This window comes from Balaenoptera physalus (assembly GCF_965194825.1).
Source record: "Balaenoptera physalus genome assembly, chromosome: 17".
Classification (NCBI taxonomy): Eukaryota; Metazoa; Chordata; class Mammalia; order Artiodactyla; family Balaenopteridae; genus Balaenoptera; species Balaenoptera physalus.
In genome coordinates, this window is record NC_138895.1 from 10,655,595 (window position 1) to 10,727,683 (window position 72,089).

General features: G+C 36.1%; 2 long non-coding RNA genes across 2 annotated transcripts; one reads left to right on the top strand and one right to left on the bottom strand.

Moving 5' to 3' along the window:
• Nucleotides 1-2,394: 2,394 nt before the first annotated feature.
• LOC309646934 lies at nucleotides 2,395-29,936 on the bottom strand. Its single transcript, XR_014255672.1, has 2 exons — nucleotides 3,839-29,936; nucleotides 2,395-2,757 (listed from the first exon to the last, which is right to left on the bottom strand). It is a non-coding gene; the product is annotated as an uncharacterized lncRNA (long non-coding RNA).
• A 3,677-nt stretch (nucleotides 29,937-33,613) lies between these two features.
• Nucleotides 33,614-42,402, top strand: LOC309646940. Its single transcript, XR_014255679.1, has 2 exons — nucleotides 33,614-35,257; nucleotides 35,462-42,402. It is a non-coding gene; the product is annotated as an uncharacterized lncRNA (long non-coding RNA).
• Nucleotides 42,403-72,089: the final 29,687 nt, after the last annotated feature.

Genomic DNA, 72,089 nt, shown 5'->3' on the forward strand with positions numbered 1-72,089 from the left:
TTTAATCAGCCCCTAGTGATGGACATTGAGGGTTTTCTCCCCCAACCTTTTGTTATTACAAACAATGCTACATATGGTACTTAATTAATTTATTTATTTTTATATTTATTTATTTATTTTGCTGCGCCGTGCCACTTGCATGATTTTAGTTCCCCAGCCAGGGATTGAACCTGGGCCCTAGGAAGTGAAAACGTGGGGTCCTAACCATTGGACCACCAGGGAACTCCCTATATACGGTATGTTTAAAATCACCCTTTAAACATAAGTGTGAGTATATCTGTATAATAAATTCCTAGAAATGGAATTGTCGAAACAAAAGATATATGCATTTTTAATATTGATAGATACTATTAAAGGGCCATCCACAGAATCTGGAACAATTTACGTACCTTGACACTATATTGTGATATCACGCTTTAATGTTGGTCAATTTAATAGGCAAAAAAATGAGTTCACATTGAAGAAGTTAACACAGCTGACTCATGGAGTCAAGACTCACAATGATAACTATCAGACGCCTAAGCCAATGCTCTTTTTCTCGTCTTAACCTAGTTCCGGAGACACAGTTAAGAAAAGGGGTTTCTGTATAACCTCACAAATGACAACACATTTGTAGACACCTGTTTCCTCTGGCATGAGAAGTCAGGAGTGAAAGGAAGGGGGGTCTGAAGTATGGGTAAGCACAGGTGTAAGAGAACAGCCAAAATACAAAGAGAACAGGAAGAGAGGAGAAGTAAGAGTCACCGCTGAAATAACACAATGAAACTTCCGAGACACCATTAGGACACTCACCGAAAGAGGGTGTGGTGGGGAGGTGAGTGTCAGTTAACCCAAGATGGAGCTTTGACTTGACTTGACAACCATAGTTACTTCTCCTTGGTCAGTCCTCTAGATTATTTATTCTTATTCTCACAATGATATATTTACAGGTTTTGCTTTTGAAACATTCATAACAGACTTTTCACCGCACACATTCAGCAGGATTCGGTAAGAATCATGTCTCTCTGGGGTTTGCCTTTCTTTCTTTCTTTTTCTTCCTTCCTCCCTTCCTTTCTTTCTTTCTTTCTACATTTCTGAATTATTGTATTTGAATCAATGGAACTAATGGTAAGTAAAAAGTGCCCCAAAGACTCTTCTTTCATTAAAAAAAAAAAGTTAAATAGAATAAACTGATCTTTTCCAATAAGAAGAGAAAAAAAATACCCAACCCAACATAATAGTCTTTATAGCCTCATAAACCACAGTACCACCCAAGATGTTAACAAGCTGGCATGTTTTGAGCATCAAAGATAGAGAGGAAACTGTGTTTACATGTTTGGCACAAAAACTAATGAGGAAAGTCAATTGGCCCTTTGTCTTGAGGGTCTGAAGCGCTGAGCTCTAATGTTTGGTTTCTTCGTTGGCACTTGTTCAAGTAATCACTCGTGGCCTGACAAAGCCGCACTTGTGTTTTATTAGTGGCCATGCTGAACTCTCCCGCTTGGGCTGTGTTGTCTCTCAATAGAGTGCTGCAGCCCAGGGCACACTTATTTGAAAACACTAAATCAGAGCATGATGATCTTTGCCCAACCAGAGCAACCCAGAGAACAACAAAAAATGTGCAGAGTACTGTGCCTTTTGTTTGCAGAGGGAGGGAGGCGAGGACAGGAGGAAGGTAGAACTGGAGGCTGTGACTGAATAATTTGGAAATGGGAGCTATTAGACCTACTTCGTAAAGGAAATCTTTTCCCCTCCTAATCACAGGGGCTACGTTAACATCAGAACCTGCTTAATGCACCACGAGGCGTGATCCATGAGGCCTCGACTCAAGCCTGCAGCGGCAGGAGATGTCAAGGTGACCCCAGAGGTCTTTTCTTCCTGGAATTCTAAGGTGTCGTGAAAGAGTGATCATGTTACCTGGTGAGGAAGCTGACTTTGTCTTTGAGAATATAGTCTGGTAGAAAGGGAAAGTTCCAAAGTAGGTCAAAGCACAGTGTTTGTAACTTCTCTCATTAGGTTGAATTTTTACCCTCCTTCCTGCCTTTCTCCTTCCTTTTACTATTGCTATTATTTTTTTCCATTTAGAGATAGGAATGCCTTGGACCATCCCGGAATTTTTATCTGCATCACTGAACAAGTATCCAAACATTTGGCTGCTATTTTCAAAGTTCCGAACCAGAAACGAGGACTCCAAAATCTGGTTGCAAACAACATTTTTTAAGTGACAGTTTTGGCAGTCTTACCTACAGATCCAGTAAAAATAAAACCTAGAACAGTTTGTTCTTAAACTATTTCTAGTACCAGTACTGTGAAGAAAGTACTGAGCTCCACATAATTAAATTTATTTTTTTAAATGCCTGAAATTTTACATGTTCAAAAATGAGAATTTGGGATAGGTTAAGAGATGTCCTTGCCTTTGCCAAATCCTTGAAGTTCTCTCTGGCTGTCTGCCTCCTATCAGATCTTTTCATGAAGGGTGTAAGTGTACACTCAGCACAGTTTCTGCCACTGAATAAGTCTGAGTGATGCCCGCGCTGAGAAAATGCTAAGTGAGAGCTATTCCTCGGGAAATCACATGATGTAAAGTTAAAAGTTTAGAATATACAGACTTAATGTAACTAAAGTGTCATCTCTGTACCTTTAAATAAGCAGTATTTTCTTTGCTAATTACCTCTTGAATGTTTACTTTGTAAAATGAAGAGTATGCTCACCGCAGCAATGCTTCTTCTGACAATTGTGTAGCACGTTTTATATAAGCCTCTCAAGCTTTCACGGTTCCTGCAGAAAGGAAAGCATTAATTTTACATGCAGGTAAGGTAATTCCAAATTCCTATTCCTGTTGTTAACAATATTTACTCTTATGTAATGACCAGAGTGTGCCAGAAACACAAATGACCTGTTGGTGGTGGTAGAATAAGTAAACATGTGGAAGCTTCCTAGAAAAAAGCAATCTGTAAGGGGAAAAAAGAGAAAAATGTTGGTGGGCTCCTGGCCTTTGAAATCCACCTAAGGCGATGGTAAGTGAAGCCACCGTACCTGAAGTCCACAGCCCTAGACGGTGGAGGAAAGCAATGTGTTTAAATAGGATGTGCTTGTATTAATAGGAGGTTCTATTCTCGGCCTTGAGATAAAGGGAGATCTCGTGGGAAGAGATAAGACCCCTCTGCGCCCCAGGTCCCCGCCTGCCCGAGCTCCCTGCCACCCATCTCTCCCTCGGATCTTCCTGTGCCCTCCCGTCCCGCAGACACCAATATTGTTTCTTCCCGCAGGCTCTGCTGCAAGAATGTCAGACATCACATCGCAGCTCACATGCAGAGCTCAGATTGCTAAACGGAGCCAGGGGATGGAGTTGGGGGGTGGGGTGGTGGAAAAGAAGAACCGCGTTCCTAAGCTCCTTCTCCACGGAGGAGCCGTCCACAGCCTGGGCTCAGGATGGATGTGCTGGTGCTGCCGAGATGCAGTTTCTGGGAACCGCCCCACATCCCTACCTAGGGAAGCCGGCTTCTCTGCACAGAAGGACACGAGGGCGTCCTGACCCTCCTCCTCCATCTCCCACTTTCTAGGGATGATTCACTCAGAATCTATCAACGTGAACGTTAAAAGCTAACCACTATTATGGTCTTTTATGGCAAAATTTTCCCCCCTCTGTAACATGTATGCTCTGCCTAGAAACCATTTGCAGTTTTTAATGCACACAGGTCTTTTTTTTTTTTTGAAATAACACACACTAAAGAAATTTATTTGCCACCTAGAGTGGTATATGTGCATATCTATGAATACAGTCTAAACATATCATAATGTGCATTGTATTTGCTATATTTTACAACATATATTCATATGTATCATAATGTATACTTACAGGTATACTATTATAGTCCATTCTTTGTGTAAACACATTAGGCTTCAGAATTAGCTTAGTCACTAAACAAGTGTTCCATCTTCGATACTTTTAAGTCATGGGGTGGGGACAGTTTCTGTCACCAAATGTGTAAGAAGAATCAAGGCCAGCCACCTATAATAATAACAAAAATATATGAACCAATGTGAATTTCACAGTGGGAACCACGCCTCATAGAATAAAGATGATGGCTTGGTGTTTCAGAGTCCCTCTGTTGGCATGAGCACCATGCCATCAACCTTAGGATTCCCCAGGGATGATAAAACCTAAGGCTGATGTATTACACTACTTAGATGAGGGCAAGACATTTAAACTGTGAGTCAGGTGACAATGTAGTATTCACCTATTCAGAGAACTGGAGAGGTAAAGCAAACGGTAGGCAGTGGGGAAGAGGAAGAGAGGGAATCTTGGGTAATTTCCCTCTAGAGGTGAAATATTTTCGGACAGTTGTTCAGATTACAAAATGAAAGTTGTTTAGAACCAAGTCCCTAAATTTGAGTAGCACTATGAAACGTGACCCTGAATGGTAATGAAAAAGAAAACACCTTATCATCTCCTGAACGTATTTTCACAGTGATCAAAAGAATTATCTTGTTTAAATAACTGTTTTTTTTTTTAAATTGGGCCTTTATCATAGTTATAAGAGAATGAAACCAGAAAGCACTGATGTACGCAATCAACAAACAGTGGATTGTGTACATCACAGAAATCCAGAGACTTAGTAAAACAGTTTCACAGTCAATTTTCTGGGAGGACCATTGCTCTCTTGTCTATCAGTTTAAAGACACCAAGGTAAAGAAATAACCCAAAATCGTACGTGCTATTTAAACACACACTGAAGATGTTGATAGCATCATTTTTTTGCAAATAAGATTTGTGCATTAATTTGTAAAATATGATTTTATAAGCATTTAATGATAGTTAATGCATTTTATTCAACACTTGTCAAAATATTAACCAATAACATCTATTGTTTAGTTTGCAAATGCTTAATAATAGAATTGTCATTACTTTAGCTACAATGGACTTGAATATCACAATTAAATAAGTTGGCTACCTGGTGCTATTGATACTGGCATTTTGTGGAAATCTATAGGCTACTTCATCACTGAAAAACATTCAACTTAACAGACACTGAGTTTCCTCAGTTGCTCTAAAATAGTTGCAAAGATAATAAGTTACCATCTTGTAAAAAGTTAGAAAGTTCTTGTAAAAAGGTAGAAATGTTCCTAATAACTAAATTTGACATGTTTATGAACTGTCAGTAGTCTCAATAGAAATTCAGAAACTATTACCAGAGATTTTCTTTAAAATTTAAAGTTTACAAATAACAAATTTATGACATATTTTACTTTTTAAAAAATAAAAAAATGATAAAAATGTTTATCATCTTACTTTGCTGAATTCTGCCTAAGGTCATCAATATTATTGTACTATGATATCCAAATAGTAGCAGTGAATTTCTCTCCACTGTCTCTGTGCTGTTATATTGCTTCCAACTCTATTCTGAACTACTACATTTCTCAAGTTAAACTTTTTAAAAATGTTAGGATATGAGGCTACTTTATAACTAATTATACTTTTAACATTTACAGAATTCTTTTAATTTAGGGATATACTGTATTGGGTGTCATCACTTATATATGTTATTTTCCCCTGTCAGACAGAGATGTTTGATTGCTAGGCTGGACATAAAGCAGAAGATCTGCTCGGTAAATGGTTTAGGATTTTTGCTCCCTTGGTTTTATAATAAAAAACAAGTATAGTCATCCCCATCTATCAAAAAAAATGTGAAAGCACAAATATTTCTGAAACTATTCAGAGAAATCATCACACAGTCCCGTTCATAGCTCTTAGAAAATAAAAATATGGCTTTAAAGTTGTTGAGTTCTTCCCTTAATTTAAAAACTGATGTTTTAATATAGATCTTGATGACCTGATGCTGTTATCTCTACATGGTACAATTATTTGACCTTCAGAATTATTCATAAGCCTCAAATGTAGCCCTATGTCTTAAGCATGACTTTGAAGTCTCTGACTAGATTCAATGTTTACAAGGATTCTCTCTGCATGAATTGGGTCCTGTTGTTACAATACCATGTCCTAAAACCAAAGAAAAATGTAATTATGTATCAACACATATAAGATTCATCCTAGTTCTTAAGGATGAAAGGATAATTCAACTCAGCATTTCAGGAACTGTTAAAATATAGTTATAATTTAATTGAATTTTTCTAGGTTGACTTTTTGCAAGTATCTAATGTAATGTTTCTTTGGAAAACTTAAGACCCTTCCTAAAAATCCAAGAGGTCAATTTGGTCATTTCAACCATGCAAATAGAAGATAGATTTTCCTGTCTCTAATTTCCAACAATTCCAAGGGTTCCACTGGATAGTGAGATAATGCAAATGGACCGAAGCTCCAAGCCAGGCTTCTGCAGAGAAAATCTGAGTCCTGCAAGTTCGATTAAGCTAGCTAATTTTCAGTCCAACAAGCTAATTTCCAGACAGACTCTTCTGATGTTTTCCCTCTGTTTGTAATTTGCATCATTAAATAGCTCGGTGTTTCAAAGCAGCCCCAGTACTAAGGTCACAGGGCTTTGTGCTAAATAGCAACCAACTCGATTTTTTTTTTTTTTTTTTTTTTAAAGGAAGGAACAGAGAGCAGCTGATCCTGCTGTAGCATGATTTTCTTTTTTTCTTAGTGGGAAGAGGTTGAAGTGTCTTGTGGATCACAGAAATTTCGCTTTGGTTCGGGGAACAGCTTTCCTCAGTGCCTTTGTGCTCCAGAAAGCAGCCCAGGATCACAGGTGGCCTTGATTATCAAGTTTTTTTTTTTAAATAGTGTCCCCCTCCCTTTCATGGAACAGCAGGACATCTCCCTGACATGAATATCTCATTTTTAGTGGCACAAAATTCAAAAATCTTAAAGAGATATCCAAAACCTAAATTAAAAAACTAAATCTACCCTTGAATTTCAAAGGGTAAAGTTGGTTAAGAAACATTACTGGTGCTACAAAAGGGTTATACGGGCAGATATGTAGAGCTATGGTTTCTCATGGCCAATTTTCCCTAGAAGGTTTTCAAAGGACTGCTTCTAAAATAACACGCCAAATACAGAGAAAGCAGGAAAATACCTCTTCACCCTTACCTGTACCTCTCCAGAATAAAATCATTTCACTTTGTCTCTCTGGTCACAGGAGTATGTACTTTGGCTCACTGGCACCCTGGGGCACTGTTTCTACCCTACATGCTGACATGGGTGCTAGTATTAAAAAATCTTCAATCATATAACTCCAAGCCATTCATATTAATGTGCCTGAGTGAAATTACCCTTTCTATTCTGCAGGGGGAAGAAAGACCATAAAACGCTCTCTGCATCCATCAGGACAACCCCACTGGCACAGATGGGAATTTTGCTCTGAAGTGACAGCAGTGCTTTCCTGAAACATGACCTACTGATTGCAAAGAGTTTCTTTGGAAAGCCCATGTTTTGTCATTGACCCCTCTCTACCATATCACACACTCCTGTGCAATCCTAGAGCAATGTTCCCGGGAAGGTAAAGATGGCTCAGAAGAAAAACGGTCATCTCTAACAAAGAAATGCAATAGATGTTTGTCGCGGGGAAAGGCCTAATTCAATCGGCAGTATCTCTGGGTTTCTATTTTGACTCGAGTTGTTTTCAGCACATTCCCTCCGCATTACCAAAAGTTAGAAAGTGTATTTTAAGAAATGCCACCATTTTTGATATTGACTGAGAACGACGCGCTCAGGGATTTATTTCCCTGAAAATATAGCCCAGAGAATTTAGAAACACACAATGTAGAAGAATTCAACATGTTGTAGGGTACCACAAAAACGTAGCAAAGCTTTTGCCAGGCAGTAATGAGACCTGAATGTTGTGAGGTATATACACGAAAATGACTACGTCCTTTCATTGACACTAGTTTTTATTGTGACAGGTAAACTTGGGGATTATAAAACATTCCACTGTTAGAAGGAATACTTTTTTTTTTTTTTTTTTAACCTATAGTTCACGGATGCCAATCTCTTTCAAGAGTAATACTGTTCCCTACTCTCTGGTCCCTCGGCAATTGGCTTGTGGATTAAGTGTAACACTTACCCCTTTGTATCATACTATCTCTCCTGCTGTAGATTATGATCAGCTCATGGGAAGGGACAGGTTCGTGTACAGCACTAACACAATACCTGGCACATTTGCGGAACAAATCATACATGGCATTAAAATATATTTTATATTTCTTTTCAGAACTGTGTCATAGTATCTCATGACGACGTTTCAGTTATTTTGAAAATCCTTAATTTGATGGGGGAAAGGGAGGAAATGTCCTTCCAACAAAGACAAAGTGTTAACAGAATCCACCAGCAAAGTCTGAAAAAGCAACAGAAACCAAGTGTTCACCTATCAGCAGTGTATACAAATTTTGGGTGCAAACAGACCTATGGTTATTTAAATGGATGGATTCTCACATGAATTTACTATCCATCCTACTCTAGGGATGTTAGGAAAATGGGAACAGATTTAGTTATCTATCTTTACTTGCCTACTGAGATCCCATGGAAAAAATATGAAAATACTTCAATAAGTGATGCAAGAAAGTTTCTCTGAGTACATTCCAATGTGTGCAAACATGACATATTTAATTAGTATTATATTCCATCTTTTAAAAGACACCCCAGATTTGAGATATGATAATTACCTTTTAACAACTTACAGCTGCTGACTTCTTAGGTAACCAACCATAACTGTTAACGGTTCTTGGTGCACACAGCAAGGCAAGTCACACAATAACAAAACCAGAGCTGGAAACTTACTGTTTTCATACTTCTCCATGGAACCAGGCTAACGAGCGGTACACCTATGTCATAAGTTCATGTGGCTCAAAGCAAAACAAGCTTGAACAGCTGCTTAAACATATCACGAAAGGACTTGTGGTAGGTGACAGATGTGTTATAAGGACGTTTTGCTTCTCCGTTGTACTTAGGTTGAAGAGAATCATCAGGCTTTTAATTTTGCTCAAGAAAACTAGTTAGTCTTCAAAACGCAATTTTGTGACCCCTACTCTGTCGGGTGGCGCAGAATTTTCAAAGCAGCACAATGTTGTAAAAAATGCCCTTTTAATCAGATTACCCTTGGCGAATGTCCCAAACCCAGGCTGAAGTGCAGTGCTTGTGGTTTTCTCAACAGCTTACACTAAGCCTGCACCATGGAAATAATCTACTTTTAAAACCCAGGAAACAAATCGACTGCACTAAGGACATAAGTCGCTGTCATTAGGGAGTGATTAGGCTAAACATTTTTATACACTCCACCAGCCCACTTTCAAATTCTGTATCTCTGGCCGATAAGAAAAACGGTACTTCAGGTTAGTGCTCAGAACGACCATGAAGAAAAGTTAATAAATCCAAATGAATAGAACAGCAAGAAGAAGAGTTAAAAGATCAGTTTCAACTTTAAACTGTTAATACCTAAATCTGGATCTTCTGAACCAAAAATGGAGAGTTGGGTCATGTATTGCACACTCAAACTATTCTTTTTAGTGCAGCACATTTTCAAGGCTCAACACATCACATGTCCCTCATTTATTTTCGGCCAACATGTTTCCTATTGCGCACTTTATATAGGAAATTCTGTGGGGATTAAGAAAATACCATTTTTAGAATTTATTGTCAGAAAATTCATCTTTTTATTTATTTATTTTTAACAGGGAGGGTTACGTTGGGGGATTTAGAGACCCATCCTGATGTTATATTGTGGAATATATTCAGAAGTTACAGCAGGGTCCTAAATACATCCACTCCTTCTCGTCCCATAAGCCCTCCTTCCACACACGTACCCCAGTGAAGTGCTCGGTGAACAGAAGATTTAGGATCCTACGTTATATTTGGTGTCATTCTACCCGTTAACATGTTTATACTCACTAATGAAATTCTTAGCATTGAGTTTCTTGGTTTTAAAGTCACTTTTGAGGTTGTTTTCCTCTTTCTTGTGTTTTTAGTTTGTTTTTGAGAAAGATAAGTGAAAAATATCATTCTGCCAAAAACAAGTAGAAAACATAGATTTCTTTAAGGAAAGAAGCTGAATATATGTTCTCAGCCAGTGGATATGGGAGGTTTATTTTTTCCCCCACGAGATTGAAAGGGATTGGATTTAAGAATGGGCTATTCTACCGGCCCAAAGCTCTTGCTTGAACAATGTTTGAGTCCTACTTTGGACATTCTACTGATAGTTTCATTTCTAATTTATGAAACATTTCATTAATCCTCAATCTGTCAGCTCTTTCTTGATAACAATAGAGGCTGACAGACAAAAGATTAAAATTTATTAAATACTCTACACTTTAGAAGTGTTTGAAGTGCTCTGTTCATTTTCATCTCCATTTCACCTAATTTTAAACAAACTATGCTCTTCCTAATTTCCTCAGAAAGCAAGTAGACAGCACAGCAAAACAACGTTTAAATACCAAAATATATAATGCTGAATCCAAACATACACCAAAAAATCAAAATACAGCTATTCTTGAGCAGAATTGCTGGCATTCACATTAAAAGCATCTCCCATCCCAAGTATTTCAAGCGTATATTTTTTGTATGTTCTTCTTCCTCTTCCTCTCAGTGCTTTGCCCCCCCAACCTTTTCCAATCTCATAAATAATTCATGAACTGATAAATATGCAATTTCAAAAAGTGCCGACAAGGCAGCACTGCATTAAAAAAAAAAAAAAAGAAAGAAAGAAAAGAAAAAGAGCTTGTGCTTTTTACACACAAGTCCTGTGCTGCACTTTACGGATGACAAATTTCCTAGTATTCAAACCCTGTGTTGTATACATGATAGGAGTGTGGCTACGTTTCTGGTCAGATACCTTGCTAGATATATTATGAACTATCTGAAGAAGGCTGTAATACGTAACATATACACATTTAAAGAAATTAAGTGAGCAGTGTTTTAGAGCCTGGCGCTTTACAGTGGAATTTTTGAATAAACAGTTTAATTGTTCACGCTATCAAGTAAGAAGAGCAGGGGTGTGCAAGTCTTGCACAGAGGATAATTCTCTACTGATAACACCACAGAGATCTCGAGCTCCTAAGGTTTCTGCTAAGCGAGAGTCGTTTCTTTGACACCGTAAGAATATTCTTCAGAGGCCAGTTTAACCAGATCAACAGTAAACCATTCTGCCTGGGCTTATCAAACAGGTAAAACTACCCATCTGAGAGCCAGTATATAGAGCAGAGCCGAGAACCTCCATTCTGTGGGCTAATTGCTTGATTTCCAGCCTGAAACAAAATGGAGGAGAGACCTTTTTAAGGCAGCTCAGGGCTGATGTATCAGAGGGAAATGTATGAAGGGGGTAAAAACGTCCCTTAAAGAATATTAGTTATCCAATCAGATAAATAGCAAAGGTAAGGTAATCAATACAGATGACATTGTACTTATATACTGCGAATAGAGATAATAGATAGGAATACTCACTGAAAGAGAGCTATTCTAGCATAGCAACAGTTAAGTTTTTGAAAAAGAAACACGATTTCCGCCTGAAATGTAACCTTTCAAACGAACACTTAAATTGGAAAACACCATGGGTAAGAAATAGACCACAGCATTTAATTTGGACCGGCTAGTTGGAAGCCTATATTTACTGTACTATAATTTCAAATTTAATTAAGTCACACTGCTGACGCCAGTAGCAGCAACACAGTAAAGATGATTAATTGCATGCGTAAATGAAAATATAAATAGCCCTAAAAGTAACATTAATGCAGAAACTTGCATACAGAAATGGTATGATCAATTTAAGGATAAGCGCCTACCTGCGTCTTTGAAACACATGCCAGAATGGCGACGAGGGCCCTGCATTTGAATGGAATCACTGTACCAAAAATATAACCTTTTACGGATCGTTATTTTTCTAAGACATGTGTCCAACCTCCCCTTTCCCTCTCCTCGCGTACCTCGACCCCCAACATGATTTGTTATCTTCTAGAAGACTTTTCACACAATTTGCATTGTCATCTTATGGATTGGCTACCGGTACACAAACATGAGCTGACACACAGCAATGGTGGGACCGGGCTGTCACGACAAGGCAGCTGGACTGTTATATATTCCACTTTGCTCCCATTGTACTTCCATTCACAGCAGCAGTGGGACAAAGGGCCTGACAGAGCTAACCACGGATTGTCACCTTGATTTGTCCAGTCTAGCAGATATGCAGAAATGAATTATATTCTCCTGCTTTATGAACACAACCCAGAAGCAAATAAGCTTGCAAACAGCATCTTCCAAACCACATTATCTAAGAAACATCAAGCATCTTCATAGATACTACATGCTGCCTTGCTCAGTAGGTGAGGAAAAGCAGAAAGAACCATCCGATTAGTGAAGACACTAAAAGGCTTTCCTCCAATAATATATTCCTGACATTAGAGCCTCAACTCTCTCTGATTGAGAGATACGTAATTTGTATTCTGCTTAGCTTTATTTTTGATGAACGCTATCACAATGCTTCAAACGCAAACTTGAATCATATTTTTCAAAAAAATGTGCTATGTGAAACCTAGTAAATAAAGCTGTTGTTCTTTTAAGAAAAACTGTGTTAAATTGAAATACTTTTCTTAAAAATGATAGAATGAATGACTACTCCATGTCTGTTATAATACACTTTTTGCTAAACTCAGAGCCTGTCTTATTAAAATTTTGTCAAATGTTAAAGCTCTAAGCCTGAGACAACTATTTTGGGCGCAAAATATTTGTCTGCTAATGAGAAAATTTACCGGAAGGTTTTTTTTTTTTTTTAAATGCCGGTCGCTTAATTTACTACTTTATTGACAAGGTGTTTGTGTGTGTTTGAGATCTAGGCAGTTTTAATAGCCACACATGGATAAATGAAGCAGACAGGGTCTGGTCATTTCTTTATGAAAGGATGCCTTCAAAATTGGAGAAAAGGGGAAAAATGGTTTTTTACCAGCTTTTTGAGATAAGGATGGTAAAAGAACATTTCTCTGTGAAGCAAGGAAAAAAAAAATTGTTGACCTTTTAAAAAAAATGATGCAGATAAAGATTATTTCACACACACATATACGTGCCCTTACAAATTCTTTCCATTTTTGTACACAAAGCAGTGTGCTTGCTGATCCCCCCAAAGACAACTTTTTGTAAAACCAGAGCCTCTTGTTTAAGAACTCTTTGGGCTACATAATGTAGCGTAGAGTTTGTTTTATTATTATTTTTTAATGCTACCCACCTTGACGGAACATGCAGAGTGCTTGTCTCTGAAGAAAAGCCTTGGGAAGCATTTCATTTGTTTGTTTTTCCTTTTTTAAAAAAAATTTAAGAGACAGGGCTAATCTGAAGATGCAGCATTTAAAAACCAAAATATCGCATTTTGTATCTGAGCATATATTTAAAATACCCATAGTAAAAATATGTTCCATTCAAAAGACCTATTAATTTTGAATTTTAAATTGCAGTATCCTATTGTCTTCTGCTTATACATATGGATTCTGTTCACAAGGCGACACTTGGTACCTAGTGTTTTAAATGGTGACTAGCACGAACCAACATGATACACGTAGTAGACAGTATGTATGAAAAGAACATAAAACCCGGCCCCATACAGAAATGCAAATGATACTTGATCAAAAGGCTGCAGTTCTTAGTGAAGGATTCAGTCAAAATAAAACCTTCACTTCAGGAGAAGGCAGAAGAAAATCCTGCACACTTTGTTTCCATTTGATTTAGGAAAAAATCTAAATGTATCAAAAAGTACTGTTGATTATTGTCCAAGGAAAAATTGCACAAATGTGTCTTTCCTCGGAATTCTCTGCAGCCAACCATCAGAGCTCTGCGGCCGTGCACCTGACTGCAGCAGAATCAGGCTTGATGGTTACGGTGGGTGACAGAAAGGGGCCACTGCAAGTGCTATTATGCAGTTTGCACGGGGAGATTTCAGCACGTTTCAGCTTTGTCTAGTTATGCTAGGTAGTTGTGTGTGTGTGTGTTTTTCTTTTCTTTTACTAATAGTTATGCATGGCTTCCAATACTGAAATCCAACTTGGACTCTGTGACCACCATTTACAGCACCCTGTGTTTAAGATTTAGCATTATTTGACAGATTTTCAAGTTGCTTTGGCATTTCAATCTGCTTTAGAGTTGTAAATAAAATTCACACATTCGTGCCTTTGTGCCTGTGGTCCTCTTTGAAAAAGATGTAATTCCACTTTATCCCTTTATTTTAATTGTAAGCTCTGAGAACATTTTACAAAATACGAAGGTTTTCTCCTAATTTATAGTAGAAATACATGCTCAGTTTAAGGCTTTTGTGAAAATTATCGATATTTAGGACTAAGTGGATTCCTCAAAGCTTGTCTTTTGTGTTTTTAAAATATAACATGTACATTTTTCTTTAAAATTGAGTGTGTCTTATTACACATGATTCTGAAATTTGGAGTTATTTGCAATTATTTTATAATAAGTACAATTAGATCTCTGCATAAAAGGTGGAGGAGCATTCTACAGACATCAAAGAGGAGAAAAAAAAGGCCAAGATTGAAATTTTAAAGGGTTAAGATAAACACATAAAACCAGTTATTATTTTTTTAAAACAGTAATTACGCTTAAGAAAAAAAAATGTTTTAAAGCATTTCATAGAGGACTCAAATAAAATATTTGGAAAACTAAGATTTTTGTCCCAGAAAATCTTAATTGGTCATCTTCTCTCCCCACTGCATTCTCACCCCACACCAGAATGTTCTTTTGAAACATAGGTTAAAAGGGAGGATGGGGCCTCACATCACTGTTCCACATTGCCCTAAACTTTCATTACATTTAAGAGCAAGGCAAGCCACACAACTCTGCTTCCTGATATATTGTTGAGTGGGCCGTCTAAGGTTCTATTTTCCACGTAGGGTCAAGACTGCTAACATGGGATTAATCAGCTACTCCTCCTAAACCATGAATCGGAACAATTGCTTTCAGTTTCATATGGTACAACTGCCTGGAAATAGAAGAGTTGGAAAGTGAGGGAACATACCAGGAATGTAGAAAAGAAAATGTTAGTGGATAGTTGTAACTCCAACTTGGCTCCTTGTGATTTGGTACAGTAATCAAATTAAAAGGATGAAATATATGTTCAACCAAGTGATTTTGGAACATCTTTCCCACCTTTTGTCTTTTCCCTTCGAGATCTAGTTCTTACATCAATTGTGACATTTTATAAAAACTTCCCACTTGACTCTTTTTTGGTAGGCACCATTTATGTTCAAGTCCACATTTAAACATGTCTGCTGACCCAGGGTTAAATTCAAGGAAGCCTGTGCAAAATGCATGCTGCTCTTCTGCATACATATTGCAAAGCCAACACTGTATTTAACCTCTCTGTGAATGTTTGCATTACAGAATTGGAAAATACTAGGTGCAAATGTCTGTGTAAAGGGAAACTGAAATCCTTCACTATTAGAGAGGAGTGTGACAAGCTTATTTTCATACTAGGACACACTTACATTTAAATGGCCTTCCTCCTAAATGAGATTGCTTCTTTTACTAAAAATGATATGAAAATGGACACTTACCGATCACGTTTGGAAAAAATAACTGTCTTTTGCCTTATAAATGATATTCAGAGAAAACCAAGAATTATTTTTCTTGGGGATAAAATATCACATGCAAAAGCTTTTTCTATTTGTTAGCATTAGAATTGGATTTTCTCAGGAAAGCAAGTGTTTAGACTGTGTAATATAATATACAACCAGGCTACATGGGCAAAAGTGATTAATAATTGTGCCATAAAAATGAACTAATATTTTATTAGAGAACAGAAAAACATAGGAATTTTTCAAAATAAAAATTTATTCTCAGTTATTAAATTTAATATTATTCAATAGCAATATTTGTTAAATTTTGAGATAGAGTTCCCTAGAAAATAGTCCTGCCATGATTAAAAAAGTGAATAGATGTTTATGTTGACAGATTTTTTAAAGTTAAAAGAATTTGTTATTCAAAATGTTAGGAAAACATTATATATAAATATAATAATGTGCAAATAGTCATTTATAAATGTAATTATTTACTGTGTACCCTGAGATCTACTTTTACATAACTGATTGAAGATAAAAACTTATTCTGATGTTTTGTGATGCTACCACAAGTGTTCATAGCATAAAATATAACACAAAGAATATTCAAATTGGTAGTAAATACTGCAAAAATTACGTCTACGAACCAAATGCATTCACCATATTCTCGAATTGTATTTTACCTTAACCACATACATAGTACCTATGGCAATTAGAGGTACGTAATTATTAAAACATACTGCAGAATTAATGCATTAAATGAAATGGAATTATTCCAAACAAAAGGTATGTGACATTAAAATTATATATTTTTATTTTAACATGCAACAGTAAATACTCATTTTATACCACAAAAATTCTATAGTTATTTTAAATGCAATATTTAGTCTATCTATATTAAAGTTCTCAAGAAGATAGATGACATAAGAAAGACGTGAAAGTATCTGTAAACTTGTCATAGGATTTCTTCTTCTCCAAAAGAATTTTCCCTGTAACTCTAAGACTTTACTTGGAAACAAGTGTATAGCTGCCATCATCACGTCTTTAAGGTTAGAACAGTATTCAAAGTATTTTTGTAAATATAAATATTTATTCAGTTAAATAGTATGGGGATTGAAATTAAAGCTATATTATCTCTTCAGCAAAAAATACTTTTGTTTGACAGAAAAAAGTACAAAATGATGTGAACATAAATTAGCCCTGCAAAAGTAATTACAAGAAGCACTGTTTTTGGAAATAGCTGACTTATTTTTATCTAAATGGGATAAAAGATGAATGCATTTGATAATTGATGAAATATTTGATTATAAAAATAATTGGTTATAGCGTAATTCAAAATGACTGTTTAACAGAACTCTGATGGTGATTTATAAGATGTTTGATAAAATTACTGCCAAGTTTTCAAATTGTACAACGTGGTCTAAATAATTGGTAAAAGGCTATTTAGAAGGATTTTAATCTTTCTTCATGTTTTCATTAATATTTGTAATAAAAGTAAAAACATGATAAAAGTATTTCCAAAGAACTCCATAAATGGACCCAGGTTCTCTCTCTCTCTCTCTCTCTCTCTATATATATATATATATATACTTTTTCTTTTTTACCTTTTCCAGGATTCATTCTAATTTGGAGCATTTAGTGCTGTTCTTTTTATTTCAAAAGAAAATCCATAGTATCAATATTATTACCCTAATACTTGAAGGAAAGCATCATATGAAGTGATTTATATAACAAATGGTATTCTGATCCTTTTTTTGAAAATGAGAATATTCTGCTTATCCAAAATCAAATAACACGTGCTATATATATTTTTAAATGATTTGATACAGTTGGTCAGAGATGAAAACACATGCTATGAATCTCAGAGTAAAATCAGGGTAACCAGGTACAAATAAAGATGAGCAGGTTTAAGGCTTAGTATTATACCTGAGTACAATTTCTGCCAGACAAAGTCAAACTGCTGCAGAAATTCAGGAGTGCTCACAAAGGGTGTGGTGTCGGAGAGGCGGCAGGAGAGAAGGGAAAAGGGGGCCTTGATAACCTTTAGGAAAGCAACCAATTCATTGATGTGACTCCTACATTTCTCCACAGAATGATCTGCACTGAGAAAGGCTGGACATCTAGATCAAAGCCACACTCAGCCTCTGGACCCTTCCTACCTTGTCCTCAATTATAGATGACCTTTAGGCAAAGAAGGAAAAAGAAATAATTCTTTACCATGCAATGGAACAAAATTAGTATTTTCAAATTGCTGTGTATACATGCACAACTGGACCGCAGACCATTTTTACTTGCCGTTTCTTTACCTACATTTTGTCTGCTTTCTGCATACAATTTGGGAAAAGAATTTTTAATTATCATGTATACCTTTAGATAATATAATCAATACTTAATATGCTTTACAAATTCTGTTTTAATCTACATAAAAGAATCAAGAAGCATGTGTGAGAATGATTTATAAAGCAGATTTTTTTTCTGTAAATAATTTAATTGGTGTAAAACCTTGATTTCTTCTAATGAAAATAACATCAAAAGGGTTGCTAATCACAGTAAATCCAAAATATTATTATCTCTACTTGGGAAAAAAATCCCTTAAATTATTTGTTTACCAAATATATGAATGATACCTTGCAATTAGAAAACTGTAGAATATAATTAGAAGAAGAGAGAATTCTGCTGGCCAACTAAGAATCTTTTAAATATATATCTTAAAAGGACTTTAGTATTATTAAAATTACCTTTAGCTTTATGTACAATTTTTTATTTGTAGCACAAATAAAAAATATTTTTAGTTAAATGCTACTCTAAAAATCCACATGAAATAATCAGAACTATCACCTGAGAATAAATGTATTGTCAAACAGGAAGAATTTTAAAATATCAATACACTCCATATAGGTAGTATTTGGTCAATACAATTTCTCTTATAATTTGGAATTTACTCTCAGAGACTCTAAATCACATAAATTATCTAGTCTCTACTAAAATCATTGTTTGAATCTGTTAAGAAAAAAATTTTAAAGGTTTTATATCTTTAAAAATCATTTATGTCTTTCTTGCCTTATACCAGAGAGGTACCACTTTTAAAGTTTTCACAGAATCCCTTTTGTTCAAAGAAAAACATCTTTGTAATTATTTTTTCCATTTTTTAACCCACTGTGTTAAATCTGAAAAAAATAGAAAAAAAATGTGTAATAAGAAAACACATCATCTACGATCCTAACAACCATAGGCAACTACTGGAAATATTTTGGAATATTTCCTTCCAGTCTTTTTTTTTCTAGGATTTTGCTTTTTATATAAATTTAATATAATAAATTTTACCTAACTTAGTATCTTATACTTTTATTCCAAAGTATGTTATTAGAATTTTCCCACATCACTGCAAGCCCTTTGTAAACAAAATTGTAAAGATTCTATGATAGTCAATCATATGAAAATGTTAGGTAAATCACTTTTAAGGAAATAAGGAAGGACAGTTGTTATTTGAACAATATTATGGTAGATACTTTTGTGAAGATAATAATTACCCCGGGTTCTTTTTTTTTCTTCCTTTTACTTTTACAGTTTAGAATTTTGTCAGTTATTTAAGACAAAGGGGAACAATTAAAAACACTGAGTTATAGTGAAAATGTTTATCAGATAAATAGCTCAGCTTAAACAACACATCTTGCCAAAAAGCTTGCAAAGCGCTCCTCACTTCGGGGCATGTGAGAAGGCCTGTAATAAGAAGAGCTGAGATTCGCTGGAGCCAAAGCTTACAGAAAGAAGAATCTGCAGGTTTAAAAGGTAATGCTATAATCTTACATTTATTTGGAGCAAACCACAGATGTGCAGTGTGACCATTTGCAAATGTCATTTAAAAAGGATACATAACTATGAATTCCATATTCGTTTCAGATAACCTTGTTGTTTTGTATGCTGAGGTGATATTTGTGTGTGTGTAATGTATGTACATTCACCTTAAAATGTTGCAGAGAATCAAAGTCACAGGAACTGCTAAATGAAATAATGAGGAAAATGCGCAATCAGGTGTGTAGACAAAGTGTCCATTTTTAAATACTTACGAATGTTTCAGGTACATAAAGATCTTCTTTCCTTGCCCACTTTCTCACTATAAAAAATTCTCCGGAAGAAAGCAATGGCCCATTTATATCAGTATGGTTTCGGAGATATTTAGGAAACATCTTGCCAAAAGACCAACAAAATCCCGTCGTTATTAGATGGTATTTATACATATGGGCAAATATTTTTTTCTCCTCTTTCACTGATCATTCTAATTGACTGAAATGACTTGATGCTAAAGATACGGTGGAATATCTTAAAATAAATGTAATGATCAATTTAACAATTTGATTGAATTTTTGTTTAATTGAACAGTTATTTTGCTTAATTGATCATCTTAGTTTGGGGGATGTATTGTCTGTGTGTGTGTGTGTGTGTGTGTGTGTGTGTGTGTGTTGAGAGAGGGATGATGGGTAGGAAAGCTTCATGCCTAAGGAGAAGTAGAAATGATCACAGATGCAGAAAGTATTTAAAATAACGCATGCAGGCATCTCTGAAGCCTTGATTACAAGTGTCAAATGTTTCTCACATGTTTCAACTATAAAATGATCCTGGCTCCATTACTTCAGAGAGCCAAAATACATGGTATTTGCATGTTTAAATCTAAGTGAGGTATTAATTGTGCTCTTTCTCACTGGAGTTTATTTTCAAAGCAAAGTGCACAGGATATATTTAGAAATATGGTTCGATATATCCATGCTTGCAAAGGGGAATTAAGTTGATTTAAATGATTTTATAAAAATGAATATGTCCTAAGATGTGCCCTCTCAGTTTTGCTGGTTTATTTTAATATGAAAAAAGTAATCTAATCTCTGCTTGTTAAGAAGATTATGTAATGTATTAATTTATTTAAAATTAGGATATTCCTGATATCATGTGAGTTCCAGACATGCAAAGCAGAGAAAGAATTATGAGCCCAAACACAAAGAAAGGGTTTAAGCTTGAGTATCTGTTTTATTGCAACTCTCATTTTGTAAAGTAACAAAAGTGGTCATTCTTCAGTTAATGAAAAAAGTAATAGTTTCCATTTTTTTCCCAGGAAATCATCAAATTGAAGAATGAGCCCTACTAAATTTGAAGGAAAGTGAAAACTAAAGATGTTCCTTCCTGTTTTCCTTGGGGGTGTAAAGAGAGATTGTCCTTTTCCAATTTATTTTGTACCAGGAAGTTAACTTTTTTGTGTGGATAATTGAATTACCTTCTGTACCTCATGGATTTAGAACATTTCGAGGAATGTCTCCACTTTCCTTTTCCCCTCCATATCTCACACAGGATATGTGATAGAAATCTTTGAAATGCTAGTGTTTTCACATGAGGCTAATTCCTTGAAATTATAATCTTTGTCTTTCTAAGGGAAAGCATGTGTGAATTAAAAATTCATATCTTAGTCTAGTAAAATATATTCGACCCTCTTAAAACACTCAGTATATACTTGTTTTCACTTAGCTACTTCCTTCTAAGATACTACAATCAGTTCCACTGGCAGATCCCATTCAAGCACCATATAATTGTTTCCTAATTTGGGGCACCAAAATTATATAAAACATAGAGGCCCGAGTGTAAAGCAATAAAAGCAATCTAACAGAAAAACCTCAAACTTACATTTTCAAATAAGTCTTTTAATTTAGAGGCATCACATCAGGAGCCTGTATTTATTCCATTTGTGTGGTCATTCTTCTCTTTAAAATTACATTCTTGGTGGGCATCCTGCTTATGCTTGTAAATCTGCAGTGAGGTCAAATTATTGTGTATTGAGAGGATTTGTAATATCATTCAGTGCCAATACTGGCGGACAGATAGGTGATCTAGCTTGTTTTAGGTCATGAAGAAGAAGAAAAGAAAGATTTTAAGAGGCTGGGTGATATAATCAGTGACCAGTCTTGCGTGAGTCATGAACATATTCAGAAGATAGTTCTAAAAGATGAGTTTCAAAACAAGTTATGAACAAAGACAATAGAATGTATGGTTCCAAGATGGCTCACTTAAAGGCCAATACTCATTTGGTTATGCACATATTAATTTGCTACTTTTAAATGTATCTACTCATTACTTTACGGCAACACTTTGTATGACTTTCACTGCATTTATATCTTGAAAGAGAAAAAAATTACGAGCAGAGAAGTTAGAAACTGGAGTGACAGTATATTCTGTAGCTTGGGTTCCAGCCAGTTAACTATTTTCTCCCAGGACTGCCATTTGTAAAGAGTGAGCATTTGCACTTCGTCCCACCTCACTGGGTTTTGCGTACAGAGTTCTTTATTTGGTCATTTCTTCCATTAGTCACACAAGAGAGTCAGTCTTATTATGTAGGCATCACAATTTTAGACCCCGAAAATGGTATTACCCAGTTTGGAATGTTTGGTTTATGGATTAGACTTGCTTTGAATGAATTATCATTCTTTCTCAAACCAAAATAATCCTCAGAGAAAAAAGGTGCTCAATCTTTGATGGCAGTCTATAATTTGAAGAACATGTCACAGGTTGTGAAAAATAATTCCAAAATTCGCTTTTAGTAATATTTTGATCAATGCCCACTCACTGGTTTAAGATGACTTTTTGAAGGGGATAGAGCCCTGAGTGTCCAGTTCCTGATGTGTGTGTCTAAAACATTTTCACAACATTTTGTTTTCAAACACCTATTTATTGCAGAACATACAGTTATGAAATTTTAAATGTAATAACTGTAAGTCATATGATTGCTTTGTCTCTATGAATAATCCCTTATTTAGGGTTTAAATTCAACTCAGAATAAAAACTAGATTAAAGGACATACTAAAAATAACTTTAATTGTAAAGTAAAATCATTCTAAGATGTAATCTTTTATTACCTCTTGCCCCTCCCCCCCGTTCCAGGAAAATGGGTTGTTAAAAATATCATTTATTGTTGGGCTCAATTGTTATTTTTGACCATAGAAGTTTAGAATACGAAAGAACTAACGTATTTTGCGAAGCACTGTGGGCGATGAGTAAAAAAAAAGCACCTCAAACTTAGAAATATTAGATTTATCTACATAAAATTATGAACATTTTATCTACTGATTTAAATTAGTTAAATGTCCATGTATATAGGACGCTGTCTGTCCAGGGAGCCAACAAATCCATTGAGTATTCCCCTGGGCCAATTTCTTTTGTGTAAGTTTGGATATTTTGAAAGGTAAATATGTGGAACATTTTAATCCTTTTTAATTTCCTCTTGCTTTATTTTACTTAGATGGAGAAATCTACAAATTCCATTGGAAGAAAATTGCTGTGAAAATTCTTGTTAATACATTATTCTATATCCTAACCATTAAGGGTTAAAAGCCAACTTCAAGAACCACTTCTACTATGTGCAGGGCTCCAGAATTTTCTGCACATTCTGGCAAAGCTTCCCTCCTATCTATCAACCCACACACACCCCCTGCCCACCCCACCACTTCAGATTTCCTATAACACCAAACATTATCAGGCAAAGTTCTAAAAACTTTGGATAGGTTATTTTCAGAGCAAGAAGAATTTAGTCTAATTCCATATTCTGTATGTGAGGTAACCAAGACCCAGATGTGGAAGAGGTGATTTGCTCAAGGTCACTTAGTTGGTATCTTTAAAGTGTGAAGAACTTTTCCAAACAGTATCTCTTAGGACACATCACCCCTACTCCATGGATAGTGGAAAGAGAAATATAATCCCTCGCTTCTTTTGTATCTCTTTGTATTTAGCTGATCCAATGCTGTTTACTATCTAAAGAGATTTGGAACTCATTTTGGCTTTTTTTTTTCTGATCATGCAAAGATACATTTTTCTCAAGGGAATAAGAAAGAAGTCAAGACTAAAATAGGTCAAGCTTTGAAACCACCAAACTGGAGCCGATTGGAAACTTTTCCGAAGCAGTCAGTGTCCCCTCACTATCAGTGCTGATGGTAGCCAGGAGCAACTTGTCTCGGGAGCCCCCATCAGCACTGCAGCAACGTGGGTGAGGCGCTGGGGGGCTGTGACGGGGCGGCGGCTGCCACAGGCATGAGCTGAGCAGTAAATCCTTTAAGGAGACCACAGGGCTTTTCAGGATGTTCATTGTGTTCTTCCTTATTTGGAATTCTGCTTATGCTGCTAACATTAGCATAGATTTTCCTTAATGAATGCTTTCCAGCTGAAAGATGGTGAAAGATATACTATGTGAATCTTTTTAATATTAGTTCATTAAATTAAAACAGTTCTGACTTGCAGTGAGGCCTTTTCCTTTTGATGTTATGCTCAGGTTTGCAGATAATGTCCATGACAATATATGTGCGTCCTACAAAGATGATCTTTTTAATCAAAGTCATTTAGTGTTACACTCTTGTATAATAATGTGAGAGCTTTTCTGTCAGGTAACACAAAAGTTATCACATAAAAATGTGGCTATTCTATAATGTGGACCCAGGCAGTTGTTAGTTGAAATCATTTCTTTCCCTAAAACTCGGTCACCAACTGCCAAAAATATATATACTTTTCTTCTTACCAGCATTAAGTTAGGCTATTTCCCCCATTTGCTTATAAATTATGGTTGGGGGGAGACTTTCCCAAAATCCCCCTATGCAAAACCAAAGGGAAAACATCACCACATTCTTGATGATTGTATTTACTAAATCACTCCCAAATTAGACGCTTTAGAAACCACATGCTACACAAATAGCAAATATTCAATTCATGCATCGCCTGAAGGCTTTGGACTGCATTACCCTGAATATCCGTCACAGAAACAATAGAATAAAATGATTCTGCAAAGGTTACAGACATCAAACCCACTCAGCCACTTTTCACAAGCAATATTTGGATAACCAAAGCTTGATGCAAATATTTGTTACTAGCCATTATGACAAGCTGGGGACATTCCATGATCTTATTAGTATCTAGTCATTCACAGTTTGCTTCTTCTGTATCAAAACATGCACACAGATAATAGGAATAAATTGTTTATTTCCCATGTTACTTGGCAATTATAAATATTTCAGCAAAAGGGTTATATGGTGCCAAGGTTAGAATCTAATAGAATAATTCAAGATGCAAATGCCATCGTCTAGTAAGCTAATGCCAGTGTTCCCAAACAGTCCTCATTTGATTGGCTTCTAGAGAAAAGACTTAGAATAACGTATGTAGTAGCTTTTAAAAAGCTGCCAGCCTATCACTTATCACTTCCGTGGGATCTCTTTCGTTTGTTCTTCCCTGGATAGTATTCATAGGAAATCATGTTATATACTGCCCATAGCTATTAACAGCTGAGAACTACTTATTTCAATTCTAGAATATTTTAAACACAAAAATTAAAGAGTTACCAAGCTACCGGTTTATCTCACCACTTCTCTTATATAAGAATTTTAGGAAACTCTGCCTAATTTAGCATGGTAGGCAACTTTTGCTACTATTATTTTTCATAATTTCTGGAATGGTTTGCAATAGCAAATATGTAAGGATTTATTAACAGGTTAGATAGTCTCTGAAAAATAAAAATATCGTTACAGAATCATGGATATAGAAGGGGCTTGAGGACTTACTGAAGCCAACCATCTCACTCTGCAGGTCAAAGACAATGTGCTGGTGAAATAAAGCAATTTTTCCTGAACTGAAGTAGATCTTTGGCAATAGAGCCAAGACCAGCACCAAGGCCACAAGATACACTGGCTGATGCAGTGCTTTTTATACCATATTACATTTTTGCCTTTTTCTTTCCAGAACTAGTATTTGTGTGTTTGTTTATTTGTTTGCTTTTTCAGGAAGGGTGAATAAGGAGAGCCTATTTAAGTGACCACCTACCCCCTTTTACGTTCAGCTGTGTCACTCATAATCCCCTATCCCTATGGAAACACTCAGCTCTTCTATGCCCCACAAGCATTGCCTTCATCCTCTACCCTTTTCATGACATTTCCTTTGGTGTTCTTTCCATTTTACAGATTATAAAAAGGATTCTTAAAATGCTGTGGTTCTTTTTCGGAGGTTCTGGGATACACAGGAAGGATTTATGATATTTCAGAACAGGAATCTTTCTTCAACTTCTAAGAGATGGAGCAGACAGAGAGGACAGGACTTCCTTCTCAGCAGTCACTGGGATTTACCTCCAGGATGAAAATCAGGGGTAGAGTTTTCCAGAAGGCCTAGGCTATTTTGTGATTAAATTTTAATCAGTGAACTCTTTATCAGTTAAAAATAGTCTGTCTTGTGCCCATTATGATAGAACAGTTATAAGAGATGAAGAACAAAACAAACTCTCCTCTTAGGCAACAGTTGAAGGAAAGAAAATAAAATAGAGGACCAGGCCAGTTGTCCTAAATCGTAAATCTAAGAAGCATGGACAGAAACAAAGAGTACAGTTGTGTCACTTTAGTATTCATGTAGCATTAATTAATAACTCACATTAACACTCATATATACTAGTTCAGTTGGTGTGGGTGTGTGTATGTGTGTGTGTGTGGTGATAGTAGTGAATAGCTCATGTGTGTATCTTGGATTTACAAAAGTTCAGAGCTATTCCAAGAAAGAGCACTTTTTATTTCTTTCCAAAATATTTTTCCGAAAAGTGAAGGAGGCGAATATTTCACTCGTGTGCAATCATCAAAATGAAGAAAAATCCATTTAACTGGTGACGGTTGTTCAGCTCAATACTGGTAGATCCTAGATGGGAATACAAACTTCTGGAACACATCCTTTAAAGGGATAGCATCCAAAATTTAAAAATACTAATTAAAACAGTTCAGCCTTTGAGATTCACATTTTTTGCATTTTTACATAGTTTGTTTATTAGCATAATACTTTTTCTGGGCATATCAGTATATATATATATATATGTGTGTGTGTGTGTGTGTGTGTATGTAAAATATGTTATAAATGCAAACACAATTGTTAATCAACATAATAAGATGCAAGAGCTAAAACTTTATAGAACTTTATTCCACCTCTTAAAAAAAAAAAAAAAAAGAGATTCTAGACTAAAGGCACAAATGGTACAAAATAGGCTACTATGGAGTACTCAGAAAAGGAGCATGAGGGCCATTGTATTTAACATTTCCCTTTAGAGTGGCAAAAATATTCTAGTAGGGGTGTTTCTTGATTTTTAAAGGCATACAAGGGTTGGGACACCCAATCTGCAATGCGCAATAAAATGAAATGGCAATTTTCCAAGAGCTCTAAGACTGCTGCTAATTAGCACATTAATTTATATAAATGAAATTCTCTTTGCTGTTGCCCAGTGTTCTGCCTGAGAAATGCAACAAGATGAATGAACATGACAAAGCCAAGTGAAATTTACATGCTTAAAAATAAAAAAAGATACAGAAATAATTCCTTGACCTTATTCAAACTTTTCTGACCCTCCATCATGGGTGACATTTTTCCACAGAGCCCCAAGATATGAACTTCTCATTCTGTCAGACTTAAATTCTAAAGGAAAGTTTACAAAGAAGAGTACACCATCTCTTCACTCCTGGAGTTGGACTCCTGGCTAGAAGGGCCAAGGTCACGACTCAAGGGAATGACTTTCATTTATTCTTGCATTCACTTTTAAGTTTTGTCACATACATTTTCTTAACAAAAATAAAAACTTTTATTTCTGTTTTTTTTAATTTTTTTCCTTCATACAAAATCTATTAATTATTTTTAGTTTTAACTAATTTTTATGGTTAACCCAATTAAAAAAAATGAATCTTTTCTCAAAGCCAAGTCAATATTTCAAAAGAAATTGCTGGTTGAATAGAAAAGCAAGGCCCTAATTTCCAGGAATGTTATATTCAATTTACATTTTCTTATAACCCTGTTACTCTGAAAATAAATTTAATATAATAAGTACTTTCAGATACGTGTGTATGTACCCACTCTTATTTTTACGTAGGTACATACATATATACATATATCTGACTATAAGCCCTTTGGAAGGATACAGCCTGAGAAACCATAAGTAGTAACCCTGGTTATAACCCATTACTAAGTGGTAAAATCAATTTTATGAAAAATAGAATAAAACAGAAAATAAGAGAATTCATTTCATGTAGTAAAGATAAGAACTGTTCTGTAAGATGTGTTCATCAGTTACGTGAATGTGCCTCACTGTGTGTATCATGATGTATTATGTATTTGTTACTGTGAATTATGGTCATAACAGTTGGGAAGATCTTCCAATAAAGCAGCATAAAAGGAGCATAGAAAAAAACAGAGTCTAGATATGAAATGCATCACTTAATTCATGTGTTCAATAAGTATTTATCACTGGTACGAAAGTGAAGAAGACAAAGTTTGTGGAATCATGAAACTTATGTTATAGTGAAAAATCAGAAAATACACCGGTAAACAAAATGTATATGTGATATAATCTTTAGTGATAAGTGCCATAAAGAAAAGAAAGTAAGATAAGAGGCTTAGAGAATGAAACCAAGGGTAGGAAGGGGGTTATTGTAAAACTGTAAAAGGGAATCACGGAGGTGACGTCTAATCAGGAACCTGAACGGTGTGAAGAAGAGCCTTTCAACCGAGGGCACAACAAAGCAAAGTCCCCAAGGTAAGAAAAAGATTGGCGTGTATTGAGGAACTGCAAGAAAGTCAGTTTGAGTGGACTGGAGTGACTAAAGAGGAGAGTGGTTGAAATGACACAGAGAGAGATGCAGCTGCCAGCTCTGTGGACACTTGTCAGCTTTGCAAAGAACTCTGGATTTCATCCTGAATATGATGGTGAAGTTTCATGGAGAACTAAGGCAGGATTTCCATTTCTTTTTTTTTTTTTATTTATTTATTTTTGGCTGTGTTGGGTCTTTGTTTCTGTGTGAGGGTTTTCTCTAGTTGTGGCGAGCGGGGGCCACTTCTTCATCATGGTGCACGGGCCTCTCACTATTGCGGCCTCTCTTGTTGAGGAGCACAGGCTCCAGACGCGCAGGCTCAGTAGTTGTGGCTCACGGGCCCAGTTGCTCCGCGGCATGTGGGATCTTCCCAGACCAGGGCTCGAACCCGTGTCCCCTGCATTGGCAAGCGGATTCTCAACCGCTGCACCACCAGGGAAGCCCCAGGATTTCCATTTCTTATAGAGCTCTCTAGGTACTACGTGAAGAATAGACTAATGTGAAAATGGTAGAGAAAAAAGAGAGAGAGAGAGAGAGACTAGTATGAAGACTATAGAAGTAGAGAAAAAACAAGATGACGAGAGCTGGGAGGGCAATGATGGAAAAATGAGAAACAGTTTGAGTCGGAATACATTTTGTCCAACAGGACCTGATGACAGAGTAAGTGATGAATATGAAGGAAAGAGAAGTAACAACAATGAAGTTTTAATTTTTGATCCTAAGAATTCTGTAAATGGTGGTGGTCTCATACTGATATGTAAAAGGCTTGAGGAAGAGAGGATTGGGGGTGGGTGATTGGGTAATTAGACACTTTTGCTTTTTCCTCCTCTTAATATATTATCATTATTATAGTATTCAAATAAATACTGATTAAGAAATTGCTAGGATCCAGGCTCTGTGATAAGTGTTGGGAATATAAAGTCAAAATAAAACCATTGTTTATGCAAAGAAAACAAAAACAAAACTAGAAATTGTAGTATGACATAACTTGTACTATCATAAGTATATGAAGAGGATATTTGAGCAGCAGAGAGTAATGAATTTATATGAGTCTGAGAGATTATCAAGTATCTCCAATAAAGATGAAACTGGAGCTGTGTTTTAAAAGATGAGTTGAAGTTAACAAGAATAACAGCTCGTAGGAGAGACAGAAGGATGCTGGGGATGTGTAGAAGTGTATGGGCAAATGCATAGAGAAATAAGGCACAGTTGTTTGGAAAACTAGAAGCTCACAGGATGAAAGGTCTATGCTGAATACTGGCAAAAGAAGAGCTGAAATGCTAGGCAGGGACAAGGTCATAAAGAGTTTTGTCTAGGGCTTCCCTGGTGGCGCAGTGGTTGAGAATCTGACTGCCGATGCAGGGGACACGGGTTCGAGCCCTGGTCTGGGAGGATCCCACATGCCGTGGAGCAACTAGGCCCGTGAGCCACAACTACTGAGCCTGCGTGTCTGGAGCCTGTGCCCCGCAACAAGAGAGGCCGCGACAGTGAGAGGCCCGCGCACCGCGATGAGGAGAGGCCCCCGCTTGCCGCAACTGGAGAAAGCCCTCGCCCAGAGACGAAGACCCAACGCAGCCAAAAATAATTTTAAAGTATTTAAAAAAAAATAAAATTAAAAAAATTCTAAAAATTTTTTAAAAAAGAGTTTTGTCTAGAGAGACAGGAGTCTGATTTTTACTGCAATCTATAAAAACGCATAACAGGATTTAAATCAGGGGGAAACAGTATGATTAGGTAACTTGAGGAGGATGAAGCTAAAGTCAGATGACACAGAAAGATGCTTTTACATTCGTCAGGGATGGAAATGGTGAGATCCTAAAACAAGGCCCTGATAGCGGGGACTGGGCGAAAGGAAATTAAGCCCCACTCTGCTGAGGAAGAGGCCCTGTCACGTGGGTGCTCTGTGAGAGGCGCTGACTATATCCACCAGTGGGCACGGCGAGTGCAAGCAGACCACACTTCAGATCCATTTTATGCCCGGTCAGGAAGTACTTAAAGAGGCCCAGCCATAACTGCCTAAACAGATCACTTGCCTAGCTCTAGACTTCTCGGACTTAGATTCTTCCTGAGCCCCAGACACTTCACACTTTGGGCTCTTAGGTCCTGATTTCTGCTATAATACGCTGTCTGATCTTCATTTTTCCTTTGACCTGTAACACTTCCTGCTGCTCCATCACAAGGAGTGTGTGGTAGAGTCAAGAACAGTGCCAGAGGAAAGAACAGCAGGGGTGTAGACCTCACACCTGGTTGCCAGATTAGCCACTAACCAGCATATTTGACCTTCAACAGATTTCAACCTTTCCAGAATATAAGGGTTTTCATCACAGGGCTATTTGTCACTGTGAGAAATTAGAATCATTCAAAATGCCCAATAATATGTGCCCAATAATTTATTTAGATAAATTTTTTTAAATCTTAAAAATATAATGCTGCATTAAAAGTCATATTTTTAGAAGATTTAATAATACAGAAAATGTGCATGACATAGTCTTACATAAATAGAAAATATATTTTCCTTTAAACTATGAAAAAAATAGATATATATTATAGACAAAAAACTTTGAAAAGTTATTTAACAAAATATTAATGCTTCTATCTATGAAAAGTGACTATGGGTAATTTTTATTTTCCTCTTTGTAATTTTTCTGTATTTTTAATATTTTTTCTAATAAAAAATAGGTTAACTTTATAATCACCAGAAAAGTCATTAAAATAATCTATGGTTTTCCCATCCCAAAGAACAATTTCAAATACAGTGTAGATCTGATTAGGGTATATTCAGCAGCAAGTCCCAGAAAACTCAATTAGAAGTGCCTTAGACTTCCACGCCCACTCAGGATAAAGACAGTTGCAGGATAACGTTGCTTCCATTCTAACAATGAGAATATCCCAGATAAGCTATACAACCATGACTTTGGTTTTTTGTTTGTTTGTGTGTTTTTAATCAGACCTCAGGATGCAAAGAAATGTAAATAACTGATATCTAGAAAGTGGCAAGCTCTTCCTAGGAGAAAAGAGATCCAGAACCACTTTAATACTTCAAAGAGCAGTGAGAGGAGAAGGACAGGGGTAAAGAAAATCACTACAATTTTTAGAAATTTTTAAGGCCAGTATGAACAGGCATGACAGTTTAGAATTCAATGGGCAGTAGCCACATACAGAGTCTGCACCCACCCACCGACTCTTTCACTTAGGCGCTCCTTGAACACTCACATAGAAGGCTGAGTGGAGTCAAGGGCCTGATGAACATTGAGGGCAAGGTAGACTATCCCGTCCCCCAGAGAGTATGAATTGGTGGCTGCCTAAGGCTTGGGGAGGGCAGGAGAGCTGCGAGAGACCACCTTCTGATGACCAAGCAGGCAGGGCCAGCCAAACCTGGGGGCAGGGCCAAAGAACTGAGAAACACCCCTCATGGGTACTCCAGGTCTTCACCAAAACTACCGCTTCAGCCCTCCAAAACAGGGTACATGGAAGCAGGGTAGAAAAATGTGTCTTAAGGCACAGAAGGCTGGGATCAACACTGGAGAGAAGAGAATACACCACAACCCAACCAACTGGCAGCATGCTGTGAACATGATGAGATGTCCCATGGCTTGAAAGCTGGCGGTGGGCTACAAAGCACAAGAGGTACCTAGAATCTCCTGGGTGCTTAGATCTCCACCTGTAATGAAGGGAATGTCTTGATGCTGATCTCAAATCATTTGAGGTCAGTGGTCAATTGACTCAAACTAAAACGACAACCGTCTCAGTTCATCTATAAATTAGATTGACTCAGCCCCCCGATTCTACTGATCTAAGAGAAAAATAAGCCTGCTTTCTTCTGAACTTTACTATTATTTACTTCAGTCCCTACTATCCTTTTAGACACAATTCCTTGCATACAATTTTTAAAATTATGACACATATTAAGAAGCAAAGAAATGTGACCAGTCAGTAGAAGCAGAAATGGAATAAATACTGGAATTCTCAGACAAGGACTTTAAAATAATTATGAAAACTGTGTTAAATGAAAGTGGAAAAAGTGGGCAATAAGTAAACAGGGAGGAAATTTCATCAGCGTCCTGGAAATCATTTTTAGAAAGAGTCAACTGGAGATAGTAGAAATGAAAATTATGATATCAGAAATGAAGGATTCATTTGATGTGTTCTCCAGTAAATTAGACACACAATAGAATCAGTGAATTAAAGACAAGTAAATGGAAAAAATCCAAGCTGAAACAAAAACAGAAAAAATAGGACAGAGCATCTGAAATCTGTGGGACGATAGCAAACAATGTAATATATGAATAATTGGAGTCACAGAAAAAGAGAAGAAAGAAAATGGGCTAAAAAGAATATTTGAAAAGATAATGGCCAAGAATTTGCCAAAGTTGGTAAAATAGGTCCACCATAACCCACAACAAATACATCCACCTATAAACCCCAAGTACACTAACTACCAAGAAAATCACGCCCAGGCACATTGTAATGAAACTGCTGAAAGACAACCATTTTTTAAAAAGCAACATATAAAGAAAAGAAAATGTATTGATATTATCACGTATCCTAAGATGTCTGGAGATAGAGCAGTTCTAGAAATGACTAGCTCAGCATCTCACCCAAGACAAGAAAGATTCTTTCCATCTTTCCTTTTTGCCTTATTTAACAAATAGTCTGCTCACCCTTTGAGGATGCAAATAGTCCTGCATCCTCGAAGATGTTTACAAGAGCACCAGGAAGCACATCATTGCACGTATCCAAACACCAGAAGAGAGAAAGGGTCTTTTCCTTATTTCCCATCTTAAGAGTGATAAAACCTTCCTAGAAACTTCTTGGAAGATTGGCTCCTCCTGCTAAAATTGTACCACATGTTCATTCCTAAACTAATCACCAGCACAAAAGAAATAATTGATTGGCATAGATTAGTTAACATGCACTCTTAAAGCATCTCCTCAAGTATGTGGCCCTTAATACCTTTGCCAAATCCAGACTTCTTTTAGCAAAGAAGTAAAATATACACATTACTATATATCAAATATATAACCAATAAAGACCTAGTGTATAGCACAGAGAACTATACTCAGTATCTTGCATTAACCTATAATGGAAGACAATGAAAAAAAAGAATATATATATTATTGAATCACTTTGCTATACACCTGAAACTAACAACATAGTAACTCAAATATATTTCAATAAAAATTTTAAAAAAGTAAAGGTAGAGTATGTTGTTGGATAGAAAACCAGAAGTATTTGGCATTTCATTAAAATGAAAATTTACAGATGCAGTAGGAAAACTTTTCATACTTTAACAGAGAAAGGATGAACATAATCTTAAATCTTACAATTGTATTACTAATTATTTCACTACGTCTTTGAGTAGTTCATATCACTATCTGATTATTCTTATATTCTTACATTTTATTCTGTAATCTCTACTGGGTGTGGGAGATACTGAAAAGGCATTGTTTGTGTTCTCAGAGTTTGCTTTGTAGTTTGGGAAGACAGAGCGAAAACAAGTAAGTACCATCGGAAGACATGATCTGACTTCAGCTCCTTCACTTACTAACGAAATTACCTTGAACAAGGATCTGTGTCAGTGAAAGGAATTAATATGTATCATATTTATATAACTGTGGTGAATTTTAAATAGACAATCCATGAAGTGATTAGCAAAAGTGTTCAATAAATATTAGCTTTCATTACTATTGTTTTTTAATGTGTTTACAGAGTTTAGTAAGTGCGCACACACACACAAAAAAACAGTGGTTGAGAAAGTTAATGGTAAAATGGTAAAGCTTGATTCTATCTGGATACAAGAGCTGTTTACCTATCCTAGAAAGGATGGAGATAGTAATGAAAGGCATTTCTGGAAGAATGACCAGGATGGGAAAAGTTATAGAAGCATGAAAAATTAAGGGGTAGAGGTTCTAGAAAAGCAAATAAACCCAAGTGTAGGCTTTAAGAGTGGAGTTTAGGGCTGAGAGATGAAGATGTGAAAGAACGCCATTAAGTGTTAGACTCTATTCTCTAGGTGATAGGGAATCATTAAAGGTTTTAAAGGTTTTTTTGAAAAAAGGTTATAATAACAGATGCCATTTCCAAAGATCATGACAGTGACAGTGAGTTCAGATGGACAGCAGGAAAGAGAGAGACCAGTGAGATACAGTGTCTGTGCCAGAGAGACCCCATGACACAGAAGACTTGCAGTAATCCACCTGAGAAATCAGGAAGGCCTACACTAAAGTCATTAGAAAAGAATGGAAAACAGGGAGCGGGTAGGAGACGTATTTTGGAAAAGCTTAATTTTTAGGAGAAAGATCAGCTTGAACACTATAAAGTTTGAAATTTATGAGAAAAAAATGTAAAGTTTATGGAATGACTTTCATTTACAGACTGTAACATAAAAGTACTATTAAATAAAGTGTATATATTCTGCAAAATGTTTCGATTATTAGAATAAACATCTGAAAAATTAGTATTTGTAGCCAGTAGGTGCTATTAAGGTACTTAAAACCAGCCTGAATGTTTAAGCAAGATAAATATTTCTTTCTAGAGGAACAGAACAATTTACCTTATTAACTTAATTAAGAAGTCTTTTTTTTTTTTTTTTAAGACACGTGTCATGTTAAAGCTCAATCCGTTTCTGGTTAAACTGTTATAAATTATAAATTAGCATATTGTGAAGTAACAAGATTTAAAAATATCTAGTCAATCTCTATTGCTTAAATTTAAATTTCTCTCTTACTTATTCTTTTTTGGAGATAAAATAAAACTGCTTTAACCTTACATTTAGGTTGTGGTTCTAATGGAAAGCACACATAAGTGTCCTGGATTCACCGCTTAAATTATAAGTAAATTAACATTTCCTCTTGGAAAATTCTCTTTTCCCATTAATCCTAGTGTTTTGACAATACCCTGAATCCCTTTTTCAAGTCTTTCTCAATCATTTTAGTGCAGTCTTCAGTGTTATTCATTAATCCTCATTCTATATGAAGCAAAGCACTCCTAGGCTTTATGCCCATTTCACAGATAATTTATTTATTTGGGCAAAATTCTCTAACACATAAGGCCATTCAACAGTAATTTTTATACAAAACTTATTACATGTATTCTTGGCTGTCAATCGTAAAAATGGAAAACTTTTCTGCTTTCTATGCTTTTCTGCAACTCAGTTAAAAACACTTGAGGCAGAACATCCTTTTTTGGCCAACTCTATTCAGGTAGCACCCATGATTAGATCCAGCCCCCTTTTTTACCTTCATAAAAAACTGTCCAGTCTCTTGTCCCAACACAGAAAGGCCCTGTGCTCCCCTTGAAGGCCTTGTCACTTCCAGAGCAATAAAAAACAAAACAACAACAACAAAAAAAAAAAAACAAAAAAAACACTTGAGGCTATAACCTGAAATGCTGTACATTGTTGGTGATTTAGTTACATTTATCAAGTACTAAGCAATCCCATACTATATTTTTTTAATATTGTAATAGTCCAATCTCTTTATTAAAGTATTATATTCTAGGATCATTTTGGCTTTAAGAGTCTAAGGAGTATAAAAGACAGTGTGGACCAGTTAGAAAGATATTTAGACCAGTAGCAGGGCTTCAGTCTTGGCTCTGCCACTGCTGCACTTCTTTGGACAGTTCATGGAGAGCTTTCTTCATCCATGTGCACATCCCTAAACTGGAGAACACAGTCCCTGGATCTACTTTATTCAAAGGATGCTGTGTGAATGAATGCAACAATTTGTCTGCAGATAATGAATGAAAGAAAAATGATTCTTATTTTATAACCACGATGCAGAGGACCTCCTATACATCCTCTACTGGTTTTCATAATAAATAAAGAGTAATTTCTGAATCTCTATTTTTCACAATACCTTATAATTCTAATTCCTTTGATTAACTGCTTTCTGATTCTTGTAAAATGCTTGGATTAGCTGGTTTCTGATCTCTGCAAAATGCTCTAGGTAGCCACAGAATTTCTTTCAGCTGCTACAATTTCCTCTTTATTTTGTGTTCATATACAGCAAAGCTAATGCTATCCATTAGAGGTGAAGTAAGTAAATGTGTCTGCTAGATACTTGGATCTAAGGTACAAATAAACTACACCTTACTTCCCTCTGACAATTGCCATCATTTAGAATGCCTCCTCGACTCTCACTAGAAAGGCCACTATTCAAAAACAGCTATATAAAATATGAAAATAAATGATTTGAAGGTGGGCTTCTCTGCACTAAATTAAACACCATTATAACAACCAAATTAAAATAAGAGCAAACAACAAGATGAATATATATATTTATTTACATAGTTTCCAAATAGTGAATTAACTTTGGAACTTTGGTAAGAGCTCTTAGACATTTCAAGATTCTGATCTTTACATTCTAATCTGAAGTTCAAATTGGGCTTATACCCTTGGTACTTTAGAGCTACTGCCAGGGCTGTAATAGGAGCCTGGTGTCTGCATGCAAGAACTTACTTTAAAAGCTTGAGACTCTGGTTATTACCCAGGCTACAAACCCATACATATCTTTATTTGAAAGACATTAACAGTGTATTAATTTACAGTCTGCTTTTCTTTCATCTGTGAATACTGCATCTTCCATCATTCAGGCTGGACCCCAGGAGCCTGGCACATTATTTATACCAGAGTGTAAATGCCCATTTGGCCAAAGCAGAGCTGCCCTTGGAATCCACATCTCTGGCCCTAGTTGTGTTTATCCTTCGTATCTGGTTTCAGTTATCTTTTTGTTCCATTTTGGACGGTGATCTATTTGTTTCATTGGCTAAGCTCCCCATTATAGACTGTTGAACAGGCCAGGGTGAGGTGGCACAATGTGGCCAGGCTCAGCCTCATTCCTCGCCCCATGGCACTTAATTACTACACTTTGTTTGCCAACTATTTCTTGGCATCTAATTTAATTTGGGGACTTGCCTAAGCATTTAATTGAACATGGAGAACTCCTTTCAAATATTTATATCCACTTCCTCTTTCTCCTCCTGCCCCATCATCAATTCTGCACCACATTTTAGATCAGATCTACTTTCATTTTTTCTAAAATACCGGCCATTCCTCTTTTTCTATTAGGAATATTGCCTCACACCTTGAATCGTAATAAGATTCTGTTTTTTAAAATACAGTTTGCCCTCCTTTTCTTCTAAACCTCTTCTTGCCTCATTATAGCAGAAGGATTTTATACTTTCTCTGTTCACAAAGTTTTTATCTAACTTGTATCTCACCCCTCTGATAATTTTCTTGTATAAAAATAGGCCGCATGAAGGAAATTACAATGGAGTCCTTATACTTGAAGCCACATGAACTTCAAATTCTCGTCTCTGACCGCAACTCCACCCACTTAGTTCTTTTACTCTCTAAATCTCTCTAATATTTAGCATACTCTTGAATTTCATCAATATCTACAATTTCATGACTACTCTTACTTCTCTTCTCAGTTGATCTGTGTTCTCCAGGCTTTATGTCCTGCAGCCAGCCTCAGCCTCATATGTCATCATTTTACCTAGCTTTTTGTTGGTGCCTTCAAGCCCGTATGAGTCAGTCCTGTTACTGCCACCATTTAAATCTCAGTGCTGGAACAATCCAGTCATATCCCTTCTTCACTCTGATACAACTGTACACAGTGCTGTACAGGAAAGTACAAATCAATACCTCAATATATATATGGTTTCCAACCCCCTTTGGAATTGCTATGCTGTTCATCTGTATTTTTCTTCACCCTTCATCTTTTTACCTCTCTCATTGTTCCCACCTACCTTTTGCAGACATTGTTCAAACTCCCTAAACCACAGAACCAATACTTCCAATTATACTTTGAGCTGGAGATTTTCCCTACTAACCTCCAAATCCTTATGTTTGTAATTCATAAATAATGGTTTTATTCACAACACCTGTAGCATTTTAAAAAGTGTGGTACCAGTGCAAACTTTAGCAAACCAAATAAATATAACAGACAATCTAGAAATAAATTCAATAATATGTGATAAGAAAATATTCAAATTAGTGGGAAAATAGATTATTTAATAATAATATTAGAACAACTGGTTAGCCATTTTGGAAAATATAAAATGGGATCTCTACCTCATTTCTTACATCTAACAACAATAACAAGAATATAAATGGTAATAATTCTTTTTGCATCAATGAAATTATGAATTTTTTTCATGGAAAGCAATCCTTAAAATATCTATAAACTGGCTTTGTGGGAAGCCTTTCTAACCATGTCATAGAAACTAGAAACAATAAAAGAAAAAGTGGTCAAATGTTATTACATCAAAATTCCATTTTGCGCAACCCATTCAAAAAGTGGGCAGGAGACCTAAATAGACATTTCTCCAAAGAAGACATACAGATGGCCAACAGGCAAATGAAAAATGCCCATTATTGCAAATTATTAGAGAAATGCAAATCAAAACTACAATGAGGTATCACCTCACACCAGTCAGAATGGCCATCATTAAAAAGTCTACAAATAATAAATGCTGGAGATGGTGCAGAGAAAGGGGAACACTCCTACACTGTAAGTGGGAATGTAAATTTGTACAGTAACTATGGAAAATAGTATGGAGGTTCCTTAAAAACTAAAAGTACAGTTATCATACGACCTAGAAATCCCACTTGTGGGCATATATCTGGGAAAGACGAAAACTCTAATTTAAAAAGACACATGTACCCCAGTGTGCATTGCAGCACTATTTACAATAGCCAGGTCATGGAGGCAACCTAAATGTCCATCGACAGACGAATGGATAAAGAAGATTTGGTACATATATACAATAGAATCTTACTCAGCTATGAAAAGGAATGAAATTGGGTCATTTGTAGAGATGTGGATAGACCTAGAGACTGTCATACAGAGTGAAGTAAGTCAGAAGGAGAAAAACAAATATCATATATCAACGCATATATGTGGAATCTAGAAAAATGGTACAGATGAACCAGTTTGCAAGGCAGAAATAGGGACACAGATGTAGAGAACAAACATATGGACACCAAGGGGGGAAGGGGGTGGTGGTGAGATGCATTGGGAGATTGGGATTGACATATATACACTAATATGTATAAAATAGATAACTAATAAGAACCTGCTGTATAGCACAGGGAACTCCACTTCGCTGTACAGTGGAAACTAACACAACATTGTAAAACAACTATACCCCAATAAAAAAATAAATTTAAAGGAAAAAGATAAACATATAGTTACAAGCAGAAAAAAAAATTTTTTTAAGTGAGAAAAAAAAAAGACATGGAAGCAACCAAAGTGTCTATCAACAGATGAATGGATAAAGAAGACATGGTATATATACCCAATGGAATATTATTCAACCATAAAAATGAATGAAATATTGCCATTTGTAGCAACATGGATGGACCCAGAGATTATCACACTAAGTGAAGTAAGTCAGACAGAGAAAGACAAATATTATACAATATCACTTACATGTGGAATCTAAAAAATAATACAAATGAACTTATTTACAAAACAGAAACAGATTCACAAACATAGAAAACAAAACTATGGTTACCAAAGGGAAAAGGGTGGGGGAGGGATAATTAGGTGTATGGGATTAATAGATACTTACCACTATATATAGCATAGGTAAACAACAAGTATTTACTCTATAGCACAGGGAACTATATTCAATATCTTGTAATAAGCTATAATGAAAAGACTCTGAAAAAGAATATATATATACGCATCCGAATCACTTTGCTGTACACCTGAAACTAACACAATACTATAAATAACTTAATACTTCAATAAAAAATTTTCATTTTGCAAAATAAGACAAAAAAACAAGCAAACAAAAAACCAAGATGACACAATGATATTATCGAAGCATTATCTATAATAATGAAAGATTAAAAACAGTTATATTTTATCAAAATGACTATAATTCAGGGCTTCCATGGTGGCGCAGTGGTTGAGAATCTGCCTGCTGATGCAGGGGACACGGGTTCGAGCCCTGGTCTGGGAAGATCCCATGTGCCGCAGAGCAACTGGGCCCGTGAGCCACAACTACTGAGCCTGCGCGTCTGGAGCCTGTGCTCCGCAACAAGAGAGGCCACGATAGTGAGAGGCCCACGCACCGCGATGAAGAGTGGCCCCCGCTTGCTGCAACTAGAGAAAGCCCTCGCACAGAGACGAAGACCCAACACAGCCAAAAATAAATAAATAAATAAATAAATAATAATCAAACAGTGGGTATAAATCACTCAGTACCTCATCCCCTTTAAAAAAAAAAAAGACTATAATTCATTTAATGTAATTAAATTACAGTATATACCTATTATAAAATGCTATACTAAAATTAAAACTGAAGTTGTAATACATAATGTAGTATACAATAACATGGAAAGATAGCCACAACACATTATTGTCAGTGAATTGAAGGAAAGGTACAGTGTGGTATTATGTTGGATTAGTGTTTGTATGTGTGCATGTATGTATGTGTGTATGGAGAGTGTATGCAATTTATGTGACTTTCTATAATTGACTTTCTATAATAGGAAGATTGTAAGAACCTAGATCGTTGAGTTAATATAATATCTCACCCTCTACTATTAACATATTTTATGTGACAGGCACTACTCTGGGCAATTAAAAATATGACTTTCCCCATTTTATAGACTGGAAATTGTCTTAGAGAGTGTGAGCAACTTTCCCTGAATAAGTTAGTAGGACAGTGATGATGTCAGTACCTTACTCTTAGCCTAGTGTCTGATCCACCACATGAGAGCTGATCCTAAAGAGAAGATAATTAGTTCAATCCAACCAGTTATTTTCTATCTCTACTAAGACAAAGAAGGGAAATAATCGAAATTAATGTAGTGTAGATATTATAAAGAATCTTTTTTTCCTTCTCTTTCTTTTCCTTTTTTTTACCATAAAGAAAATCTGATAGTGAAGTATGCGGATAGAGATCAAATAAAGTCCCTCCACTTATTTACTTGCAGTGTTGCCTAGAAGGTAGCACAGCTAGTGTGCTTCCCAAGGATGGCATCTGTTGCTTTAATATAGATGCATGAGATGGATGAGCGAAGCCTAAGATACTTGACTCAGGTACCATCTACCTCGGCTGTTTGCGAACAGCTATTGAAAAAGATCTTTTCTTCTCCAGCTTGTGATATAATCTCACCTCAGCCCCCTGACCCCAAAGATAAGCTTGATTCACACAAGGGATCTAGGTAGGGTTAGGAGGGAGGGGGATGCGGGGGAGATGGAGATACTTGCTGTTTGCTTCCAAAGTGGAGAGGAAAAGCGGGATCACTGATCAGTCTTTATCCAGATGACTCTTCACACTTAAGAAAGAGGTGGCTTACTGAAGAGTTTAAGTTACAGTCAGAAGCTTAATTAAAAGAGGTGGGAATTCATACAAAATCCAGAACTATTGAATTGAAGCCAAATAGTACAAGTGTCACAAGTAGAATACTCAAAATAAATCCGAAATGGCGAAGACGGTAAGAACTTAATATTTATTAAACACTCATTGTGTTTTAAGCAATGAGGTGCTTTATACACATTACCTGCCATTTGAATCCTCACAAAAGAGTTTACCTGAATGGAAAGCTGTGCAGGTAAGAAGCCAGCCTGAAACATCCAAAAACAAAAATATGCAAAACTACCTAACTCTCTTTCATTACTCATTTCTCAGGTGATTATATAGAAAATCTCTGGCAATAAGACTAGATGGCTTCACAGGTGAATTCTATCAAACATTTAGAGAAGACCTAACACCTATCCTTCTTAAACTCTTCCAAAATGTAGCAGAGGGAAGAACACTCCCAAACTCATTCTACGAGGCCACCATCACCCTGATACCAAAACCAGACAAAGATGTCACAAAAAAAGAAAACTACAGGCCAATATCACTGAGGAACATAGATGCAAAAATCCTCAACAAAATACTAGCAAACAGAATCCAACAGCACATTAAAAGGATCATACACCATGATCAAGTGGGGTTTATCCCAGGAATGCAAGGATTCTTCAATATACGCAAATCAATCAATGTGATACACCATATTAACAAATTGAAGGATAAAAACCATATGAGCATCTCAATAGATGCAGAAAAAGCTTTTGACAAAATTCAACATCCATTTATGATAAAAACCCTCGAGAAAGTAGGCATAGAGGGAACTTACCTCAACATAATAAAGGCCATATATGACAAACCCACAGCCAACATCGTTCTCAATGGTGAAAAACTGAAACCATTTCCACTAAGATCAGGAATAAGACAAGGTGGCCCACTCTCACCGCTATTATTCAACATAGTTTTGGATGTCTTAGCCACAGCAATCAGAGAAGAAAAAGAAATAAAATGAATCCAAATCAGAAAAGAAGACGTAAAACTGTCACTGTTTGCAGATGACATGATATTATACATACAGAATCCTAAAGATGCTACCTGAAAACTACCAGAGCTAATCAATGAATTTGGTAATGTAGCAGGATACAAAATTAATGCACAGAAATCTCTTGCATTCCTATACATTAATGATGAAAAATCTGAAAGAAAAATTAAGGAAACACTCCCAATTCCCATTGCAACAAAAAGAATAAAATACCTAGGAATAAACCTACCTAAGGAGACAAAAGACCTGTATGCAGAAAATTATAAGACACTGATGAGAGAAATGAAAGATGATACAAACAGATGGAGAGATATATCATGTTCTTGGATTGGAAGAATCAACATTGTGAAAATGACTATACTACCCAAAGCAATCTACAGATTCAGTGCAATCCCTATCAAGCTACCAATGGCATTTTTCACAAAACTAAAACAAAAATTTCACAATTTGTATGGAAACACAAAAGACCCGAATAGCCAAAGCAATCTTGAGAAAGAAAAACGGAGCTGGAGGAATCAGGCTCCCTGACTTCAGACTATACTACAAAGCTACAGTAATCAAGACAATATAGTACTGGCACAAAAACAGAAATATAGATCAATGGAACAGCATAGAAAGCCCAGAGATAAACCCACGCACGTATGGTCACCTTATCTTTGATAAAGGAAGTGAGAATATAAAATGGAGAAAAGACAGCCTCTTCAATAAATGGTGCTGGGAAAACTGGACAGCTACATGTAAAAGAATGAAATTAGAACACTTCCTAACACCATACACAAAAATGAACTCAAAATGGATTAAAGACTTAAATGTAAGGCCAGACACTATAAAACTCTTAGAGGAAAACATAGGCAGAACACACTATGACATAAATCACAGTAAGATCCTTTTTGACCCACCTCCTAGAGAAAAGGAAATAAAAATAAATGAATGGGGCCTAATGAAACTTAAAAGCTTTTGCACAGCAAAGGAAAACATAAACAGTACAAAAAGACAACACTCAGAATGGGAGAAAATATTTACAAATGAAGCAACTGACAAAGGATTAATCTCCAAAATATACAAGGAGTCCATGCAGCTCAATATCAAAAAAACAAACAACCCAATCCAAAAATGGGCAGAAGACCTAAATAGACGTTTCTCCAAAGAAGATATACAGATTGCCAACAAACACATGAAAGGATGCTTGACATCACTAATCATTAGGGAAATGCAAATCAAAACCACAGTGAGGTATCACCTCACACCAGTCAGAATGGCCATCAAAAAGTTTATACACAGTAAATGCTGGAGAGGGTGTGGAGAAAAGGGAACCCTGTTGCACTGTTGGTGGGAATGTAAATTGATACAGCCACTATGGAGAACAGTATGGAGGTTCCTTAAAAAACTAAAAATAGATCTACCATACGACCCAGCAATCCCACTACTGGGCATATACCCTGAGAAAACCATAATTCAAAAAGAGTCATGTACCACAGTGTTCATTGCAGCTCTATTTACAATAGCCAGGACATGGAAGCAACCTAAGTGTCCATTGACAGATGAATGGATAAAGAAGATGTGGCACATACATGCAACGGAATATTACTCAGCCATAAAAAGAAACAAAATTGAGTTATTTGTAGTGAGGTGGATGGACCTAGAGTCTGTTATACAGAGTGAAGTAAGTCAGAAAGAGAAAAACAAATACCGTATGCTAACACATATATATGGAATCTAAAAAAAAAAAAAAAAGGTTCTGAAGAACCTAGGGGCAGGACAGGAAGAAAAACACAGACGTAGAGAATGGACTTGAGTACATGGGGAGGGGAAATGGTAAGCTGGGATGAAGTGAGAGAGTGGCATGGACATATATACGCTACCAAATATAAAATAGATAGCTAGTGGGAAGCAGCAGCATAGCACAGGGAGATCTGCTCGGTGCTTTGTGACCACCTAGAGGGGTGGGAGGGAGATGCAAGAGGGAGGGGATATGGGATATATGTATACGTATAGCTGATTCACTTTGCTATACAGCAGAAAGTAACAGAACACTGTAAAGTAATTATACTCCAATAAAGATGTTAAAAAAAAAAAGAAAAAGAAAATCTCTGGCAAAAACAAGGTATCTAGGTCAACCTCCTCGTCCCCATGAGATTTCACTCTGTTAAGTAATGACACTGATTCTTCTCTTTCTGATGAGTCTTTATTTGTGTTTGCTACCCATCTTCAACTAAAGTGGTCTGCAATTTCAAACTTGAGTTGATAAATGGCACTTTTACATTATGAATTAGATAAACAGTGAAAGGTAAGAAGAAAAAGGTAAATGCAGCAGTTCCACTGGGCATGAATTCTTCAAGCATATAATGTTGGCTGTGTTATTTTGCAGACTGTGTGGTGGCTTCAGTGTAGCACTGCCAACCACTGCTGCTGTGCAGAAATTCTTCCTTTTTGCAACGCATTTTTTATTACTGGAACAGGTCTATTAAAGTAACATACTTTTTAGATGACGCTTGTAATAAAAGTACATGATAGGTGAAGTATAGCCAGGACTCAAGGTTGAAGTCACCATTGCAGATACTTAAATCAATTATTTAAGTAAACTGATTGTCAGTTATTAAAAAAAAATGTGCAAGGATCCCCAAAGCTTGCTCTTTCTTCAGATTCGGCGATTAGTTTTAATGTTCATATTAGAAAACAACTGTACTGGGTACAGATACTTGAAGTAGTGGATTTCAATCTTTCAGTTTAAACATCAAGTGGGTACAATAAATATTCAAAATATGTTTTGACCATCTAGGCTAGAATTTTCCTTAAAAGAAACAGAAAGACATTCATAATAAGAATAATTTCCTAAAATTCCAAAATTACTATATATATTATGTATGTAATAGATAGAGTTGTTGTTGAACTATGAATATCACAATTCCCTAAATTCCTTATTTCTATCATTTTTCTTTTCTTTAGTGTGGGATCATCTATAGCCCATGGTAACTGTATATAATGAAATATGAATACATTTCTTACCGCACTGTTAACTTGGGTCATTCCTTTTAAGAAATTGAGGGACAACGTATGCTTGTCTAAGCGTGTTATGCAAATTATTGCATAGAGGGATTTTAACATGTAGGTAGTGCAAAACATGTCATAGTGACAATTCTTACATTCAATTTTCATTTTTCCTGAAAATTACCATGGTTATAATGCCTTTCTACATGTAGCCATTTTATATGCATGTTGAAAAGCAAGGCATGTGCATGTACCTGCAAGATATTGGCATTATATCCTGAACACTTTATCTCTAAGTTGGGACTTGGACTCTGTCCTTCTCTGGTTATAAAATCATATACGTGAGATACCCCACCAAGGTGAGTTTGTCTACTGAGAAGGTTTGAAGCAGAAATACGTTAACATGGAAGGAATTTTCTCTTTGCTCATTTTAGACTTAGTCACATGGTCCACAGCTGAAATTTATGCCAGACATTCTCAGAAATCTTCTGGTAGCCATGTTATTGCTCTCTTCAAAGACAACGGGTGAATGGGTAAAGAAAATGTGGCACATATATACAATGGAATATTACTCAGCCATAAAAAGAAACGAAATTGAGTTATTTGTAGTGAGGTGGATGGACCTAGAGTCTGTCATACAGAGTGAAGTAAGTCCGAAAGAGAAAAACACATACTGTATTCTAATGCATATACAAGGAATCTAAAAAAAAAAAAAAAGGGGTACTGATGAAACTAATTTCAGGGCAGAAATAAAGATGTAGACATAGAGAATGGACTTGAGGACACGGGGTGGGAGGGGGAAGCTGGGATGAAGTAAGAGTAGCATTGACATATATACACTACCGAATGTAAAATAGTTAGCTAGTGGGAAGCAGCTGCGTAGCACAGGGACATGAGCTCAGTGCTTTGAGACCACCTAGAGGGGTGGGATAGGGAGGGTGGGAGGGAGACGCAAGAGGGAGGAGATATGGGGACATATGTATGCATATGGCTGATTCGCTTTGGTGTACAACAGAAACTAGCACAGTATTGTGAAGCAATTATACTCCAATAAAGATCTATTAAAGAATAAATAAATAAAATAAATTAAAAAAAAAAAGACAACGGGCACATTTCCTACTTTCCAGCTGCTTTGGCGACAATGTACGGCTCATGACACACAATCCCCATTTTTAAATGTACTTTACTAAACAAGTTTTATGTTATAAAACAGAACAATATGAACACCATCTATGCAATCTGCTATTCTGCGTTGTCAGATACGTCTTTTAAAAGAAGAACTCTAGGAATCAGTTACGTGACATAGTGAGGTCTCTTCTTTTTTTAAGCAAAGGATATCATATTTCATCTATGAAGGAGGCAATATAAAAATGCTACTAAAATATCAGTAGGGCTTTTTAGTCATTTGCAAATGCACGGTGTCCCACATTTGCTGGAATAAGGTCTCAGAATAAGCTTGTCAATTTGAACAATTGTGTGGGGATGGGACAGATGGGCAGCTGCTGCTTTTTTTAATCCCAGATTTTGTTCTTTTACTTTAAATAATGTTGAAAAAAATAGGCTTTTTTAAAAAAGAAAATAAAATGGTAGATATTTAACTATAATGAAGGAAAGATAGCTCCTGTTGCTTGGATTAAAAATCTTTAGTTTATTTTACTGAAAACAATAGATTTTACTGGCTGTACTGTGCTGATACTGATCATTATTTATACCATAACTGATATGACCAACTGTCTTTTCAGTTTTATAGGAATAGAAAAAAATACTGATTAAGTCAAATTTGAATAATCAACTGGGCATCATTATTTCTCTGTTAGTGCTTATGGATTTTCCACATTTTGGTCCCAAATGTAAACTCCTTTCTTAGCTGTACACTGCAATATAAATTAATCCAAACTAAAACTATTTTTAAAACCCTTTTGTTCATGTAAAAAACATGATAAGAATGCCTCTATTTTTAAATTGGCATTTCTTTCTTCTATCATAATTACTTCCCCATATTATGAAAGAATAAAAATTTAACTAATGCCCTAAATAAATTGGCCAAAGATTATAAATAATGACTTTTCACTAGGCACAAATCTTCTGTAATTAGAAAGAGAGGAAAATAATCTGTAATGAATGAACTGTATTTAATATATAAGTACCGAATATTGAACACAGATGCCTCTATACTAGTGCTCAAGTGAAAAAAACTGAACTATATTTATATTCTTTCCTGGGCAGAAACCCCATATTCTGGGAGGGTAAAACACTCAACTCAGAAAAGTACCACCAAAAAAAAGTAGAATTTTAATTAGCTGAAAACCAAAATGCCCTTAATAGAAAGATTTTAAATAGCAAAATGGTCATTATCCCATTATGTTACTTGAGAGTATTCCAGGTAATATAGCTGACCAGAAACTACTTCTGTATCCTACTCAGAAATCTGAAATTTTTTTGACCTTCAATTAAGTAAAAAATCATTTCATTGGTCAGTTACATACTATGCAGCAATACTGACGTGTTGTAATTTTATGTAGGAAATATAGTGAGTGCTTTTAATTGAGTGCTTTTAATGGATTGGATCTGTTCATAGAGCAGTGGTTGATTAAAGAACCTACTTTAATATCTTAACTTTAAACAAACTACAATGCTTTATAACTCTAAATGGTTAGAACCCATTTTTAATTTCTTTAAAACTGATAAGCCTTTCTGCCCTGCCCCAATTTCACATGTAATTAAATCCACAACACAACCACACTGAAGGGAAAGGCCAGTTTTATTTACATAACATAACAATAGCAATAACAATGAATGAATAGCACTAAACCAACATCAGTCTTAACCACAAAATATTACTCTTGACTTCTTAAATGAGCCACCATTTTTCTACCCAGCCAGGAATAACATTCAGTTTTGTATGAAATAACTACTGAGATGGAACTTACAAATGAACAAACATATTTTTGGAAGTAAATCCCCTGATTTACTTCCAACATTCAACATCAAAATCATCACTATTAATATTTTTTCAATAACGGAGGAATAATTCATCTTAACCCACAATATCAGCAGTGCTTATATTTTATCTTTCTTAGATACTGTAAAAATTACCCATGTATTAAGCTCTTAGGGTGGGCAATGAGGAAATTAAGGTACAGATTACAAAAACCTGGGGCATCAAGAGGTTAAGGGGGCAAGATCAGAGAAAGAAAAGTGGTAGAACCAGGGTTTTCAAGCAGTTCCTTTTCTCCCAGGTTATATTCAGACCCAAGGCCTGCCTCAGGCAGAGTCAAAGGAGGAATTTGCCTGCAGCAGCTAGCCAAGAGGGAGAGCCCCACCACTTTATTAACCAAGCCCCGATTGTTAACTGCTACTCAGTTGGAGGGCTTTCAGTCTTTGGATTAGATGTGCACTGGCCACAAAATCACTCTAAGTGCTTCCAGATTCAAACACATGCATTGGATATTTGGGAGTCAGAGTTACCAAATTTCTGAGAGGCTTCCACAAAAGTTGAAAGGCAATTCCCAATATCGGTTTAATCTCAGTTACTTGAAACTATGTTCTCCACATAGTGATTTTTCAGATCATCCTAAGAGTATCAGCCATTAGCTCAATGTGTTCACTTTAAGCCAGCAATCCTCTTCCTGCGATTCTTTTTAAGTCACATACATACATGATGTCTACTCTCAGAGTAAAACTTGACCTCCTTTGTTTTGGATGGGGTCCATTCTTCTAAAGAGACCACATTCCTATACTAGAGACCACACTTTCTACTTTAGTCTTTTCTTTAACTCTTTCATTTCTTCTTGCATTATGTTTGATTTTCTAAAATCTTAAAAATTCTTCCCCTTTGAAACCACTATTCCATTTTAATCACTCTCCTATCATTTGACATTATTTTATAGCTAAGCTCCTCAAACAAGCAACCCACCTCCACACCCCACTACTCTCACTAGCCATCCCATACTTCCTTAAACCCCTATACTCTGATTTATGGACCCATCAATGTCTTGAAACTGCTCAATTAAATAATTTTACAAATGGAATTGAGTTTCTTCATCCTGACACGCCTCAAAATCCCCACTGTACTTCACATAGCTTATTTTGAGTTTCCAGGATAATGTCTGTGATTTTTTTCTCTGTAACTCTCACTAACTGGGCTGTTCCTTCTCTCTCCCCCACCAATTTAATGATTCTCTTTGTTGCCTATCTGCTGACTTTCCTCTAAACTTATAGAATTTATACATTTAAATGTTTTAATCATCTCCTCCATACTCACGACTCAAAAATTCTTATCTCCTGGACATTCTATCTTTTACTTTCCCTCCTGTCCCATTTCCCCAGATTATTATAAGCTCTTTAATCACTCATTCAAAACAAGAGTTGTTTATGCTTCTACCTATATACCAGGTATTCTGTTATGCACTGAAGATAGAGAAGTGGTAAAAAAAGAGTAAAAAATACCTGCTCTCATAGATTATGCATACTATTAAAGGAAATAGATAATAAACATAATAAAAAAGTAAAATATTGATATCATGAAAAATGAATGTTAAAGAAAACATATAAAGCAAAGAATGGGTATGTGAAATATCAGAGATGGGCTGAAAAAAATTTCAAATAGTTGATGAATGTAGACTATGGGGGCAATGCAGAAGCTAAGAGACCAATTTTTAAAATAGTGCAATAATCCTGGAGACAGATGACAATAGCATGGAGAAGAACTGTGACAGGGTTGCATTCCAGATCTATTTTGAAGATAGAATAGACATAATTTGTTGTTGCAGCAGATATGAGAGGAAGGAATCAAGATTGATACCAAAGTTTTAACACAAGTAACTGGAAGATTGTAGTCATTAACCAATATAGGTAAGTGAGTAAAGAAGTTGTAGATATAAAATTAAGACAAAAATCCTAGATGGAGAATATGAATTTTGCTGTTGTAAACATAGAAATGGCATTTAAAACCATGAGGGGAGAACTGCATCACTTTGGAAGTGAATATATAATTTATAATCAAATAGACTTGCAGCCATATATAGAAAACTCCACTCAATAACCCCAGAATACACATTCCTCTCACAAGTGCACATGGAAAATTTTCAAAAATAGAACATAAATTATGTCAGAAAATAGGCTTCAGTAAATTTAAAATAATTGAAATTATACAATGTCTTATGGCTATAAGAGAATAAACTTAAAATCAAAATCAGAAATAAATTTGGGAAATTCCCAAAGATGTGAAAATTAAACAACACCCTCCTAAATAATCAATGGGTCCAGGAAGAATCACACACATAAAATTATTAAATACTTTGAGATTAATTCAAAAAAGATGCATCAGATAAGATCTTACTGGATGTAGGGAAAGCAGTGTTGAGAGGGAAATTTATAGCTATAAATGTCTATACTATAAAAGACACACAAAATACACAAACTTTTTTTTTTTAATTTTTATTTTATTTATTTATGGCTGTGTTGGGTCTTTGTTTCTGTGTGAGGGCTTTCTCTAGTTGCGGCAAGCGGGGGCCACTCTTCATCGCGGTGAGCGGGCCTCTCACTATCGCGGCCTCTCTTGTTGCGGAGCACAGGCTCCAGACGCGCAGGCTCAGTAATTGTGGCTCATGGGCCCAGTTGCTCCATGGCATGTGGGATCTTCCCAGACCAGGGCTTGAACCTGTGTCCCCTGCATTGGCAGGCAGATTCTCAACCACTGCACCACCAGGGAAGCCCACACAAACTTTTAACTAGAATCACCAAGAAAAAAAGATAGAGGACTCAAATAAATAAAATCAGAAATAAAGGAGGAGAGATTACAACTGATGCCACATAAATACAAAGGATCATAAGAGACTACTATGACCAGTTATATGCCAAAAAATCGAACAACCTAGAAGAAATGTATAAATTCCAAGAAACATACAACCTACCAAGACTGAATCATGAAGAAATAGAAAATCTGAACAGATTGATTAGGAGTAAGGAGACTGAATCAGCAATCACAAATCTCCCAACAAATAAAGTCCAGTACCAGATGGCTTACTGGTGAATTCTACCAAACACTTAAAGAGCTAATGCCAAATCCTTCCCAAACTCTTCCAAAAATTAGAAGAGGAAAAAACATTTCCAACCAAATTTTATGAGGCCAGCATTACCCTGATACAAAAACCAGACAAGGACACCACAAAGAAAGAAAATTATAGGCCAATATCCCTGATGAGCATAGATGCAAAAGTCCTTAACAAAATATTAGCAAAGAGAATTCAGCAACACATTAAAAGGATCATACACCATGATCAAGTTGAATTTATTCCAGGGATGCAAGGATGGTTCAACATCACAAATCAATCAATTTGATACATTATTTTAACAAAATGAAGGATAAAAATCATATGATTATATCTTAATGGATGCAGAAAAAGCATTTGGCAAAATTTAACATCCATTTATGATAAAAACTCTCAGTAAGGTGGGTATAGAGGGGATGTACCTCAATACAATAAAGGCCATATATGACAAGCCCACAGCTAATGTAATACTCAATGGTGAAAATCTGAAAGCTTTTCCTCTAAGGTCAGGAATAAGACAAGTATGCCCACTCTTACCACTTTTATTCAACAAAGTATTAGAAGTCCTAGCCAAACCAATTAGGTAATAACAAGAAATAACATGCATCCAAATTGGAAAGGAAAAAGTTAAACTGTCTCTATTTACAGATGGAATAATATATTCTATATTCTATATATATATATATAAGAAAACCCTAAAGACTCCACCAAAAAACTGTTAGAACTAATAAATTTAGTAGAGTCAAAGAATACAGAAATCAATACACAAAAAATCAGTTGCATTTCTACACACTAATAATGAACTCTCAGAAAGAGAAATTAAGAAAACAATCTCATTTACAATTGTATCAGAAAAATAAGATATCCGGAAATAAATTTAACCAAGGAGGTGAAAGCCTTGTATGCTGAAATCTATAAAACATTGGCTTAAAAAAATTGAATAAGACACAAACAAATGGAAAGATATGCTCATGGATTGGAAGAATTAATATTGTTAAAATGTCCACACTACCCAAAGCAATCTACAGATTCAGAGCAATCCCTATCAAAATTCCAGGGGCATTTTTTACAGAAATAGAACAAGCAATCCTAAAATTTGTATGGAACCACAAAAGACCCCAAATAGCCAAAACAATCTTGAGAAAGAAGAACAAAGCTGGAGACATCATGCTTCTTGATTCCAAAGTATATTACAAAGCTAGAGTAATCAAAACAGTATGGTATTGGCATAAAAACAGACATAGCCCAATGGAACAGAATGGAGAGCCCAGAAATAAACCCATGCATATATGGTCAATTAATTTATGACAAAGGAGCAGATAATATCCAATGGGGAAAGAATGGTCTCTTCAGTAAATGGTGTTGGAAGCATAGCTCTTCGAGAAATGGTGTTGGAAAAACTGGACAGCCATATGCAAAAGGATAAAACTGGACCACCATCCTATACCATACAGAAAAATTAACTTAAAATAGACTAAAAACTTGGACATAAGAACTGAAACCACAAAACTCCTAGAAGAAAACAGGAGGTAAATTCCTTGACATTGGTCTTACTGATGATTTTTTGGATTTGATACCAAAAGTAAAGGCAACAAAAGCAAAAATAAACAAATGGGACTCTAACATACTAAAAAGCTTCTACACTGCAAAGGAAACCATCCACAAAGTGAAAAGCCAACCTACTGAATGGGAGAAAATATTTGCAAATCATGTTTGACAAGATGTTAATATCCAAAATATATGAATAACTCATACAACTCAATAGCAAAAAAAACCCAATTAAAAAATGGGCAGAGGAGCTGAATAGACATTTTTCCAAAGAAGACATATGGATGGTTAACAGGTACATGAAGAGGCGTTCAACATCCTTAGTCACGAGGTATCGATACATGCAAATCAAACCCAAAATTACTTCACATTTGTTAGAATGGCTACTATCAAAAAGAGAAGAAATAACAATGTTTACAAGGATGTGGAGAAAAGGGAACACTTGTGAACTGTTAGCGGGAATGTAAATTGGTGCAGCTACTATGGAAAAACAGTATAAAGGTTCTGCAAAAAATTAAAAATAGATTTACTATATAATCCAGCAGTTTCACTTCTGGATATTTATCTGAAGGAAAAGAAAACACTAACTCAAAAAGCTATGAGCACCCTTATGTTCACTGCATCATCAGCATTATTTACAATAGCCAAGACATGGAAACAACCTATATGTCTGTTGAAGATGAATGGATAAAGAAAATGTGATATAGATATAGGTAAAATGGAATATTATTCAGCCATAAAAAGAAGGAAATCCTGCCATTTGTGACAACATGGATGAAACTTGAGGGCATTATGTTAGGTGAAATAATTTAGGCAGAGAAAGACAAATATCAGGTGATCTCACTTGTAAGTGGAATCTAAACAGACAAACAAAAAAAAAGCAAAACAAAAAAAGAACTTATAGATAGAATAATTGATTGTTGCCTGAGGTGGGGGATGGGCAATAGGCAAAATGGGTGAAGGCAATCCAAACCTGCAGACTTCCAGTTATCAAATAAATAAATCCTGGGGATATAATGTATAGCAAGGTAGCTATAGTTAATAATACTGTATTGTATATTCGCAATATACAATATATCTTTTAAGATAATAAATCTTAAAAGTTCTCATCAGAAGAAAAAAATTTGTAACTATGTGTGGTGATGGATATTAACTGAAACTACTGTGGTGACCATTTCACAATATATACGTATATCAAATCATTACACTGTACCCCTGAAAGCAACATAATGTTATACGTCAATTATACCTCAATTTTTAAAAAATAACACGGCTGGGCTGAGTGTTGGCAACAGGAAAGAGGACTAATTCAATAGATATTTTATTGCTGGTATTTACAGGATTTGGCAACTGCTAACGTACAGATTAATCCACTATCTGAAAGTAGAGTGTTCCTATGAAAGCTTTCATAAGCCAAAATGGTGTAAAGCAAAGAAACAATTACCTTAGGACACGTCTTGCTAACAGATGCACAAAATAAATCAAGATAAAGCACAGATGCTCACAGACATAGTTCAAAGCTGTGGTGGCTTGGTGCTGAGATGCTGAGTGTAGCTCTTGGGGAAGGAGCTTGGGACCACTCTTGCTGCTGCGCTCCAATGCATACTGCCTCTATAACGACCCATTGTAAAACAAATGATGAACGCTATTTTCACTTTTTGCCTTTTTTTTTATAAGAGGGAAAATCCTCTTCAGATTTCTTTTGTTTAGTGAAAACAGCAGGTCTTTCATTAAAGCGAAGTGGTGTAAAGTGAACATTCAACAAGTGGGGGATACTAGTATAAATATTAACTTATATAGTTATCCAGTTACAATATATAAAGGCCTTTTCACAGTAAAAAAAAAAATTTTAAAAAAGAAGAATCTCAAATTAGTAAGCTAACTTTCCACCCTAAAATACTGGAAAAAAGAACAAATTAAACCTAAAACATGCAGAAGGGAAGAAATAATAAAGAATACAATGCAAATAATGAAATGGAGAGTAGAAAAACAATAGAGAAAATCTATGAAATCAAATGTTGGTTCTTTGAAAAGATCAACAAAATTGACAAGGCTGTAGCTGGACTAAACACATGCATGAAAGAAGGTACATTACTACTGACCTTACAGAAATAAAAGGATTATAAAGGAAGACTATGAATAATTACAGGCTGACAAATTAGTTAACTCTGATGAAATGAAAAAATTCCTGGAAAAAATTAATTGCTATAACTTACTCAAAAAGAAACAGGAAATCTGCATAGGGCTTTAACAAGTGAAGAGATTGAATTAATAGTTTGGGGGTCCCTAAGACCAGCATGTAATTGTATTCATGGCTATGATTTATATTGTGAAAGGATACTAAGCACAATCAGCAAAGGGAAAAGGTGCATGTGGTGAAGGAGAAAAAAGGCACAAGCATCTAAGGGTCATCACTCACTAGAGTCACACAAGACATGCTTAATTTCCCCACCAAAGAGTTATGTAAATATGTGTGAAATGTTGCCAATCATGAGAGCTCATGGGTGACTCAGCATCCAGAAGCTGGTCATAGAGGCAGCCTCTGCTTGGTACATACCAAAATTCTAGACTCCCAGAAGGAAGCAGGTGCTCAGCATAAACCACTGTTTGTACAAACAGGTAAAGCACAGTGGGTTACTCTTATCAATGCTGGGGATGGTGGGAACCCTCTCAAAATCTGAATTCCCAGACACCAGCCAACTGTAAGCTAAGCTTCCTAAGGATCTTGGGCCTGCTATGTAAACTTTTTTCTGTACTATTAGAAAATTTAAAACTCTCTACAAAGCAAAGCTAAGACCCAGTTTTTTTCACTGGTGAACTCTACCAAACATTTTTTAAAAAGGCATTAATATCAAATTTTCACAAACTCTTCCAAAAAGAAGAGAGAACACATCCCAGGTCATTATACAATATAAGGCCAGTATTACCCTGATATCAAAACCAGAAAAAAAAAAGAATCATAAGAATAGAAAACTACCAGCTAATTCTCTAGTGAATACATATGCAAAAATTCTTTAAAAATTCATTTTCTTATTATTCACAGAAGTTATGTAATATAAAATCACTAAGAAACTGAACTGGGCCATTGCTCACTAAAGAAATATAGGGTTAGGTTCTTGAGTGCCTCTGGTCACAATATATTCATCAACTGATCAATAATAGCTTTGCTTTCTGTGTATTTCTGCTTAAAGGCATCCTATTTAATATATATCGCTGATTCATTAACATTGAACTCATGGCCATTAGCACTATAACTCATGCCTGAACAAAGCTTATCTAACAAACGGTTTTCTATGTAAGGCACATCACAGCCTCCTTGCACTTAGAAACACTAGCCAGGACTTCAGAAGTAATGTTGTGAACCTTTTGAAATACCAAAATCAACAACAGAAGGCACAAAGATGTGGAAAATGTGACATTTTTTGGACCATAAAAAGGGCACTTTGTTTACAGTATGAGAACTGACACAAGAAAGCAGAATATGCCCTTTTCCAGCTTCAGCTGGGAATGTGTACATTGGGCAACTCAAATTTTTCATTGTTTCGTGCATGTTCACAAATGATCACGAAAGTGCCACCAATACTGACTTGGCGGTTACCAGTACATTTTAGTGAGTAGGTGAATTCACAAATATGGAAGCTGCACAGGATGAGGACTGATTGTAGCAGCAAATAGTAGCTAGCAACCTGTAAAAAGGATTATACAACATGACCAAGCAGGAGGTATCTCAGGAATGCAAGTTAGTTTAACATCCAAAAATCAATTAATATATTGGGGGTGCTCCAAGATGGCAGAGGAGTAAGACGCGGAGATCACCTGCCTCCCCCAAGATACATCAGAAATACATCTACATGTAGAACAACTCCTACAGATCACCTACTGAATGCTGGCAGAAGACCTCAGACCTCCCAAAAGGCAAGAAACTCCCCACGCATCTGGGTAGGGTAAGAGAAAAAAGAAAAAACAGAGACAAAAGAATAGGGACGGGACCTGCCCCTCTGGGAAGGAGCTGTGAAGGAGGAAAGGTTTCCACACACTAGGAAGCCCCTTCACTGGCAGAGACAGGGGGTGGGCAAGGGGGAAGCTTCGGAGCCATGGAGGAGAGCGCAGCAAAAGGGCTGCAGGGGGCAAAGCAGAGAGATTCCCGCACAGAGGATCGGTGCCAACCAGCACTCACCAGCCCGAGAGGCTTGTCTGCTCACCCGCCGGGGCGGGCGGGGCTGGGAGCTGAGGCCCGGGCTTCGGAGGTCGGATCCCAGGGAGAGGACTGGGGTTGGCTGTGTGAACACAGCCTGAAGGGGGCTAGTGCACCACAGCTAGCCGGGAGGGAGTCCAGGAAAAAGTCTGGAACCGCCTAAGAGGCAAGAGACCATTGTTTCAGGGTGCGCAAGGAGAGGAGATTCAGAGCACCCACTAAACGAGGTCCAGAGACGGGCGCGAGCCGCGGTTGTCAGCGTGGACCCCAGAGACGGGCATGGGACGCTAAGGCTGCTGCTGCCGCCACCAAGAGGCCTGTGTGCAAGCACAGGTCACTATCCACACCTCCCCTCCCAGGAGCCTGTGCAGCCCTCCACTGCCAGCGTCCCGTGAGCCAGGGACAACTTCCCCGGGAGAACACACGGCGCGCCTCACGCTGCTGCAACATCACGCTGGCCTCTGCATTCCGTACCCCTCCCTCCCCCCAGCCTGAGTGAGCCAGAACCCCCGAATCAGCCGCTCTTTAACCCCGTCCTGTCTGGGCAGGAACAGATGCCCTCAGGTGACCTACACGCAGAGGCAGGGCCAAATCCAAAGCTGAACCCCAGGAGCTGTGCGAACAAAGAAGAGAAAGGGAAATCTCTCCCAGTAGCCTCAGGAGCAGCGGATTAAATCTCCACAATCAACTTGATGTACCCTGCAATGTGGAATACCTGAATAGACAATGAATCATCCCAAAATTGAGGCTGTGGAGTTTGGGAGCAACTGTAGACTTGGGGTTTGCTGTAAGCAACTGACTTGTTTCTGATTTTTATGTTTATCTTAGGATAGTATTTAGCAATTGATATCATTGGTGGATTTGTTTATTGGTTTGGTTGCTCTCTTTTCTTTTCATTACCTTAAAATTTTTTTTTATTTTAATAATTTATTTATTTTAATTATTTTATTATTTATTTATTTTTCTTTCTTTTTTTCTCCCTTCTTCTGAGCCATGTGGCTGACAGGGTCTTGGTGCTCTGGCCTGGTGTCAGGCCTGAGCCTCTGAGGTGGGAGACACAAGTTCAGGACATTGGACAGCCAGAGACCTCCCAGCCCCATGTAATATCAATCAGCAAGAGCTCTCCCAGAGATCTCCATCTCAATGCTAAGACCCAGCTCCACTCAACGACCAGCAAGCTGCAGTGCTGGACACCCATGCCAAACAACTAGCAAGACAGGAACACAACCCCATCCATTAGCAGAGAGGCTGCCTAAAATCATACTAAGTTCACAGACACCCCAAAACACACCACCGGATGTGGCCCTGCCCACTACAAAAACAAGATCCAGCCCCACCCACCAGACACAGGCACCAGTCCCCTCTACCAGGAAGCCTACACAGTCCCTGAACCAACCTTACCCACTGGGGGCAGACACCAAAAACAACAGGAACTACGAACCTGCAGCCTGCCAAAAGGACACCCCAAACACAGTAAGTTAAACAAAATGAGTAGACAGAAAAATATGCAGCAGATGAAGGAGCAAGGTAAAAACCCACCAGACCAAACAAATGAATAGGAAATAGGCAGCCTACCTGAAAAAGAATTCAGAGTAATGATAGCAAAGATGATCCAAAATCTTGGAAATAGAATGGAGAAGATACAAGAAATGTTTAACAAGGAACTGGAAGAACTAAAGAGCAAACAAACAATGATGAACAACACAATAAATGAAATTAAAAATTCTCTAGAAGGAATCAATAGCAGAATAACTGAGGCAGAAGAATGGATAAGTGACCTGAAAGATAAAAAGTGGAAATAACTACCGCAGAGCAGAACAAAGAAAAAAGAATGAAAAGAATTGAGGACAGTCTCAGAGACCTCTGGGACAACATTAAACGCACCAACATTCAAATTATACGGGTCCCAGAAGAAGAAGAGAAAAAGAAAGGGACTGAGAAAATATTTGAAGAGATTATAGTTGAAAACTTCCCTAATATGGGAAAGGAAATAGTAAGTCAAGTCCAGGAAGTGCAAAGAGTCCCATACAGGATAAATCCAAGGAGAAACATGCCAAGACACATATTAATCAAACTATCAAAAATTAAATACAAAGAAAAAATATTTTTCAAAGCAGCAAGGGAAAAACAACAAATAACATACAAGGGAATCCCCATAAGGTTAACAGCTGATCTTTAAGCAGAAACTCTGCAAGCCAGAAGGGAGTGGCAGGACATATTTAAAGTGATGAAAGGGAAAAACCTACAACCAAGATTACTCTACCCAGCAAGGATCTCATTCAGATTCAATGGAGAAATTAAAACCTTTACAGACAAGCAAAAGCTAAGAGAATTCAGCACCACTAAACCAGTTTTACAACAAATGCTAAAGGAATTTCTCTAGGCAGGAAACACAAAAGAAGGAAAAGACCTACAATAACAAACCCAAAACAATTAAGAAAATGGTAATAGGAACATACATATCGATAATTACCTTAAATGTAAATAGATTAAATGCTCCCACCAAAAGACACAGACTGGCTGAATGGATACAAAAACAAGACCCATATATATGCTGTCTACAAGAGACCCACTTCAAACCTAGGGACACATACAGACTGAAAGTGAGGGGATAGGAAAAGATATTCCATGCAAATGGAAAGCAAAAGAAAGCTGGAGTAGCAATTCTCATATCAAACAAAATAGACTTTAAAAAATAAAGAATATTACAAGAGACAAAGAAGGACACTACATAATGATCAAGGGATCAATCCAAGAAGAAGATATAACAATTGTAAATCTTTATGCACCCAACAGAGGATAAACAAAATTGATAAAACATTAGCCAGACTCATCAAGAAAAAAAGGGAGAAGACTCAAATCAACAGAATTAGAAATGAAAAAGGAAAAGTAACAACTGACACTGCAGAAATACAAAGGATCATGAGAGATTACTGTAAGCAACTATATGTCAAGAAAATGGACAACCTGGAAGAAATGGACAAATTCAAGAAAAGTACAGCCTTCCAAGACTGAACCAAGAAGAAATAGAAAATATAAATGAACCAATCACAAGCACTGAAACTGAAACTGTGATTAAAAATCTTCCAACAAACAAAAGCCCAGGACCAGATGGCTTCACAGGTGAATTCTATCATACATTTAGAGAAGAGCTAACACCCATCCTTCTCAAACTCTTCCAAAATATAGCAGAGGGAGGAACACTCCCAAACTCAATCTATGAGGCCACCATCACCCTGATACAAAAACCAGACAAAGATGTCACAAAAAAAGAAAACTACAGGCCAATATCACTGAGGAACATAGATGCAAAAATCCTCAACAAAATAACTAGCAAACAGAATCCAACAGCACATTAGAAGGATCATACACCATGACCAAGTGGGGTTTATCCCAAGAATGCAAGGATTCTTCAAAATACGCAAATCAATCAATGTGATACACCATATTAAAAAATTGAAGGATAAAAACCATATGAGCATCTCAATAGATGCAGAAAAAGCTTTTGACAAAATTCAACACCCATTTATGATAAAAACCCTTGAGAAAGTAGGCGTAGAGGGAACTTACCTCAACATAATAAAGGCCATATATGACAAACCCACAGCCAACATCATTCTCAATGGTGAAAAACTGAAACCATTTCCACTAAGATCAGGAAGAAGACAAGGTTGCCCACTCTCACCACTATTATTCAACATAGTTTTGGAAGTCTTAGCCACAGCAATCAGAGAAGAAAAAGAAATAAAAGGAATCCAAATTGGAAAAGAAGAAGTAAAACTGTCACTGTTTGCAGATGACATGATATTATACACAGAGAATCCTAAAGATGCTACCAGAAAACTACCAGAGCTAATCAATGGATTTGGTAAAGTAGCAGGATACAAAATTAATCACAGAAATCCGTTGCATTCCTATACATTAATGATGAAAAATCTGAAAGAGAAATTAAGGAAACACTCCCATTTACCATTGCAACAAAAAGAATAAAATACCTAGGAATAAACCTACCTAAGGAGACAAAGGACCTGTATGCAGAAAACGCTAAGACAATGATGAAAGAAATTAAAGATGATACAAACAGATGGAGAGATATACCATGTTCTTGGATTGGAAGAATAAGCATTCTGAAAATGACTATACTACCCAAAGCAATCTACAGATTCAATGCAATCCCTATCAAGCTACCAATGGCATTTTTCACAGAACTAGAATAAAAAATTTCACTACTTGTATGGAAACACAAAAGACCCCGAATAGCCAAAGCAATCTTGAGAAAGAAAAACAGATCTAGAGGAATCAGGCTCCCTGACTTCAGACTTTACTACAAAGCTACAGTAATTAAGACAGTATGGTACTGGCACGAAAACAGAAATATAGATCAATGGAACAGGGTAGAAAGCCCAGAGATAAACCCATCCACATATGGTCACCTTATCTTTGATAAAGGAGGCAACAATATACAATGGAGAAAAGACAGCCTCTTCAATAAGTGGTGCTAGGAAAACTGGATAGCTACATGTAAAAGAATGAAATTAGAACACTTCCTAACACCATACACAAAAATAAGCTCAAAATGGATTAAAGACTTAAATATAAGGCCAGACACTATAAAACTTTTAGAGGAAAACATAGGCAGAACACTCTATGACATAAACCACAGCAAGATCCTTTTCGACACACCTCCTAGAGAATTGGAAATAAAGACAAAAATAAACGAATGGGACCTAATGAAACTTAAAAGCTTTTGCACAGCAAAGGAAACCATAAACAAGATGAAAAGACAACTGTCAGAATGGGAGAAAATATTTGCAAACGAAGCAACTGACAAAAGATTAATCTCCAAAATATACAAGCAGCTCATGCAGCTCAATATCAAATAAACAAACAACCCAATCCCAAAATGGGCAGAAGACCTAAATAGACATTTCTCCAAAGAAGATATATAGATTGCCAACAAACACATGAAAGGATGCTCAACATCACTAATCATTAAAGAAATGCAAATCAAAACTACAATGAGGTATCACCTCACACCAGTCTGAATGGCCATCATCAAAAAATCTACAAACAATAAATGCTGGAGAGGGTGTGGAGAAAAGGGAACCCTCTTGCACTGTTGGTGGGAATGTAAATTGATACAGTCACTATGGAGAACAGTATGGAGGTTCCTTGAAAAACTAAAAATAGAACTATCATATGACCTAGCAATCCCACTACTAGGCATATACCCTGAGAAAACCATAATTCAAAAAGAGTCATGTACCACAATGTTCATTGCAGCTCTATTTACAATAGCCAGGACATGGAAGCAACCTAAGTGTCCATCGACACATGAATGGATAAAGAAGATGTGGCACATATATGCAACGGAGTATTACTCAGCTATAAAAAGAAGCAAAATTGAGTTATTTGTAGTGAGGTGGATGGACCTAGAGTCTGTCATAGAGAGTGAAGTAAGTCAGAAAGAGAAAAGCTAATACCGTATGCTAACACATATATGGAATCTAAAAAAAAAAAAATGGTTCTGAAGAACCTAGGGGCAGGATAGGAATAAAGATGCAGATATAGAAAATGGACTTGATGACACAGGGAGGGGGAAGTGTAAGCTGAGATGAAGTGAGAGAGTGGCATGGACATATATACACTACCAAATGTAAAATATATAGCTAGTGGGAAGCAGCGCATAGCACAGGGAGATCAGCTCAGTGCTTTGTGACCACATAGGGGAGTAGGATATGGAGGATGTGAGGGATATGCAAGAGGGAGGGGATATGGGACTATATCTATATGTATAGCTGATTGACTTTGTTATACAGCAGAAACTAACAAAACATCGTAAAGCAATTATACTCCAATAAAGATGTTTAAAAAAATTGAAAAAAAAATCAATTAATATAATATACCTTATCAATGGAAAATAGAACAAAACCCAGATCATCATCTCAATAGCTTTATAAAAATAATTTGGGAAAACACAATACCCATTCATATTCATTCCACAATATTCATTCACAATATCCAATGATAAAACATTCAAAACACTGGAAATAGAAGAGCGCTTTCTCAACCTTATATGAAAAGCTAATGTCATACTTAATGATAAAATACTGAATGATTTCCCCCAAGGCCAACAAAAAGAAAAGTATGTCCTCTCTCACCACATTTTTTCAACATTGTACTAGAGTTTCTAGTCAGGACAGTTGGGCAATAAAATGAAATAAAAGGCATCCAGACTAGAAAGAATAAAGTAAGACTCTTTACAAATGACATGATCTTATATACAGAAAATCCTACAAATTAAAGAAAAAATTTATTCCATTTATTATAGCATCAAAAGGAATGATCTACTTAGGAATAAAATTTTAAAATAAGGGCAAAACTTACACTCTGAAAACTATAAAACATCGTTGAAGGAAATTAAAGAAGATCTAAATAAATACAAAGACATCCTGAATTCATGGCCTGGAAGACAATATTGGTAAAATGTCAATACTCCCAAACTGACCTGCTGATTCTACACAATTCATCTAAAAATCCCAGCAGGAGTCTTTTCAGAATTTGACAAGCTGATCTTAAAATTCATACATAGAATTCATAGTACCCAAAATTGGCAAAAGTCTTGAAATGGAAGAACACATTTGGAAGACTCAGACTTCATGATTTTAGCACTTTCTAGAAAAGCTGTAAGTTATCAAGACAGTGTGTTACTAGAATTAGGATAGACATAAAGATCAGTGGGATAGAATTGAGAGTCCAGAAATAAACTCTCACATTAACAGTTAATTAATTTTGGACAAAGGTACCAAGACAATTCAATTGTGAAAGAATAGTTGTTTTTTTGGCAAATGGTGTTGGGATAACTGGATATCTACTTGCAAAATAATAAAGCTAGACCACTTCATCACACTTATACAAAATGGACTCAAAATGGATCATAAATCTCAATTTCTTAGAAGAAAATCTAAGAGTAATCTTCATGAACTTGGGTAAGACAGAACCTTCTTAGATATGACACTAAAGCAAAAAGAAAAAAAAGAATAGATAAACTGGACTTCACCAAAATTAAAAACTTTTGGGTTTCAAATGACGTCATGAAGAAAATGAAAAAGGCAGTTCACAGAACAGGAGACTATATTTGCATACATCTGATAAGGGATTTGTATCCAGAATATATAAAGAAATTTATAACTCAATAATAAAAAGATACAATTTCAAAATGGGCAAAGGATCTGAATAGATATTTTTCCAAAGAAGATATACAAATGACCGATAAACACAATAAAACTTGTTCAACACTGTTAGTCAGTAAAGAAATACAGATCAAGGTCACAGTGAGATACCACTTCATACACACCAAGATGGCTAAATTTTTTTTAAAAGGCAGATTGTAGCAGATATTGGCACCGGTGTGAAAATTGGAACCCTCATACGCTGCTGGTTGGAATGTATAATGATGCATTCAACTTTGGGAAACAGGCTAGCAGTTCCTGAAAATGTTTCTCTAAACATAGAGTTACCATATGACTTAGCATTTCAACTCCTAGGTATATACCAAGAAAAATGAAAACATATGTCCAGCAAAAACTTGTACACAAATGTTCATAACATTATGAAGTCCCAATTATTCATGATAGCCAAAAAGTGGAAACAATCTAAATATCTACCAACTGATGAATAGATAAATAAATGTGGCATATCCATACAATAGAATATTATTTGGCAGTAAAAATGACTGAAATACTGATTCATGCTACAAGATGGATGAACATTGAAAACCTCATATTAAGTGAAGGAAGTCAGTCACAAAAAGCCATTTATGTGAAATGTTATATAATCCCCATTTATGTGAAATGTCCAGAATACACAAATCTGGAGATACAGAGAGGTCAGTGGCTATATAGGGTTGAGGTACTGAGGAGAAATGAGAAGTTACTACTAAAAAGTACAGGTGTTGTTTGTTTGTCTATTTTTTAGGAGGGATGAAAATGTTCTAAAATTAATTTTAGTGATGGTTGCAAATCTCTGTGACTATACTAAAAAGCATTGTATTGTATACCTTAAATGGTCTAAATGTATGCAGTATAAATTGTCTTGAAAACACAGTTATATTATTAAAATCAAGCACTTCTTTGCATCTGTCCATGTCAAAGTCTTACCATACCTAGTGCTAGCATGCCATCCCCTAGTGCATGCTCTAGTCACTCCTATGTAGGTTACGACAATAATCTACTATAGAAGCTGCCTCCAGTTTCGATGAGCCATCTGTTGCAATAGATTTTTATCAAAATACTATTTTCATTAAATCACTCCCTTGCCCAATATCAGTAATTCTCTAATCTCTTCATTCATCCATTTAAGGCCCATCATCAACCGGGCTATGTTACCCATTGTGTTAGGCAGAACAGCCTCTCAAAGAAGCCCATATCCTAATTCCTCCAACCTTTAAATATGTTGCTTTACATGGCTAAAGAGACTGTGCAGATGTGATTAAAGTCCTGGAGATGGGGAGATTATCTGGGATTATCCTGTTGGGCCCAATGTAATCACAAGCTAAGTGAAACAGGGAAGCAAGAGAGTTAGAGCCCAAGAAAAGATGCAGCAAAGGAAGAGTGATGTGGACCACAGTCTAAGGAATGTGGGCAGCCTCTAGAAGCTAGAAGTGGCAAGGAAATGGATTCTCCCCCTAGAGCCTTAAGGAATGCAACCCCACTGGCCCATTTAGTACTCTGACATCCAGAGGATAATAAATTTGTGTTGTTTTAAGCCACTAACTTTATGGTGATTTGTTATAACTGTGATAGGAAACCAGTATACCCATGCAGCAATCTTACTATGATTCTCTGTTTTTTTCACATCACAGATTTGAATAATCCTTTTTCACTTGTCTGGAAATTCCATTCTTCTCACTGCCAACACAGCAAGGCCAACTTGAATACTAATATCCTCTAGAAATTTCCTTCCACTAATCCTACCTCTATGACTTTAATTCTGACTAGAGATTTCTTCAGAATAAATTTATGCCATCTACAAATGACTAGCACATGCATTAGCTAGGGACGATCAGCTGAGTTTAAGTTGTACATGGAAGGCACTTAGCACATTGCATGGAAACAGTGGTGTGCTCGTGAACCAATTCCAAAAAAACAAAAGCCTTGATTTATATTGTTTGCCTATTAAATACTCCCAACAAGACTGATTTCAATCAACATGTTGTACACCTTAAACTTACACAATGTTATATGTCAATTATATCTCAATAAAGCTGGGGGAAAACTGGTTAACTGAGTTTAGGGGCAACTCTGAGTTCATTTGCCCTTTATAATGGGCAAATCAGGCACAGTAAGAGGAAGTCCCACAACAACCAAGATTGTCTTGATAGTGACATCCACCCAAACGGATAAATTTTCTGTAGGTCTTCAGGAAGAATTAAAAGACAGTTACTTTAAGTGTGTAGCACTGGAGCAATATTTGACTCATGGTTGAAAGAATATTGACACATGTAGAAATCATTGAATTGTTTCCTATTTGTCTGGTTTATTGGATGGTTTTAGAAAATGAAACACTGTGGTTTCCTCTATCCACAGTTATATATCTTATGTTTTTGGTTCCTAGCATTTGGATATTATTTTTATAATGTTATTTTTTATGACATTGTTTTTCTGAAAAACATTAGGATTTTTATCAGATTTTTTCTTTACCTTCAGAAAAATGTTGATTTTTTTTGTTCTTCCATTAAATGCCAGTGCAATTTAAAAATCTTTCTATGTCCTTAGAGCAATTCACCACAGTTTTAGATTTTATGGACTAGAATTTGATATACAGTCATCTGTTTTCTACTAGTTTTGACTTAATCCCTTGGAATTGTTTTCTTTTTTAATATTGTGGATGATTTAGGACACTCAAGTAATTGCACAATTTGCTCAAATAGAGACTGGTATGTGGCAGTGAGAGTTAAGGGGAATTAAAAAAGAAAAGAATAAATCTATAGTAACAATAAATACATACAATAATTCAGACAGATTATCCAAATAAAAAGTACATGTCTTAGACATAAATTTTTCACTTTCAGTACTGAAAAACTGAGGGATACAATGTACTGAAGGTATGATAAGTTTTGTAAAATTAGTACACCTTCAAAGTGCACTGCAACTCAAATGCAAAAGGCAATCAGGGGATGGGTGCCTAATTAATTAAACAAGAGGAAAAACATACAATCATTTATAAAATTATTATGATACCCTATTATAAATCATTTTTACCCAATAGCTATAAACCTCATTGATGCATCACGTAGTAGCAGTAACATATATTTTTTTACTAGTAGAGAATTTGTCTAAAAGATTAGGTGAGCAGATTCACTGAGGCTATAAAGATGGGAAAAAAAGAGAAAATTAGGAGCAGATACAGGGTTACACTAAATTTGCCTATAAATCTGAACTGGTAAAAAAAATTGTCTTGAATATGGACTTCTGAAATATCACTGGCTACTTTTTATGCCCCTGTTCGGCTACAACAACTTTCAGCATCAGCTGTATCCCAATAATTCCCAGAGCAGTAACTAAGCTTGGAATAACCCCATGATCTAGAGGCATGTCTATGGGACACTGCTATTCAGATCCGCAAAGGGACTTTAGATTCAGTAGGGTCAAAACTAACTTTTTAATCTCTTCTCTGCCCTGCCTGACCAGATTTTCTCCTTGTTCTGCATTCTCTCTCTTGGAATCTCAAACCAGCATTGACCCATTTGTGCAAGGTGGAAACACAGAGGCCATCTTGCATTCCTCCTTTTCCCTCACTCCTCTATCCACCCTGTCATGAAATTATGACAATTCTGCTTTTAATACATCCCACTGGTCTGCCTACCTTCATATCCTATGGGCCACTGGCTTCTAACTCAACTACCTGCTCTCCTTTGCACTGGTCCTCATTTTATTTTGCATATTCCCCTTTGGGCTGTTCCCCACAGGTAATCTTTCATGCATGTTCTTAAAAACCCTTTAATGTTTTCTCCTCCTATCTGTGATAAAGACCACATCCCTTTGCACAGAAAGCTACTTGTAATCGGCTCTGACATCCCCTCTTTCCAAGGCTCTCATGGAACCTATGCACCAATCTCAGGGAACTCTGCTTGCCTTTCTCAGATCATATTACATTCCGTAATGCATCTGAGGCTTTGTGAAGGTCATTTTCCTTTTCCAGAAGACCCTTTACCTCTTTTCTCTCTGATGAATTTCTAGCGATGAAACAAATCTCAACCAGCACTTCCTCTGGGGAAACCTCCCTAAGGCTTCCAGTCTGAGCTCATCTTTACATACGCACAAGTGCAATGCACTGACCACACCGGGTTGTAATTTCCTGTTCCCCGTGAGCTACATGAGGGCAGAGGCTATGTCTTCTCCCTTCCCCCCAGGAACCCTTGCTGCCACAGAGGTTCTAGCATGAGGCAAAGGTTTAATATTCATTGAGAGAATGAAATGTTTGCCAGAGTCAGATTTTGAAGGGCTTTGAATATAACCTTAAGGGGTTTTGTTCTATAGGCACGGCTCTGAAGCATAGGCAGACAATAATCAAACCTATGTGTTAGAGAGAAAACTTGGGGAGAGAAATGGATAGGCTGAGGATGGAGGGTGGGGTATAAATACATGAAGATGTATTTGTTGTAGGGTAGGCAGAAACGTCTGGAGACACAATTATGGATTTATTGGGGTATTAGGTTGAAGAATGGGGATATAATTTATGTAATGTTTTATGTCTGGGCTGAATTACATTCTAAACATACAGTAAGGAAAAAATAAAACCTATTAATCTGCTTCATATCCATGACATATCCTACCCAGTACTGCAATTCTGATAACAGATATTAGGCAGAAAAGCATGTTTACCACACTTAATGTTAATTAAACAGATAAGGGACTTACGCATTTATTCCAAAAATATTTCTAGTTTCTTGTAATACCCTAATATGATTGGATCAATCATAAATTTACAAAAACCAAGTTGTACTTGTTTATATTTAACTCCAGGAGCAATATATTCCACGGTTTATTTGACACTGTATATGGAAATTTTCTAAAATTCTTCTACTTAGGGCCTTATGATAGTCACATGATATTCCAGGATTTGGTGAAACTGTCCATGAAGATGAAGAATAAATATTACAAGATATGTTTTTCCTCTAAATTGGTGAAAGAAAATCACCAAATTTTCTATAATGAATCATCGTATTAATGTCCGGTATTTCTGCCAGAATTTTTTTAACCTCATCTCAAATTTTCTTAGATATGAGTTGTAAGAATTTAATCTAAGAAGGTCTGCTGTAAAGATGAAATCTCAGCAAATGTCAGATAATCCCATGGTGTTTTCCAACACTTTATAACACAACCAAATTAAAATACCATCTGGTAATATTTTACAGAATTAAAACTTTTCTGAAATAGTAAGGCCACAGGTATGGCTCATACTTCCTTTAGGAAATGGATGAAAACACAGTAAATGTTGAGCAAAGGCAATAAAAATGTTGTTGCCTCACAATATCCAAGTTATCTGTCAGAACATATTTAAAATCCGTAAGATTTTTTTCTGTGAAGTAAGTATAATTAGATGCTTTATCTACTTCACACATGTAACATAAAAGAATGAAACTTTCATAAAATTCTAAACTTAAGGTGGAATTATTATTATCACCATTATCTTCATTTAGGAGGAAAATAGACTGTGATGAGGAAGGAAAGGTTAAGATAACACATTAAAGATGAAATATGGCAAAAGAGAAATAATTCTCTTAAATTATAAAACCTATGAGTAAATATACAAGGAATAGGGTAACTGAATTTCAAGGGGTCAGCACTGAATCTATTTTACTTCATGAAGAGTAGTTTATGACAATCAATATTGCCACTCATTTTTGATGACCTTTTGTGTCCTCTGTGCCTCACATTAAATGCATCAACATGTTTGATTTTTAATTTAGCCTTGTTAAAGTAATTTAGTTCAACCTTCACTGAGGAAATGCTGTTATTTGCAATGACAGTGAATGCTATTTGGCCTCTTAGGGCAAATGGGACTGTCAGCCTCATTGTCAAGTTATGAGTTGACATAGTTAAGGAGCCAGTGAAGAGGGAGAGCGGTGGGTTCCAGCTTTTAATGGCATTGGTGGTGGGGCAGGGGAGACAAGCCTTTTTAGTTAGTTTTTGTGGTTGTGTCTTTTAATTCATCATCTGTTTTTTATTCTGTGAACGTTTCCATTCTTCTCATCCTTTAGGGTCAAAATCTCAGTCATTTTGATACTTCTAACTTCCATACCACCCATCCCAAATCATGTCAATCCATATTTTATGTCTCACCCTAATTCAAACTATTCCCATTTTATAAACTGTGTAGTTTCGATAGCATCATAACTGATCCCTCACCTTTAGTACCTTTGTAAGCAAAGCCACCAAACAGACTACTGCAATGTTAATCTTTTAAAAGTTTCATTTCCAGTCATGTCTCCCCCCCCATAATTTTTTTATATGACCTACAAACTGATGTCTAAAATTCTTTGCCTAGTACTTAATCTTTTCATAATTTTGCCAAGCTTTTCAGTCTCCCTTACCATGATCAACAGTCTCTTTACCCAGGCATGTCTCTCCCTTTCTCTTCATGCGACCCCTTTACCCAGAATACCCTCTCTATTCATTCCAGCTCTCTGCTCCCAGACTTCTTCAGGATACTTCTCCAAGACCAGTTCCCCATTTCAACTTCTCCTGGTCATTTCATTCATTTCGTTTGAAACCCAATGGTAGTTCTGTTTTTCTACCAATAGTTTGGTCCCTGTATATACTTCCTTGAATTATTCATTGTGTCTTGAGCTGTTTGATAGCAGGGACTTTACTTTCTCCTAAGCTATGTTCAATGAGCATATAAAACTTGTACAGTCAGAAAAAATACTTAAAAAAAAGGTAGAATGAACAATAATCATCTATTTTCCCTGGGAAAGTTAGGTTTATAAAGAAACAAAGCACGCCATATTCAAAGTCATTCATTAGATCACTGTTGTATTATTCATTATTCTTTTTTTCCCCTCACAAATCGATAAGAGAAGGGAAGAAAACAAATCTCTTTCAGACCATTATATTTTCACCTTATGTAGTTATCCACACAGAATGAAATCATTGCCCATAACAGGAAGTAAAGGTAGAGCTGATTATTACATTTTTCTTTGTGAATGTGTTCCACATATGTATTTTAACAAACATTCTGAAAATAAAACTCATATTAGAGAATTCTGAAAGTGCTTTAATTTATAATTTACCTATATTTGTATTTTCTTCAAAGAATTTGCTCCATTTTAAAATATTTAATTAGCACTCTTTTGACCTCTGAGTTTTTCTACCTAAAGTTATTTAGAGATCTTCAGAATGTGTGTATGTTTGCGTGTGTGCATGTGTGTTTGTGTGTGTGCATGTGCATAATACAAGAATATTGAATAATCCTTGTCAAATTGAGACTATTTTAATTCTACTTTTTTTAAAGAAAACAAGTCATATTTTGACAAGTTCCTCCTCAGTTACAATGCTGAAGATATGGCATGTTGGCTCAATTAAAACAAAATTGGTTGAGGATATATATATGTTTACATATTTAATATTTAATGTACTAAAATATATTAGTCTGAGCTGAAATCTCAAGTCATACAAATCTATTAATTTCAAAACACTTACAAATCTGTAGTTTGCTGAAAATTCCAAATGGTCAATTTTGAACGAGAGTCCATTTTTACACATAAAATTTCAGTATATTTTCCAAAATTCTAAAAAAAATTGCTACTGGGGCAAATGGTTACAACATTTTATCTTATGTAAGACATATTAGGACAT